General features: G+C 56.4%; 1 protein-coding gene across 4 annotated transcripts; it reads right to left on the bottom strand.

Annotated features, from left to right (window-relative positions):
- Positions 1–11,453: 11,453 nt before the first annotated feature.
- Positions 11,454–55,314, bottom strand: PAK4 (p21 (RAC1) activated kinase 4). 4 transcript variants are annotated; one of them, XM_045785663.2, is made up of 10 exons: positions 55,156–55,314; positions 22,078–22,151; positions 20,644–20,905; positions 17,409–17,867; positions 16,751–17,194; positions 15,322–15,455; positions 14,975–15,101; positions 13,819–13,944; positions 12,926–13,060; positions 11,454–12,489 (listed from the first exon to the last, which is right to left on the bottom strand). In XM_045785663.2, the coding sequence occupies exons 3-10, from the start codon at positions 20,845–20,847 to the stop codon at positions 12,334–12,336; spliced, it is 1,785 nt and encodes a 594-aa protein (XP_045641619.2). In that variant the 5' UTR covers positions 20,848–20,905; positions 22,078–22,151; positions 55,156–55,314; the 3' UTR covers positions 11,454–12,333. The 4 variants fall into 4 exon arrangements, with proteins under 4 accessions (XP_045641619.2, XP_045641625.2, XP_045641630.2 ...); XM_045785669.2 differs by lacking the exon at positions 55,156–55,314 and adding an exon at positions 30,902–34,528; XM_045785674.2 differs by lacking the exon at positions 55,156–55,314 and adding an exon at positions 23,553–24,231.
- Between the last annotated feature and the right edge of the window lie 9,019 nt (positions 55,315–64,333).

Below are 64,333 nucleotides of genomic sequence, written 5' to 3'. Positions count from 1 at the left end.
TTAAGATCCCGCGTGGCAGGATTAAGAAGTTAATTAAGGAAGACCCCCTCTTGTCCCCACCCCCACTCTCCTCCAGGAGGTAGGAGGTGGGGGAGGTCCTGCCTCCGCTGCTTCCTCCTCTGCGCTCACCTGGGACACACCCTTGGGACCCTGACATTTCCTGTTCTGGAAACCAAGGCGGAGGGCAGAGAGGCACTCAGAGGCACAGACATAGAAGCAGAGAGGGGAGCCGTAACCCCACCTGGGTTTTGGGGGACTGTCTGTACCCCATCTCGGGGCTGGGACAGAGGGCACGGCTGCCAAAAGCTTCTTCCCTCAGAGATCCTGAGGATTTGGGAGTGAGGGTTGGGGCTATGGCAGGGGCAAGAGGTCGGGGTGCGGAGGAAGTGGGGTGACGAGGAACCTGTAGAGCCAGATGCCCAGGACCGCATCCTGCCCGGGCCACATCCCACAGCCGGCCCAGGCAAGCGCAGGTGTTCCACACCAACAGCAGCCTCTGCAGTGAGAGCTTTCTGGGTACTGGGTGCTGTTTGAGGTGCTTACTAGTTCGTGTCATCCTCCAGCAGCAGAGGGGGTGGGGGGGAGCCACTATTATCTGCACCATATCGACAAAGGAGGGGTAATAGCAGACCCACGTGCAAACATGGCTCCAGTGCCCAGCGCGCCTGCGCGCCAACCGTGTGTGGGGTGGGGCTGTTATCCCCATTTCACAGAGGAGGAAAGAGAGGCCACCCCCGCAGGCCTGCTCTCGTGCTGCCCTAGATAACCGCCTATGCTTCCAGAGGCACTTCCTGCCCCAGATTCCTGCAAGACGTCCGACAGACACATGCCCGGGACACTCAGAGTGGCGCTCACACCCGAATGATGCTGTCCGTGTAATTGAGGGCTGCCGGTGCGCCAGGCATTGCTCGGCGTTCTTGACGTGGGGTAATCAACTCCGTCTCCACATCCTCCCTAGGAAATAGATACCATTGCTCTGCCCATTTTGCGGATGAGGAAACAGGCACAGAGAGGTTTAGTAACTCACCCAATGCACCCCAGGGCTGCAGCCCAGATGCACCAGGAAGTCCCCAGGAGACTCCCAGACAAACACTCAAACCGAGCTCGCAACACACGCGCAACTGGAGACACTCCCTGGGGCCACCTCAAGCACACAAACACACACCCATACCTGGCGGCCAGCCCACCTGTTCTCCCCTGAGCCAGCAGCAGGAAGAGGGGCAAGGGAGGAGGAGGAAGGGGCCGAGCAGGAGTGTCTGGTGAGGGGAGTCAATTGTCCCCAGGTCAGAATCCAGGGCAGGGAGTGGCCTGGAGCAAGGAGTGTGTAGAATGGGGTTTCCACGGTTTCCACACCACATTTCCCATCATCTCCTTCCTGGGGTCCTCACCCCCTTCTATATCTCATACACACACACACACACACACGCACACGCACACACATGCACACACGCATGCAGTCATAGGGGTCTTCCAAGAGCCCAAATTCAAGCAGTGACTCCCCCACTTAAGCCCACCATGGCTCCCCAGTGACCTCAGGAGAATAACCCCAGTTCTTTGACGGCCATTTGAGGCCTGGATTTCTGGTCCCTGCTTCCATGACCTGCTCTCTCCCATATCAGGGATTTTGCTCCCAAAGTTCTTTCTACCTGGAATGACTTTCCCTCACCTACCCTCCCCAACCCCAGACTCAGTGGTCCCAAGCTTTACAGCACGTCAGACTCCCCCAGGGAGTTCACTCAAAATGTGTCTTCCCAGGTTTCACTGTCAGGAGTCGGCCTCAGGCCCTCTGGGCTCAGAATCAAAAATTTAAGAAGCACCCTCTCCCTCTCCTCCACATGCCAAACTATGAGAAACATCGTTACTTAAACCCGAGCAGTCCGGGGCACAACCCGGGCCCTGCAAAGCCAAGTGGACCTCCAACGTCCCTTCCCTCCACCTTCAAGTGGTGAAGGGCCGAGTGTGGGGACCAGTTTTCTGAACAGGCTGAGGCCTGGGTAACTGACGTAGCACCCCTTCCCAAAGCCACCTCTCATGGGTCACAAAGCATTCAAAAGCATGAGCAATGATGGGACCACTTTGGAAAGCAATTTGACGATTTCTTATAAAACCAGATGCCCAGGGCACCTGAGTGGCTCGGTTGGTTAAGCATCTGCCTTCAGCTCAGGTCATGATCCCAGAGTCCTGGGATCCAGCCCTGAGTCAGGCTCTCTGCTCAGGGCGGAGTCTGCTTCTCCGTCTCCCTCTGCTCCTGCCCCTGGCTTGTGCTCTCTTGCCTTCTCTCTCTCTCTCTCTCTCTCTTTCTCTCTCATGCAGAGAGAGAGAGAGAGAAAGAGAGGGAGAGCATGAGCAGGGGGAGGGGTAGGAGAAGAGGGAGGGGCAGAGGTTACAAGCAGACTCCGCCCTGAGCGCGGACACAGGGCACAGACATGGGGCTCGATCCCAGGACCCTGAGATCATGACCTGAGCCAAAGTCAGATGCTTGACTGACTGAGCCAGTCAGGTGCCCTGGAAGTTCTGTCTTCGTGGTGGTGGTGGTAATATGGGAGGGAGAATACGTTTGTCAAAACTCACCGAGCTGTACATTTGAAATGGGTGTGTTTTATTGTATGTAAGTTATACCTCAGTAAGGAGCAAAGCAAAAAGAACACAGCAACATGTCTCCATACTAATAAGGAAATATCTACAAGCCTATTAAGTGAAAAGAGTAAGATGTCCAACAGTGGGCTTCATATGCTGCTGTTCGTGTGAAGAAAAAATAGAGAAAGAAAACAAGGATCCCTAGTTTCCCATTGCCTTTCTACCTCTTATTCTTTCAACAAATACTTAAGTACTAAGGAATCATAAGTAATAATACTGATTAAGTAATACCATTACTTAATACAAGCCCTGTGCATCAGGGATATAATGGTGAAAGAACAGACAGCCAGCTGTCCCCACAGGGCTCTGTCCCTTGTGCAAGGAGGGACGGACTTCAACAAGGCAAAGAGTAACTGGTTAACTGACAAGCAGCATCAACTGCTTTGGAGGTGAAGAACAGGCTGTGAGGACAGAGAAAAGGAGCCGGAAGCCTGTGGTTTTTGTTTTTGTTTTTTTAAGATTTTATTTATTTATTTGACAGAGAGAGACAGCCAGCGAGAGAGGGAACACAAGCAGGGAGTGGGAGAGGAAGAAGCAGGCTCCCAGCGGAGGAGCCTGACGTGGGGCTCGATCCCAGAACGCTGGGATCACGCCCTGAGCCGAAGGAAGGCAGACGCTTAATGACTGAACCACCCAGGCGCCCCCAGAAGCCTGTTTTAACTAGGGTAGTTAGGGAGGGCTTCTCGGAGGAGGTGACATTTGAGTGGAGACCTGAAGAAGGGGAAAGAGTTGAGCATGTCCAGGCAACAGGAACAACAAGTGCAAAGGCCCTGGGGTGAGACCAAGCTTAGTGTGTTTGGGGAACAGCGGGGAGGCTGGAGCAGAGGGAATGTAGGGGAGCTGAGATCAGTGAGACAATGGGACAGCTCATAGGTTTATCTTGTAGGTAGGTAGGTATAATGCATTCTAAGTGACTTCTCAGGGAAGGTGGGAAAGGAGGAAACATAACTGATCTCTGGCTGAGACGGATCTGGGGAGCGGTGAGGAGGGAGATGAGGATGGACGGGACCAAGAGTTGCCCGCTCTCCCAACGAAGCCAGCCGGGCGCCTGCGCTCCATGTGTGTTAATCGAATGAACCACTATGGTTGGTGTTGTTATTATTAAACCCACTTTACTGTGAGGGAACTGGGGCACAGAGAGGTAAAGTGACTTGCCCAAGGTCACACAGCCTGGAAGTGGCAGACCTGAGATTTGGACATTGGCAGTCTGGCCCACAAAGTCTGCATCCGTGGGGAGGGAGGCTCAGGTTGGGGTCCAGGTGCCTCATGCTAGTGTCTGACTCCCGGGGTGATCCTTCTTATCAGCCTGCTGGCCATGGGTCTGCTTCCCTTAAAACCCTTCCAAGGAAGGTAGCATTCACAGGTTCTGGGGATTAGGATGTGGACATATCTTTTTGGGGACCACCATTCAACCCATGCTGGACAGGGATCCCTCAGGGGACAGGAGCGACCTATGGGGAGGCAGGAGAACCTGGCTCAGGGGTTCTCAAATTTGACTGTGTGTCAGAATCCTCTAGAAGCCTTGTTAATTGCAGACTGCTGGGCTCCAAACCCTGCTCCCACCCCAAGTTTCTGATTCAGTAGTTCTGGGGTGGGCCGAGAGGTGATGCTGGTCTGGGATCCCACTAAGAACCACCGTCCTGGTGGTTCAGAGCATAAGTTAGGCCGCCTGAAGTCAACAGTCCCCACCCTGACACGTGTGTCCTTGGGTGAGGGACTTTCCTTCTCCAAGCCTTAGTTTCCTATCTATAATCTGGGGCTAATGCCTCCCCTCAGGGCTACCTGCGGTGGCCCACATTCTCCCCTCACTCACGGTGTCCTGTATTTTTGCTGGTCCTTGACCCTCCAACTTCCTTTCTACCTCAGGGCCTTTGCACGTGCTGCCTCTGCTCCTACCAGGCCTTCCGCTCCATGCTTCCATGGCTGCCTTCATCTGCATTCAGATGTCACCTCTCATAATACACACCTTTCTGGCTTTATTCTGCCCAACAATGTAGCCTTGTGGTTGTTCGCTATACACAAACAGCAGCCTGGGCCATCCCTGGCCAAGGTCAATTTCCCACCCCCTTGCTATTCTCTATCGCCACACCCGTTCTTTCTTTCTTGAGCTCAGTTATGATTTATAAATACCCATGAGTATGTGGATGTGTTCACTTGGTCATGAACTGTGTCACTCCGTGAGAATGTCAGACTCGCCAGGGCAGGGCCTTGTTTTGTTTGTCTGTCCCCAGCTCGGTTCTGACAAAGACTGGTTGCTTTCTTTGCTAAGCAAGGAGGACATGAAGGCCGGCCCCAGGCAGGAGGGGAGGCTCTGTCCGGTCGAAGCAGCAGGTCCAGCCTGCCCGAGTCTAGCTCCCACGGCTTCTACTGAAAAACCAGTATCACCCCCCAGGGCCCAATTCTACTGGTCGAGAGAGAATGGTGGGGTTCAGAAGGACAGGCACCTGGGGCTTTGGGAAACAGTAGGTTTTCCACCAGGACTGCAAGGAGCGAGGAGGCTCAGCTAGGTCTGGAAGGGGGCAGGGGATGGGAGAAAGATAAGCTGGGTTGGGTGCTACCTTCCCAAAATAGAAACCACAAGAGTCTGGTGGAAGATGCGGTGAGCCAGTTTCATCCTACAGGGGGCGACAGAAAGGCAGGGATGAGGCCCGGTAGAAGGAGGGAAGTGGGAGGGGGTTAGAGGGAAAGAAGAAGAAGAGGAGGGGAGGGTGGTGGGCAGGAAAGCGGAGAAAGAGAAAGACAGAGATTGGGACAAGGCTGACCAGAGGCGGGGAAGGATCTAGAAGTTTAGAAATACCGAGAGGGCATTACCTGGGGCAGAGGGCAGGGCAGAGTCCAATGGCAGGTAGGGGAGGAGGCAAGGCGTATGGATACCAGACAAATTTGCCCATGTGCCAAATATAAAATATATGCAAGATCTGTACTGTGGCCGTGTTCAGAGCAGCTGCGGGCTTCCCGGCAGTCCACCGACTGGGACTATTTCCATAACTCGTGAGTGAGGAGTGAGGTTGCTGTTGACATACCAACAAGGAGCCACCACCAAGACACAGTGTTTGGAAGGAAAAAGCGAGAGGTGGAAGGATGTGGACATTATGCGAACATTCGTGCAAAGTGGGACACAATCTGCATATGCATGTAGGTCTTTCCTGGTCCACGCATACATTTCTGGAAGGAGATGCGAGAAACTTCTACCAGGGGCCGCCTCTAGGGAGGGGGACCGAGAGGCTGGGAATGGGGGAGGGGGGAGGGGGTTGATTTTGCAACTTACCTCCTTTGGAATCTTTTGCATTTTGTACCGTGGGTTTGGGTTATTGGTTCAAATACTAAGTGTGATTAAACGAAAGAATAACAGAGAGAGAGAGAAAGTCAGAGACAAACGAGCTGGGAAGAGAGGGAGGCAGGAAGAAAGGTTGAGAGTTTACCTTTGTTTAACCCAGCGGGGCCCCAAAACTTCCGTAGATGCCTCTGGTCTTCTTGGGGGGGGAGGCACTGAGCTGTCCCCACCTCCCCAAACCACAGGCCAGGACCCCATGTGCTGTCCCCACTCACTCACAGCCCCAACACCTCTCAGCCTTCTCGAACAATCTCTCCTCTGAACTTCCTTTCTGGGGCCTGACCCTGGTTGAGTTGACACTTTCCTGCTCAGGTGCCTTAGTGAAGGGAGCCCTGCCCCGTCCCGGAGGCTGTGGCCCGGTGGGGATTTGCAGAGACTCGTGGGCCCCGTGTGCTTGGGTTCAAATCCCGCCTCTCCCACCTTCTGGCTGTGTGACCTCACGTTGGTGACGTGGCGTCTTTGTTCCTCAGTCTCCCCAGCTGTAAAATGGGTTTGGGGATGCTGCTTGCTCAGAGGATGGCCCCTGGGGGGGTCGTACGTGTTTCCTAGAGCTGCCCTCATGAGTTGCCACAAAGCAGAAAGATGATGTCGCAAGGTCCTGGGAGCCAAATTCCGGAATCAAGGCGTCAGCCGGTCTTGCTTCCTCTGAAGCTCTGAGGGGAGACTCTTCCTGGCATCTGGGAGCTGCCCGTGCTGTTGGGTCCGCCCCGCAGCCCTCCCGTGTCCGCCTCCCCTGGGCTTCGCAAACCTCCCTCTGCTCTTCTCTTCTAAGGACACTGCCCTGATAACCCAGCATGATCTCATATCTCAAAACCCTTCATCACATCCACAAGGTAAGGGCCCTTTTTTCCACATAAGGTTGAATTTACAGGTTCCACGTGGCTATATCTTTTGGAGGTGGCAGGGGTGCTGTTCAACACACGATAGGGTTAAATGGGGTAAACTGGGTGTCCAGCGAAGCCCTGAACACTTAGTATATATTTTTAAAGATTTATTTATTTATTTGAGAGAGAGAGTGTGAAAGGGGAGCAGGGGAGGGGCAGAGGGAGAGAATCTCAAGCCGACTCTCTGCTAAGTGCAGAGACCCACGCAGGGCTTGATCTCCCCACTCTGCGATCATGACCTGAGCTGAAATCAAGAGTCAGCCACTCAACTGACCGAGCCCCCCCAGGCACCCCCCACTGTCTTACGATTTTGATGAATGTTAGCTATTCCCTTGAGTTTGCTGGGCCCACGTGATAGCGTTCAGCACGCTGAGTTGGTTGCCTCTCTTTAAGATTCAAGAGCTTTTACATGAAAATGGGGATTTCTGAAGAAAAATCTGGACATTTGGCATCCTGGGGCCAAATTCCCACAAGGCCACAGTGACCTGAGCAGTGACTGCGCTTCAGAGGGGCGCGTGGGGCACCACTTTCCCGCTCCCCAATGTTACCGGCCTGGCCCCGGGGCATCGGGGTCTGGGCCTCTTGGACCATGTCTGTCCTGCTCAATGCAGCAGCCCCACTGCCCAGCTCAAGGCTCGCCACAGACAGCACCGAGGGACCCGAGACTTTAGAACTGGCCCTCCTAGGTCATGGGACCCTGGACAGGTCCTTCCCCTCCGTGGCACTGTTTCCGCATCTGTGAAATGGGGGAAAGCACGAGATGCTCCCCTGGGCCCCTCTTTGTAAGCTCTGGGGCGCTGGCAGGAGGTGGGCAGGGGGTTTGAGTCCAGCGGTGATGCTGGGGCAGACAAAGTGCGGGGTGGCCCCCATAGCCACGCTCCCGTTCTCAATCCTGGCTGCACATTAGAATCACCTGGATAATTTTCATTTAAACAGCTGTGACCAGGCCCCAATCCACACCAAAGAGGGCTGCCCTTTGTTCATAGGACAGACCTTCAGCGTGACCTTCAAGGCCTTTATTCCTCTCAAGACCCCTCTCATGTTCATTTATTCTTTCTCTTTATTCCCTCTCTCCCCCCCTTCTTCCCCACTGGGAGGCACTCTGTTATGTAAACGAGTCTCCTTCTTTTAATCTTGAAAAACGGGTATTACTGTTTTATGTCTCTCATTTGTAATCCACACACGTGGCCTGGTATCATAGATCTTGATTTTACTTTCTCCATCACTGGTCTGGCTCTCCCTCCCCATGAGCACACTTGGTCCTTGGCTCCTGAGGACTGCATGGAGTCCTTGGCGTGTGGCCCCTGTGTCTCCCATTTGCTGCCCTAGAGTGGACACCCAGGCCACCTCCAGCTCCCATCCCATAAACACCATTGCAGTGAATGTCCTCGTGCTTGCTCCCACACGGTCCCATGATTTCTTTGGGACGGCACCTAGGAATGGAATTATTGCGAGATGCATATGTGCGATACTTCATTTGACTAAACCAGACTTGAATTTTTACCAGGCTTGTGGTAGAATGATAGCTTGCTGAAATGTGCCTTCCTCCGATTACCAAGGAGTTTGAGCCCTTGTACACACCCTGGTTGGTCTTCTGGGTTTTTTCTTCTGTAAGTTGCCTGTTTACACACTTTGCCCATTTTTCTATTTGGGTTGCTCTTTTTCTCGTTAAAAAAAAAAAATCGGATCCATGTTAGACTCTGAAAATATTTTTTCCCTCTCTGAAGCCTATTACCCTTGCCCATGATGTATGTCCTTCCTTGAACAAAACCTTTACATTTTAACATAGTTCAATTAATTTTGTTTTTCACAATTTGTTCCATCGGAGTTTTAAGAAGTCCTTCTCTACTGCTGATCATCAAGTATTTTCCTCTGTCAATTTTATAGTTTGTCTTCCAGAGGATGTTTAATCCATCAGAGAACCTTGCCCAGGAGAACTCAGATAATGGGAAGGTCCATATCTGAACCATCTAGTTAGTAGCCGCTGGTGAACAGTGACAGTGGAAGGTGTGAAATGTGACTAGTGCCACCAAGGGACTGAAATGCTTCATTTCATTTAATTTAAAATTAAATAGCCACACGTAATTGGTGGCTACCGTCCCGGGAAGCACACACCTAGGGTTCGTTGTGGTGTTAGGTAGGGATCCCATTTTCTTTCTCTCCAGAAAACGAACCAATTCCCCCCACACTATTATTAAACAGTCTATTTTTCCCTCATTGTTTTGCGGGGCCATCTTTATCATATATTAAGCTCATCCTGAATACACTTGGGTCTGTCTCTGGGTTCTAGTGAAGGTGCGGAGCCTAGCGGAGGTGAAGAATCACAATTCTACAATAACAGAATTTTTAGCCAGACACACAACCGCCCAGAATAAAGACTACGTTTTCCAACCTCCCTTGCACGGGGTGCCGCCACGTGACGAAGCTCTGGCCAATGAGGCAATGGCGCAACCTCTGGTTCACGTCCTTAAAGGGGCGTGCCCGCCTCTTCCCGTCCTCCTTTGGACCACTGATTCAGCCTGGGGTGTGATCTGGGAATCTGCATTTCCTGCAAGTTCCTGGGGATGCTGTTGGTCCGGGAACCACACTTGGAGAACCACTCGTCTGACTTGTTTCACTCACTCATTTTGCGTCTCTGTAAACACGCCTCTGACCTACGGGCGTAGGTCCCTGGCTTCCCCTCCTGGGCCTTTGCAGTTTAGAGCACAGCGCCCCCTGCTGCCGCTGAGGTAACACTCGTTCCTTTGTGTGGGACCAAGTCCGGTCAGCAAGGTCTGCACAAAGCCAGTCCCCCTGCGCCACATCGCGGCTGGGGCAGGTGTCTGCTCCTGCTTGGCCACACTTGCCCTTCTGATGCTGGCGTCAGTGGGGTCCTGCCTGAAGGAGGCCCTGGGGCTGGAGGGGGCAGAAAGTTGGAAGAACGTCTTTGCCCCCGCTGCAGCTGAGGCGCCAGCCGACTTCCAGGGGTCTTGGTAGTGCCACTGAGCCCTTTTGTGCCTCTAGCCCCCTGGGGGGCCGGGTTCCTGGCCCTGTTGGCTCCCCCAGCCTTCCCGATACTTTTGTGACCAACTCCCTGTATTCACTCTCCCCTTGGAAACAACTAGAGGGGTTTCACTGATGCCCTGGGAACCCCTTCGAGATGGGCAGGGACAGCAGGAGGGGGCGCGGAGTCCCCAGAAGCGCTCTCTCAAGGCCACCTGAATCATCCTTTAAACTGCAGTGATGGTGACAGAAGGTGACAATCATGGCAGAGTCGCCACGGGGCTGAATGTTGGCTCCTCCACCAAGTAATGACTGGGCAAGGGACCTCCTGTCCCAGGAAGTGGGGGCTCCTTCACCCACACTGGCCCATCCTGGAGCGCCACTGGGGGCCCCCAGGAGGCATGGCACTCCGGCTGGGAGCGCGGGGGCTCTGTGCCAGCCTGTTCTTCCCCCGTTCTTAGCTGCCTGTGGAATCATGGGCGTACCAGCCTCCGAAAATGAGTCGGGCTGCTATCCTTTCTCTATTTTCTGGAACAGTTTGTACAAGGTAGGAATTACGTGATCCTTCCAAGTCTGGTAGAACTCATTTGTAAAAACATTCAAGCCCAAAGCTTTTTCTTTGGTGCGCGCGCGCGTGTGTGGGGGTATGTTACTTTGGTCTTTTCTTGTTTTCTGTTTCTCCTTATACCCGCTTTGGCAGAGTTCTTCCCAGAGATGTAACAACTCCACCCAGGCACCCAACACAGTCATACACGGCAACAGCTGCTTCCCTCGGGATGGTTCAACTTCTGAGCCCCGAGCACAGACACGGCATCCCAGCCGTGGGAGCTCAGGGCCTGGGGAGAGGCGTGCTCTGGGGTGGCAGCAGGAGGCGTAGCCGAAGCCGGAATCGCTACGTGTTTCCTGCCCACAAAGCAGGCTGAGGTCCCAGGGCCAGTGGTGGTGGGGTTCGCTGCTCACGCTGCAGCTGTTCCCGGGGGGGGGGCTGCTGCTGCCCCACGCCACCTCTCGGGTGCTGAGGAGACGCACACAGCCCAAGCTCACACCAGCCTGGGGCAGTCAGTGCCCAGAATACAGAGGCAGCGTCGTGTGGATGCCAGCCGATTCCTTTCTCCCCTCGTGGAGACCCCACAGGACCCCGATCTGGAGGGAGGGCTTTGGCCAGTGGAGTATCCCTAAAGCTGGCCGTTCCAGATCCATCCGCCTTAGCCAAGCCCTCAAAGCCCACCTGCTCACTGACCAATATTGTGAACGGCCCGTTGACTAACATCGGCTCATCAAGGGTCATTCCTACTCACTGAACACACTCAAGACAAACTTTAAAACAAGTTTCCGGCAACCCTCAGAGTTGGCAAACTGGTCATCATGGCACATGGAGCCTGGAGGACTGGTGTTTGCGGGGTGTGGGTGAGTCTGGGTCCCATGTCAGGGGCACTACTGGCTGCTTTGACCTGGGGCTCCCTACCCCCCACAGACATGGCCCTTGCCCTAAGATGGGCTGGAATCCTGGGGTTCGCCAGGCCCCCCTCTCCGTCCTCGAGTCCCTCCTCCCAGTCCCGCACCAAGACGGCCTGGACAGGGAGGGGCTCTACACACACCACACACATACACACACAAAACAAGAAAATGTTTTAATTGTAAAACTAACTCGAGGGAAGGGAGGGGAGGGTGGGGCCACACCAAGGGGCTGGGAACCTGATTCTTCAAGCAGGGTTCTGTCCCTGGTGCCGCCCCGTGGGGCAGAGACCATCTGTCCCCAGGTCGGGAGAAGGGCTAGAGTGTTATAAAATGACAATATAAATAGACTTCTAGAAAAGAGGAGGCTGTCCAGGTGCAGTAGTCATCTGCAGAGGCTGGCGATGGGCGGGAAGCCCCAACCCCGTCTCCCCAGCCAGCCACAGAAAGGGGGTGCAGGACTTGGGGAAAAGGCCACTCTTCAGACATTCATGATCGACCCCCACAATGGCTCAGGGGGGCCAGGGGGCTGCACTGTATGTCAGGCAAGGCCTCAGAGACACCCACTCACAGGCTGGAGGACAGAGCAGCTGGACCTTCTGCATGGGCGTGCGTGCACACACGTGCACACACGCACACTCACACACACACGCGTGCACACACACACACACACACACACACGCTTTTCGTAGTGTTCTCTCCACCCACGGCAGCCCCCGCTGCAGATGATTTCCAGTGATGGGGGGCCGCCTGTCCTTCCTGGAAGACAGGAAGACACAGGGAGGGACTGTCCCGGAGGGTGGGGAGTCCGGGGACCCTCACTGGCTCCCACGAGTCCCTGTTTGTTTTTTTTTAAAGTCACAAAATCAAACCTGGAGTTCAGTAGTAGGGTCCTGCACGCTCCCCGACCCCCGGCCAGGAGGGCGGTGCCACACGGAGTGTCTCCCAGGCGGGGAGGAGTGGGGGCCGGCCCCCCACTGGCCCGTGGCGGGGCAGGGGTGACCCAAGGGGCTCTTTGGTTCAGGGACAGGGCACTGGGCCTCATCTGGTGCGGTTCTGGCGCATGAGGGGCACGATGCTGGCGGGCGGGCCCGCTTTGGCCAGGAATGGGTGCTTGAGCAGCTCAGCCGCCGTGGCCCGCTGGGCCGGGTCACGCACCAGCAGGCGGTCCAGGAAGCCCTTCAGGGAGGGTGACACCTGTCGGGAGGTGGGGGAGAGAGTCGGGGGTCTCAGGGCCAGCCCCACTGCTCACTTGCCACTGGGCCGCCGCTTCCTCCTGTCAAATGGGCCGACAACATCCCCTGCCCAGGGAGGGGGCCAGGCGGGCCCAGGTGTCTAGAGCTTGCAACACATCCAAAGACGCCAGGGCGTCATTTCTTCTCCATTTTCAAGGTTTGCAAGGAGGGGACAGGGGCTGGGCCCCGGACGCACCCCTCTCTCACCGTGTGACTCGTCTACGGGGAAGGCTCCTCTCCCGGGCCTGGCTACGCTGTGTGTGTTCAGCCAGCCGGCCTCAGCACCACCACCGGGGGGGGCGGCGAGGGCTCGGGGGACCGTGGGGGTGGGGGCGGGGAGCCCAACACAGAGGAGGCATCGCCGCCCTCACCCCACCCGCCTGCTGGCCGGGGCCCACCTTGTGCAAGTTCTTCAGTCGGGGCGGCAGGTTGTCCCGAATCATCTTCATGGCTTTGAGCGGCGGCTCATTGAAGTAGGGGGGCTCCCCGTCCACCATCTCGATCACCATCACCCCCAGAGACCAGATGTCCACCTGCAGCAGGGAAGGGACAGGAGGGCCAAGCTGTGCGGGGAGGTGCCGGTGCTGGGGAACCCACGGAGGGGTGGCCCCTGGTTCTGCCTTCGCCTCCTTGCTCCTGGAGTCCTGGGGCCCCAAACACCCCCTCTGACACCTGGCTTGCCAGACCCACACATTCCTCCCCCAGGGAGCCCTCTGAAGGGTTGTGCCCACACAGCTCCCTCCTTCCAGGGAGTATCCATGGCTCGGTGACCAGTTGCCTGGTCTGCATCATTGGGACACAGTAATTGGTTCATGAGCAAGCAGGTGACCTGAGCTGAGCCAATCAGAGTCAACCCGGAGACTTTAACAGAAATATCCAGGAACACCCCCCCCCTCCGGCACTCACAGGCAGGGGGACGTCCCAGAGCTGCCCGGCCAGCTCCACCCCCACGAGGGGAGTGCCTGCCTCCGCGAACACAACACAGAGAAAGTCAGGGCTGGGGAGGGACAGAGCACAGGGATGGCCGGGCCTGAAGCTTGTCACTTGCCCCTCACACGTCTTGGGACCCAGAGCTTTCCTGTTTTGCTAAATCCGTTTGAGCGGGTTTGGTCCTAGCACCAGCCGGGCTCAGCCGTGATGGACGCGTGCACGCATGCCTACTTCTTCTCCCGTAAAACCAACCCCAGGGCCCCATCTCCCACACAGAGCCCCACCCCACCCCCAGCACTCCTGCTATTCCAGACTGTCACAGTGTAAACCCGTGCTGACAGCCGGGCCACCGCTGCCTTACCTCTGGCCCATAGGGAAGGCGAGAGATGAGCTCTGGGGCCATCCAGTAGGGCGTGCCGACCAGTGACTTCCTCCGTGGTACCTCCTTGCTCACCTGGGCGCAGAACCCGAAGTCTGACAGCTTCACCTGCAGCGGGGCACGGGCAGTGGGGTCAGAGGGGCTGGAGCTCTACAGCTGGACCACCGGGTAGCTCGACCTCCTCCCAGCAGGGGGCCCTCAGGTGCGGCACAACCGGGAGATCAAACCGTCTGCTTTCTTGACAGTGTCTGCCCTGGGCCTTCGGGAGGAAGTGGCTCAGTCCTCCAGGTTCCAAATGCTGCACAGGGGCTGAGACACCAGCTGCCTCCCAAAGCCCGTTCCTGTGCCCTGGGCCAGTGTGTCCCTAAATGCAGCCGTACCCCAGAGGGTGTGAGGGGTGTGGCCTCCTCTACCAACAACCACGTGCCCAGAACCACGCATTTCTACCTGCTTGGGAGCCACGGGCCCCTTTGCGATTCCTGAGGATACATATGGACCTCCTCACCCCCAGGAGACATACGCACATGGTGTGCACACGGTTTCAGGCTCACAGATATCCCCCAAACACATCCGTGGACAGGTTTAAGTGTTCGCGGACCCCAGCTGAGACTCCCAGTGAAAGAGAGCCCACCCGTACCCCTATCTCTGCTGAATGGCTTAACTTCCCTGGGGGACGGCAGGTGAATCATCGAGAATTTGGGGACAAAGACCCCCTCCCACAGAAAATCACGTCCACTCTTGGGATATAAGTGCAGGTTCTGGGCACTGGGAGGCTCATCCGTGGACCTGAGTCAGAGCCTCCGTCTGGAGGCTGGGAGACAGGAGCGGGGTCCATGGAGTACCGCCGTGAGCTCGGCTAGGAAGACCTTCTCCGCAGAGAAAGAGCTGTGGCCGGCCACCCAGATGCCTCCTGGCCTCCTGGCACCCAGTGCTAGACCTCAGCTCCCGGCATCCCGTGTGAAAGCGGTGGGCCCCTCTATGACTGCGTGCACAGAGCCCCCCGCTGACTGGGCCCGACTCCGGGCTGTTGTGTGAGGAGCCAACCAACTTACTGCTTCTCAAGCCACCGACCCGGGGATTAGAGAAAGAGGGGGGCTGGGGAGAGGCAGGAGGAGCCCAGGCCCCCCCCGCGCCTCACCCTGCCGTCGTGGGTCAGCAGGATGGAGTCGCTCTTGATGTCGCGGTGGATGACTCCCTGTGCGTGGAGCACAGACAGGGCCTGCAGCACGGCCAGGCACACGGCGGCAATCTGCTCCTCATTCATCCTGCGCAGCCCGGGGGTCAGCAACCGCGGCAGACGGCGGCCCGCCCGGGGTCCCACAGGGATGCTGCCCTCCCCCTCCCCGTCGGGACGCGGCCCCCACCCCGAAGGGTCCGAGGGGACTCCATCCTGCCATGGGACAGGTCTGAGGGGACGTGACAGACCCGAGAGCCGGGGGAGGCAGCGGGCTCGGTGCCTGCCAGGGACCGGGGGCCCCGCGGTACCTGGTGTGCGTGACGATGTCGGTGAGGGCGCCGCCCTCCAGGAACTCCATGACCACCCAGAGCTCATCCCCGACCAGGTAGCTGTTGTACATCTCCACCACGTTCTCGTGCTGGTAGTCCCGCATGATCACCACCTGGGCACCGGGCCGGGTCAGCGCTGCCAGCCCCCGCCTCGAACCCAGCCACCAGCCGGCCTCCTGCCTCCCCTCCTGCCTAGGCTTGGGCCCTGCCACGCCGCAGGCCCCGGCCCACCTGTCGCTCCTGCTCACTGGGGTCGTCCTGGACTGCCCTCCCCTGTGCCAAAGCCAGGAGACCCCAAAGGCAGCTTGAGGCCTGAGGCCTGCATTGTGGGGGCACGCTCCCTGCCCACACCCCATTTTCTGATCTTGCTCTCTGAGTGGCCCTGCTGACCGGGCTGGTGTGGGAAGAGGGGTGCGGAAGAGAACGTCGAAGCACGGGGTTGAGGTTGCGGGACAAGCAGGTACCAGCCAAGGGCAGAATAAAAGGCTGGGGGGATAGATTCAGGGGCAAGAAGGCCTAGCAGGGCAAAGCCTGGGGAGGTGGAACAGGACACTTGCAGGGGTTCTGTTGAGCTCGTGGTGCAGCTGGAGCACAGCGAGATTGGGGGGCCGGGAGATGGGTTTTGGGGACAGGTGAGAGACTGGGAGGAAGACGCAGAGTTTAGACCCCTTCCAGGCCTGACATGCCGGGACTCCTGCATCAGAGGCTGAGGGCTGCTCCCAGCATGGATTCCTCCAGGGAAGGAGCCAGGAGTCTGCCTTCGTAACAAGCTCCCTGGCAGACGCCACCAAGAACCCCAGCCAGAGGAGAGACAGAACCAAGGACCTAGATGGGAGCCAGACCTCAAATGCGTAGCAGCGGCCAGGCCTTTATCCTGAGGACACTGAGGGGTGGGGTGGGGGGACTGCAAGGGTCAGTAAGGGGGGGGGGGTAGTGTGGCAGGGCAGCATGTCCAAGAGAGCCCTTAAACTGCTGCATGGGGAATGCCCAGGGGGTGCCCAAGAGGGGAAGCCAGGGCAGAGCCGAGCGGGAGACAGTGGGGCTGCACAGGGGGTAACGGGCTGGGGTGGGGGCCAGGGAACCAGGGGAGGGGCAGGGCTGGGGGAGACTCTGGGGGCCAGTTTGGGAAACGGTGGGTGTGAGGGGCCTGGAGCTGGGGCTCTGGGGAGGCAGTGGTGGGTACAGGGGTGGGGGGGGGTGACAGCGAGGGGAAGTGGGAGGAGTAAGGAGAGGAGGAGACAGGCCCAAACCCAGCTCTGGGGAATCCCAGCGCTGAAGAGCCGCCTCCCATCCTCACCCCCACTGGGTCTGGCCCCGCATGGGCCTCGGGCAACCAGCTGGTGTGGGGCACCAGGAGAAGGGGGAAGGCGGGGCCAGGCCGGGAGGGTGGAGGGGGGCGGTGGCCCACCTCGTTGAAGAGCAGCTCGCGCCTCTGCTGCTTGCGCAGGTCCATCTTCTTGACAGCCACCAGCCTGCCCGAGCTGCGCACGGTAGCAATGCACACGATGCCCGTCGAGCCCTCGCCGATCTTGATGAAGTTGTCCAGGTAGGAGCGAGGGTCGCCGGGGTCCACCACCAGCTGCAAGGCTGCCCGGAACTGCTCGTGCGACACTCGCTGGGGTTCCCGCTGCGGTGAGCGGGGCCCGGGGGGCCCGGGGGCTGGGGGCCCGGCGGGGGCGGGGGCAGCGACAGGGCGGGCTGGAGGAGCCAGCTGGGGCTCAGATGCATGGGGGCCCAGCACTCCTGGGCTGGGGGGTCCGCGGGCTCGGGCGGGAGGCCGGGAGGAGGAGGACTGGGGGACCGCCAGGCCCCCTGCTGATGGCCCGTTGGGGGCCAGGTTGTGAGGTTCCCCCTGCAACAGAAAACAGAGATAGCTGTCAGTGGAGGGGCCGGGGGCCAGCTCTGCTCCCTGTGAGGGACAGGGGCCCTGGCTGTGGGACAGACACATGGTGGTCAGGATGGAAGATGGACAGTGGGCTGGGCACAGGCTGGCGCTGGAAGGTGGGAACGGGGGACATTTTGGACAAAGGGGCAGTGGAAGGTCCTGGGGCAGGGGGATTGGTTACCTGGGCACCCCGGGCCGGGTGGTCCGTATCGGCCCTCGGGTACGTGTTAAAGGGCCGACCAGCTGCCGCTTTGGCTCCACCAGCCAGACCGGCAGGTTGTGGGCTGCCGACGTCAGGCCCAGAGAGGGGGCGTTTGTCCCGGGAGGACTCCTGGGGTCCCCCTGAGCCCTCCCTGGAAGACTTGGGCCTCTTCTCTGGCCCCACCCGCCGCCTGTCACCACTGCTGCCACCCGCCTCGCTGCGGCCGGTGCCCCGGCCTTGGCTGCCCGCCTTCTCCGGGGCCCCTCTGGCCGTGCTGGCCGCCTCTGCGGGCATCCCATTTTCCTGGCGGGCACGGGCAGGTGGCGGTGGGCTGTCTCTCCGCAGGGAGTTGGAGCGTGTCACCGACATGTTCTCAAACTCGTCGAGCAGCAGCGTGAGGGCCCCATCCTTGGCGCCTTTGCTGCCCCGCACGATGGTCTGGGGTCCAGGGCAATGGCGGGATGGGGGCCGGGCAAGGAAGAGGAGGACACGGGATGTGTATCCGACACACAAGGACAGGACAACACAACACACACACAGAGACAAGACAGAGACGGAATGAAGAAATGCCATGGGGTGATGATGGGGCTGGGCAGGTGGGGGCGGCACCAGGGGGGCCCCTGCAGCCCCTCCCACACCCCCAGAGATGTGGTGCAGGAAGAAAGCCGAAGGATTAACCTCCCATAGGTCAGGCTGTCGCCCCGGGATGGCTGGCCCAACTGAGAAGCACCCCCTGTCTTTCTCCTATTCTCCATGCTGGGGGCAGCTCTCTGCCCTGTGGGCAGGAGGGGAAGGAGCACAGAACCCACACCACCCCATAATCAGCCCTGGAGAGCTGCAAATTACAGGATGCTGGGGCCAAGGCACGGCTTGGACTTCCTTCCCTGCAGCCCGCCAGGGCTGTTAACCCCAAACCCATGCTCTGTTTCCCTGGAAGCCGAGGGTGGAGTACAGGGAGAGTCAGAAAGGACTGGGCCCATGCAAATGTGAATTCCCATGGGGCCTGTGGACGTAACGTGTGTCCTGAATCTACCCAAGTCCACACCACCCTGATCCACGTCACAGCCGCCTCCTCCCTTGAGTACTGAGTCAAGGCTTCCAGGGATCCCCTGGCCCCTCACCCAGCTCCAGACACACAGGCCTCCTCACTGCTCCTCAAACATAGCAGGCACACGACCACCTCAGGACCTTTGCACTGGCTGCTCGCTCTCCCTAGAACATCTTCCCCCAAGTATGCCCGCAGCATCTTCCCTCCTCTCCTCTTTCAGGCCTTTGCCTGAACTCAGCTTCTCAGAAGGAAATTTTCGTTGACCACCCAGACTCTAAAATGCCAGCCCCTTAACACTCCCTATTCCCCTTCCCTGCCTTCTCTTTCTCTGGAGCACTCGAAACCAGCTGCCGTGAAGCCTGCGTAAGCGGACCATCGCCTGCACCCCCCTGCGACGTTCACAAAGACAGCTGCTGGATTTGCCTGTCCTCCTGCTCTGGCCTCATTCCAGCACCTGGAACAGTGTCTGGTATGTATGCAGAGCGTGCTCAAAAAACACTGGCTGAGCCAGCGAAGGAGGGAGGCAGGCTGGGAGGAGGCTGCAGGGAGCAGAATACGCACCCCCGTCCCTGTGCTCTCTCTCTCTGGCCTGCAGGGGTGTGGGCCCAGGGCTGCCACACTTCCTCAAGCCACAGCTGCCTCTACTGTGGCCCAAACCTACCTCCAGGCCACAGTGCCCCCGTGGGCCTCCCCCCCAACAGCCCCTGGCCTCTCTTGGGCCTGGCTGCCTCCTTGCCCAGCCGGGCGCCCCGTGAAGCAAGGTAGACACCTGCTTAGACCCTGGTGCTGGAATAAGAGGCTGAGAAGTCTCTGGGGGCTGGGGGAGGGCCTGGGAAGATCCAGCCAAGGGGAGATTCCCCGCCAAGGGCAGCAAACAAGTACCCATAGGGGCCCCAAGATAGCGTTAGCCCCTGCGGCACCTTCGTGTGACTCAGGATGAGGTGCCCCCTCCTCCTGGTGGGCACAGGCCCAAGCAGGGCTTACAGCTGCAGGCCGAGCTGGGGCTGGACTGTCGGGGGTCCCCTAGTGAGGCCACGGCCAGCACCGAGTAGCGCCGGGGCCGGCCGGGGCCTGCCGGCCCAGAGGAGCCAGCCAGCACCCTGTCCCGTGGAGGCAGCTGCCACCCCCTCAGTCCCTGCGATTAGTCAGCAGAAGCCAGAAATACAGCTCTGGATATGGAGTCTCTGCTGTTCTAAGCAGAGGCAAAGAGTTCAAAGCATTCAAAAGGCCTGCGTGAGATACACCGGCAGCTCAGCGGGTCGCCGGGTGGAGACCGTCCTGGTGAGTGCCCGCGTCCCCTCGCTGGGCACCGGAGAGGATGAGTCAGCCGCAGGCCTGCCCCCAGGCGCTGGGCCTGCTGACTGGCACACCCATCTCCACCTCCAGCCCCAGAACAACCCTGGCTGCGTGCCCCTGGCCCACAGCCCTTCCTGGTTCCCGCTGCCCTTGGGGTGAAGTCCGGCTGTGCGGCTGGCTTCCCAGGCTGGGCAGGCTCACGCCCCGCCCCCAGCCAGCCGCACCGAGCCTGGGCGCCTGGACCACGCAGACGGGAAAGGGGTTAAGAGCATGGGCTGTGGAAACAGACCGTGGTTCAAATCCCAACTCCACCCTTTTGCTCGAGATGGCAGGAAAACCACCCCCCCAAACCAAAAAGCCTCCAAGGCTTCCCATGGACTGTTTCCTCTGCTAAAAAGCCCCGCCTCCTCTCCGTTTGCCACAAGGACTCCTCCTCAGGGCACAGCCCAGGTGTCCCCTCCTCCACAAAGCTGGCCCAGACTCCGGGGGTGGGTCAGCAGCCACTCCGGGTGCCCCCAGCCCAGCCCTGACCACAGGGGTCTGTCCCTTGACCAAGGACAAGTTTCTGGTACTGGGGACGGGGACACGGGGTCCAGGGAGAGGAGCACAACTTGGAGCTGGTGTGGGGGGCTGTGCAGGGGTTAAGGTGGGAGTCAGTGTTGAGAGGCAAGGGGAGGGATCAGTGGGTGGAGGGGTGAAAGGTCAGCACTGGGGGCGAAGATTAGGGTAGAGGGTTGGGGTGTCTGGCAGTCAGCAAGGAGGGGGTCAGTGAGGAGGCGTTGGCCCAAGGGTCAAGCGTGGGGTTAAGGGCTGGGGGCACTGTGTGGGGTCGATGTGGGGCAGGAGAGGCAGTGGTGGGTGCCTGCATACCTTGGGGGCCCCGGGCTGGATGGAGGTGATGCAGGCGGGGTCCACCAGGGGCTTGGGCCGGCGAGCCGACTCCTCGATCAGGCTCTGCCACTGGCGGGGCAGCCCCGTGAACTTCTGCTCGTGCTGGTCGAAGCCCGTGTGCACGCGGTGCTCGAAGTTGGATGGCGCAGAGATCTCGACCCGTTTCTTCTTCTTCCCAAACATGGTGCTAAGGCGGCTATCAGCACCCCGAGGGCGCAGACTTGGGCTCCTGCCAGCAGGCCTGTGGGAGGGGGCCGCTCACCAGACCCTGCCCATTTCTCTCAGCTCCTCAGGCCCTGCCCCGGTCCCGGGTCCTGTCACTCCTCGTCTCCTCCTTGGTCTCCCGTGCCCCACAGGCAGCCCGAGAGACCCCGTGAACGCCCTTCCCCACTCAGAGCTCTCAGCCAAGTCCTCCCTGTGCCCCACTGCCCCACGACCTGCCCCTGTCCCCTCTCTGCTCTCGTGTCCCCTTCATTCACACTGGTTGTCAAACCTCAGGGCCCTTGCACTGGCTGTTCCCTCCTCGTGGCACACTCCTCCCCAGTATCCACATGTGGCTCCCTTCTTCCCCTCTCTGGGGTCTCAGATTTGTTGGTGAATCTTTTCCTGACCACCCCAAGTGAAGGAGGTGCCCCTCTAGCCTTTTGTCACAAAGCTTCACAGCACGTTCAACTTCTGGAAATTCTACTGTTCATTCTTGTGTTTACCACAAGAATGCTGGGTGTCTACACCCCCCCCTACCCCAAGACTATCAGCATCACAGGCCAGGTCTCATCTGCCCAGTGTGCCTGTGTCCTACCCCCAGCACAGCGCCTGGCCCCTAGCCTGTGCTCAGGGACCGAGCAATTGTTCGATGATTGCTTCCATTGTCCCTGTCCTATGCACGGTCCCGGGGAGCCCCACTGCAACACTCCCACTTTATAGACAAGAGACTGAGGCTCAGAGAAGGGAGTTCCTCACCAGGATCACATAGTGGGGAAAGTTCCACCACGCAGCAGATACTAACAGACAAAACAATCCCCGTCTTTAAGATCTGTGGTCTCCAGGTGGATACTTTGGATGGTACCAGGCACCGTATAAACGCTCCATGAAAGCCAGTTTTAAAACCAAACAGGCTGCGGGGGAGATGCGCTGTGGTGTGTCCCACAGGGAGACCAGGGTGAGTCAAGTGGCCAGAGCACAAATCTCTCTCTGCCCTTACTCTGCGGGACCGGGGCCGAGCGACGTAGCCTCTCTCGCCCTCACGGGGCTGCTCTGAGGATCAACCGAGCGAACGGGAGCAGAGCAGGGCACGGAGTGAGGGCCCTTGTCCCCTCTGGCTCTGATGATAACGAGTACTCCAGGCACTGTCTGGGGTGGGGGCCCCAGTCCCACGCCCCCCGTCCCACGCCTGGGCCCCAGAGTCCCACAGACCTGGTTTGATGCGGGCTGTGCTAGAAGTGCCCTCGGGCGGGTGACGTCTCCTCTTGGGGCCTCAAGTTACTCATCTGGAAAACAGGAAGAAAATATGCACGCAGGCCGTGCATTCGTTTGCTAAACCCTCACTCCCTTGTGCCCGGCCCTGTGCTGGTTCACGCTGGGGACGTGGCGGTGACCGAGGCCGAGATCGCCTCCGACAGCCCAGGCCGGTCAGGGCTGGGGTCAGAGAGGACCAGACCCAGTCTGAGGGATGGCAGGGTGCGGGTCAGGGACGGCTGCCCACCAGAGCGGCTGTGTGAGCTAAGACCCAGAGGATGAGGGGAAAGGCACAGGGCCGGGATCTTTGTCGGCTTCATGCGGCTCCCCAGAGCCTGGCGCGGTGCCCAACACAGGCTCGGCCCCAAGCTCCGTAAGTCTTGTGACCTACTGAGGACTCTCTCGAGCGTGTCTGGGATGCTGCCCTCCAGCCCCAGGTTCTCCTCCCTCCCCGTTCCTTTCCTGTGAGAGCAGCTCTGTGAGGTTAGGGGAACAGCCAGCCACCCCTGGCCCAGAGGTAGGACCATCAGTGGGTAGCCGTCTAGGAGAACCGGTTTGGCAGCAGAGCCCAGTCAGGAGGGGGTGGGGACCCAGCAGACAACCTGTCTCAACTGGTCGGGGCCTCTTGGGCAGCGGGTGGCCGGAGCCAGGTCCCACCAGGGCTCCCCCAGCAGGTCCAGTTTCCCTGTTGCTGCGGGCCCCTGGCTGCCGGGATGTGGGGTGTGACAGCCCTGGCCAGGATGGAGGCCCCTTTGCCTCTGCCCCCAACCGAGCCAGGAGCCCCTTCAGTGTCTTCCCCCGTTCCAGCCCTCGGGTGCTGCCCATCCCTCCCGCCTTGACTTCCCTCCCCGGCCCCCACCCACCCCTTTCCTGCTCCCTGGCCTCTCTGCCCTCAGCCGTCTGCCTTTCTAGTACCGGTCCTCACTTTGTTCCCACAGCCGGACCTTCCCCCATCCTCCCTGCTGTCACCCCAGAACTCTGCCTCTACCTCCTCACCGTGCTCCCAGAGGTGCCCCCACCCGGCCCCAGGCCCGGCCTCACCCCTCACCTTGGCCTCTCTCACTCGGCCCTACCCATCCTCCACCCTGCAGCCCACAGCCCGAGGCACAGAGTCACTCTGGGGAGTAGGATCGGCCACGTGACCCCTCACTAAACCCGGGAAAGGGAGGGGCAGACCCTGCGGTGGGAGGAGCTCAGCACCACGACGGGGTGGGCGGGAGGCAGCCGGACCACGGGGCCGCCTCCTCAGAACCCTCACCCCTAAACCCCAAGCCGCCTCTGCACACTGCAGCCAGCCCCCCCGTGTATCCTGCCCTCCGTGCGTGTGACCCTGCAGGGGAAGGGGATGGAGGGACACACCTCCGGATATTTGCCCGGGGCCACCCCTTCCCTCTGGGCACCGCATGGAGGGAGGGACAAACAGAGGAACTGACCGTGTTTATAGTGATCTGGCTCCAGCTCCACCCTGGGGCAGCTCCGGGCTTGGCCGGCTCCCTCATCAAGTCCCCAGGCTCCTGACTGTATGGGGGCCACAGAGGGGAAGGCGGAGGGGCTGCTAAAACGAAGACAGGTGCCTGTGCCAGGAGCGCGCGGGTGGGCGAAGAGGGTTCCCCAGCGAGCTTGGAACCCAGGAGTCTGGGCCACCTCACCCTGTGTACTTGGGAGCCAACCTGCCTCTGGAGCTCACTGTGCGACCGGGGGCCAGCAGCTCGGCCACCCTGTGCCTCAGTTTCCTCTGTTAAAGAGAATAATGCCAGACCCTGAGTTCCGAGAGGAGTCAGAACACAAGGCACTCGCACGCAGTAGGCAGTGCTCGGTACCACGGCGGGAGCCGACGTACCTACTGTGTGCTCGCCCCTCTTCTAAGCACCCTGCCCAGAGCCCCTCGTTTCATCCGCGGACGTGACCTGCGAGGATGTGGCCACGACGAGCCCTGAGTTAGAGCCAAGGAGAAACGAGGGGCAGGGAGGGCACCCCCTCGCCCGGGGCCCACCGCTTGGCAGCAGAGTGCACCTGAGGCTCCAGGCCTGTTAACCCAGAGCCTGTGCCCTGCCGGGTCTTGGAAATAAAGGCGGCGGTGCCCTCGGAGGGCCGTGCATGCCAGGCTCTGCTCCCCACCCTCTGCCCCCCATCCCTCTCTGCCCTCACAACTCACCGGCCCCAGTTCACAGATGGGGAGCCTGAGGCCTGCAGACAGGAAGCCCCCTGCCCAGGGCACCCAGCATTTGAACTCGGGCAGGTGGGCACCAGAGCCCAGCCTCTTACCTGCCTGGCCTGCTCTGAGGGCTGCGCGGAAGCCACTGCTTCCTGTCACTGTCACCTCCAGGGTGCCTCCCTCCCAAGCCCACACCCTGCCCTTCCTTTTTTCTTCTAAGTTTGTTTATTTATTTATTTGTTTGTTTGTTTTTCGTAATCTCTACATCCGATGTGGGGCTTGAACTCACAACCCTGAGATCAAGAGTCGCATGCTCCTTCAACTAAGCCAGCCAGGCACCCCCACACCTTGCCCTTCCAGTCCTGTCCCGACCCCTCCCGGGGCTGAGGCTACCCACCTATCTAACCTGTCCCAGGCCCCCAAGAGCAGCAGGAGGCAGCAGAGAGCGGGGATTCCTGTCCCCCTTGGGCAAGACAATCTATAGGGGAAAAGATGGCCACACACCAGTCCCCGCCACCAAATGCGCCTTTCTGAGGCTCCACCCCAGTATTGACATCACTACCGCCACTGCAAGGGACCCCACAACCCTGCCCAGATGCAGACACTCAGCTCACGGACACCCAATGACCTGGGGGGAGCAGCTATTCTCATTCCCATCTTGCAAATGTGGAAACTGAGGACCACAAAGGTGAAATCTCTTGCTCAGGTTACCAAGCAGAGCTGGGCCCAGAAGACAGTTGGTCCACCGCAGCGTTGACCTCCTTAAACCTTCTGTTGGCCCCTGAGACCTGTCCCTGTGGCCCATATGATCTGCCTGTCACCTCTGCCCCCTTGCTGGTTCTGCCCCAGCCATTTGGGCCTCCTTGCGGTTCTTCAAACGCTAGACATGTCCCCACCTCAGGGCCTTTGCACTGGCGGTCACCCCAGCTGCTGGAACTTCATTCTCACTGATCTGCACATGGCTCCCTCCCTGCCTTCCTCTACCCACATCTGTCCTCAAATATCCCTGCTCTTGGCCCGTCCCCCTCTACACCTTTCCCTTTGCACCTGTCATCTGTCTTACTCTCCACTGTACCCCAGTGTCTACAACACAGCCCAGCCAATACTAGGCACTCAAGGAACCTCTCTCTGGTGAATAAACTGACACATCTGTACCCGCTATGCTACACCCCTGCTCAGACACCTCCAGTTCTGCCCAGACGGTCCTTGGGAAACTCTAGGAGAGGGCAAAGCAACAACCTCAGACAGAGGGAACAGGGGGCGGGGGGCGGGCAGCCACCGGCCACCAGCCAGGCCACAATGCCTCTGAACTCCAGCATCTGATCCCACGAACGCAGGCACATTTTCCATCCTACTCTCAAATGTTCACTGCAATTAAAAAAAGGCTTTTGAATTATTCGACACGTGGGACAGGCAGCTTCCAGCCTGTCCTAGCCAAAGCTTCCAAGTTTCTTGTCACCCCTGCACTCGCTGGTTCCGCCCTCCGAGCTTTCATGGGAAGAAAATGATACCCACCCATCCCACCCCACCCCTAACTCCCCCCACCAAGGAAATCAGCTCTGGTAGAAAAGCAAGACCCACTTGTGTGACAAAGCCATCTGGGGAGTGTGTGTGTGTGTGTGCACATGTGTGCACGTGTGCGTGTGTGCACGCGTGTGGAAAACTTACCTCCTGTCCCCTCCCTTCCCCCCAAGCTCTGAATCACGCTGCTCCCCTGCAGTTTGGGGAGCTGACCAAGCAGGAACCCAGGGGCCCAGGGAAAGAGCATGGGATGTGCCACGATCACAGTCTTCAAAATGAAATCCTCAATCAGGAAGAGGACCATGAAGGAAGGCTCACTGTCCCCAGCCCGCACCACTGGCTCCCACTTGCCCTTCTGCCAAGACTTTTTTTTTTTTAAAGATTTTATTTATTTATTTGGGAGAGAGAGAGAGAGAGATAGAGAGCGAGCATGAGCAGCGGGGAGAGGGAAAACAGGCTCCCCACTGAGCAGGAAGCCTGATGTGGGGCTCAATCCCAGGACCCCAAGATCATGACCTGAGCCGAAGGCAGACGCTTCACTGAATGAGCCACCCAGGCGCCCCTGCCAAGACTTTTACCTAGTAGCTCTGGGAAGCCCTTCCACCTCAGTTTACCCCATCGCCCCTGGCTGTGTTCTGCCAAAGGAGGGGGAGTCCGGCCTACTTTCCTAGCCCCCAGCAGACTTCTCACTGCCTCCCTTAACCCCCCACACCTGTCCCACCAGCACACCTTTGCTCAGCTCTCGTGTGCCCACCTGTACAGGCCCCCTGCCCTCCCCAGTCCATATGTCTCTCCCAGGCCCCCTGCCCTGAGCCTAGGTCCTCCAAGGAATCCTCAGGGACCTTGACCCAAGACGCTGTCATGAGCTTTGGGCCTGACATGTGCCCGAGCTCCCTCCTTGGCAAACACCTACTCTACCCCCAAAGGACCCCATCACACTCAGGTACCCGCCCACCGTCCATGGCTACTGAGCGCTGATCTCTGCCAGGCTAGGGCTGGGGCTCCTAGCGGTGGTCAGAATGGCCAGGAGCATCCCAGCCCTTGCGGACAGAGCTCACATTCTAGGGGAAAGGAGACAGTCGACAAATGAGCTGTATCAGAAACATATCTAGTAAGTCAGAGGGTAAATGCTGAGGAATACACAAAGCAAGGATCAAGAGAGTGCTGAGGGGCAGGAGAAGCTGGAAGTTTCAGTGAAGTGGTTGGGGAGGGCCTCGCTGGGAAGGTGACCCTTGAGCAGGGACCCTAGGTGGGGAGGGGCGAGGGAACCACGTGGACACCTGGGAGCAGGAAGGAGTCAAGGAAAATGTCCCCAGGTGGGGACGCGCTTGATGTGGTCAGAGCAGAGGAGGCCGGGTGGTGGGGGTAGGTCACATAGGGACTTGTGGGCCACAGGGACAACTCTGTTCTTTCCCCGAGTGACGTGGAGCCACACAAGGGCTCTGAACAGGGGAGGGATGTGGCCTGACTCAGGTGCCCACAGGCTCCCTGTGGCCATGTGGAGCCCGGGGAGGTGGAGGATGTGACAGCGCAGGGGTGGGCAGGCACACGTGGTGGCTCTGGGGGAAGAAGCAGGCAGGCTCCGGGCATGCGGTCCCGGCCAAGATGCCAGGAACTGCTGAGGACTGACACTGTGTTCCATACCAGCCGTGGCAGGAGTGCCACGGGGCGGGGACTGCGTCCAGTCTTGCCCATCACCGCATCCCCAGCGCCTGGCTCGTCCCATCTACGTTCTCCCGGCCCTTCACATCACCTAACGCATTACGCGGTGATGAGTGTGCCCGCAAAGTCTGTGGCTCGGCGCAGGCAGGAAGCATGTTTCAGTCGGTTACAGCTCAATCCCAGCACCTAGGGCAGGCCGTTCCTTCCCCGTGCCTGAGCCGATGGAGGGGATGGGCACGCGCTTTGGTACCGACTCCGGCCCAGGCCCGGACTGGGCGCGCAGACCAGGCCACCCTGAACCCTCCCGACAGTTCTTGGGTGAGTGGGTGTGGGGAGAGTCCTCCTCCTTCCTGTTTCCCAAACCAGAACAACGAGGCCCAGAGAGGGGAAGTCACTGCCCAGGGCTGCCCAGCACCAGGTGGCCCACGCTGAACCGCAGAGGCCTTGTCGCCACCCCCTCCACCTCCTGCTTCCCGGCAGCCCTGGCTCCAGCCAAGGCCTGTGCTCCAGACGAAGGACCCCAGGGGTTTATGGGACAAGAACAAGGGCCGAGACAACTCTAGTGGCAATGACCAGAACCAAGATCAGAAAGGTTGCCTTGCCTAGGCAGGAACCAGAAGCATTGTTAAACAAACAGCTCTCCCACTTGGATAAAGGTCCCCACTGGGACCCACCAAGGCCTGCCCAGCTGGACTCGGCCAACCTCGGGACCCCACTCCATCTTCTCGCTTCCCTGCAACTGCACTGGCCTCCTACTTTTTAGTCTTGGAGGCCTCAAGCTTGTTCCAGGCTCAGGGCCTTTGCACCTACTGTTCCCTCCGCCCAGAGCTGCGTGGCTCACCTCTTCCTGATATTCGGGTCTTTGTGCAAATAAAACCTCACTAGAGGGGCACCTGGGTGGCTCAGTGGGTTAAGCATCTGCCTTTGACTCAGGTCGTGATCTTGGGGTCCTGGGATCGAGCCCTGTGTTGGGCTCTCTGCTCAATAAGGAGTCTGCTTCTCCCTCTCCCTCTGTGAGTGTACTCTCTCTCTCTCTCTTTCAAATAAATAAAAATCTTTAAAAAATAAAACCACATTAGAGAGGCCTTTCTTACTCCCTGACAAAATCTGCACCCCTGCTTTATACTTCTCTGGGGCATTTATTACCGCCTGCCATCATATACATGCACCTGTGGGTCCCCGCTTCCTCCCCTGCCCCCTGCAGGGACTCCCCGAGAGCGGGCCCTTCTCATCCTTGCTGCGTCCTTGGCATCTACAGCGCAGGCACTCAGCAAGTACTTGTGGAACAAATGAATGATGCCACGGCCCAGTGAGGAGTCTGGACCCTGGGGAGGAACCGGCCAGGGAGGTGCAGGGCAGAGGGCAGACAGGAGTCCCCGGTGCCTGTACCACACTGCCTGGAAGTTGGACCTCATGCCTGAGCAGGAACTGGTCTGAGTCTTTAAAGACCAAATCTGGCTATTTGTGAATAAGCTGGCCTGTGTTCCAAACGCCCCAAGAGGTGCCCCCCTGTGATCCTAGTCCCAGTCCACCCCACCTCAGGGAGGCCATGCCAGCCACGCTGCCTCAGCTGGAAACGTGAGGATGTGGCAGCCCATTTTGGCCACAGGCAAGAGGCAAGTCACATGGTGAGAGATGCCGCCCAGAACCCACTGGTCCCCATAACGGGTGAAATCCCATAGGATGGCACAAATCCATGGTCACCCCGGCCTCGGGAAGCCGCGGGCGTCGGCAGTCTGGGCCACGAGGAGTTCCGGCCAGATGCAGTGCCATCTCTCCGCACCGGGCCTTTGCACAGACCATGTCAGGGCAAGGACTCGGCAGAGAGATGGCACCTGCCGAGCAGGTCCTCGCTACAGGTTACCCTGCTGGCTTACCACTGCCGTTGTTGCTGCTGTTGCTGAAAGCACAGGGGAAGGAACAGATAAGCGAAAGACGGTGCTGGGCACACTTCTCTCCCGGCCAGAGCAAGGGTCCAGCCTTACTCTCTCTGCTGTCTTACTTTCTCCAGGGCCCGGATCGGGGAGCAGAACGGGCTGGGCTGTCTGCGCTGGGAGCCCCCCCCCCCCAGAGGGCGGCACCTGGGGCCATCTCAGCCACCCTGTATCCCCAGCCCTGCCCAACACAGGGTGGGGTGCAGCTCAGACAGTGTGGCTGAATGAAGAGAAGGTATTTCCCAGGCCCAGCCAGGCCGGTGATCCGAGCCCCCAGGGAGGCCAGGAGGCTCCTCTGGCAGCCCCAGGCTCAGGTGCCCCCTCCCCACCCGGCCAGGCCCAACAGGGCACAGAGACAAAGGGCACTCCCCAGCAGTGCCCAGGGTGGGGGATGGATGCCACAACAAACCTGAGAGTGTGGGCGAGCCCCCAGGGACCAGGAAAAGCAGATCAGACGCCATTTACTCTTCCCCTGAGGCAGGGCAGGAAGGAGGGAGGGGTAACAGGCAGGAAAGAGGCTCCAGAGCCCTCCCAGGGCACCCCCCTCACTCCAGCCCTCCCCCGCCACGCAACTCCCTGCTACACACACACACATGCGCGAATACCTAGACACTGCAGCAGGTGAAGTCGCCCCACGGCGCCCCGCTAACAGCAGCCACACAGGAGCCTTGGCACAGGCAAGGACAGCCCACCTTGAGCCTTAGTTCCCGCCTTCGGGATACAGGCCCCAGCAGAGCCCGCCCGAGCTTTGTGGCCTCAGTGGGAGAAGGCAGGGGAAGCAGTCGGAAAGAGGGGCCTGGTCGGAGGAACCTCTCCAAACCAAAAGGCCGGAACAATCGGGCAGCCCACAGCTGGATCCCTGAAGGAGCCGTGGACCCAGGCCCCCCCTCCACAAATATATAAAGACCCACACCCCCCACACCCCCAGGAGATGCACGGACTCCTGAAAGAGACCCACAACACATGCCAACAATATACACGGTACAGACCAGCCACCACCTCAGATCGCAGGCACACGCGTGGATATACACAATCCCCGATGCTCTCTCACCGCCAGACTTCTCTAGAAAGGACCGCATACACGTACCTGGGTACAGTCCCCTAGACACAGAGTTAGACCACAAGACCCACACAACCCTAGATCCACACACGGGAGGAAATGAGACCCCACAACAGACCCAGGCACACCCGCTGCCAACTCCGGGGTCACTCAGGGTGACCCAGTGAGGCACAGCCCCTCCGAACCAACCCCCTGCGAACCAGACCCCAGGAATGTGCTCCCCCCCCACCAGGCGCAAATGCACGTGGTAAACCCCAGCAGACAGACACCTGCCTCCAAACACACGGAAACACGGGGACCTCGGCCCGGCCCCGAGAAAGGTGTGGTCCCCCCAGCACGTGCTGACACTGGCTCGAGTGGCTCTGCTGTCCCGGCAGTAGGACTGCCCTCCCACGCCGTGGGCAGTCCTCCCCTTTCCTCCCCTCCCGCCTGAGGCCGGGGTCAGCTCACCTCCACCATCCTCCCCTTGTCCAGGGCCAGCCTCCGTGGGAGAGGGCAGCAGGCAGACAGGCTTCCCGCTGGCAGAGCAGGGAGTGGAGACCAAGGGGCTCCCCTGGCTCTGGATGCGGGCGCCCACCGAGGAGAGCTGGCTGGCTCTGCACCCCGGCCTCCCTGGCAGTGGGTGGTGCCGAGGCCCTGCCCTGGCAGGAGTTGAGCTGCCTGTGGCTCCAGTCCATGGAGGGCGGAGGGCGGGAGGGCGGAACGGAGGGAAGGAGGGGCCGAGCCTGGAAAGCCTGGGCCATGGGGCCACCACTGGCCCAGCAGAGGGAAGGGCTGGGCAGGGACACAGGAGCGGGGGATGCAAGCAAGCGCCAGCCCTTGCTTCAACAGGGTCCGTCCCCCGCTGGCACCCGCACACCCCCATGCCAGACTTGGCGCCGGGAGCCAGGGGGGAAGCAGGGCCACACCACATGGGGCTGAGTGGCTGAGAGTGGCTGGCAGGGCGGCCAGGTTTGAAACGACAGCCTGGGCTGGGGGGCTAGACAGAGGGACAGGGATGGACAGGCTCTCTGATGGCTGGAGATCCAGAGCTTGCAGTATTGGTCCACCCCCCACCCCCACCCCCCATGATTCCAGCAAGAACTCCGAGAGGGTGCACAAAGAGGGCCTCAGCCGCTCCACCCCTCTCTCATTAGATGTGGGGCAGGTCACAGTGGACCCTGGACAGAGCCATCTCTAGGTGTGAAAGTGGGGCTGGTGGGTGTGAATGGTGGAAATGGGGAGAGAGAAAGGTGGGGAGGGCTGGGGCCCCTGCACACCCTGCTGGCTCCGTCTTGCCAGCCATGCCAGGATGCAACTAAACTGAAAGTGAGGGGCCCAACTCCCCAGGGAACTTACTCTGGGCCAGGCCCTGCTCTTAGCATTGACACGCACTAAGTCATTCCCCCACCCCACCATGGCCCTGAAGGGATAGGTATTTTATCAGACTCATTTTATAACGGAGGAAACTGAGGCCCAGGGAGGTCGAGAGACTTGCCCAAGGCACCCAGCAGGAAGGTTGGGCACCAGGCTTTCCAGGCAGCTGCTCTAAACATACGGCTAGCTTGCCCAGAACCCCCATTACAGACAGAGAAAAAGATGCTCAGACAGGGGGAATCTAGAAGGGGTGTGCACACCCCACCCCACCTCTGCATCACACCTCCCTTCCCCTCCAGATCTTACTTCCTCAGCAAAGCCTTCTGGGGCCCAGGTCAGTGCTCCCTGGGTGAAATTTGTTTCTTTTGTGCTTATCTGTCTGTCTTCCCTCTGACAGGGGACTTGCGGGGGGGGGGGGGCGGTGTGTGTGTGCCTGCTTCATCACTAGTCACCCTTCAGGGCCTGCCGCAGGCATCTTTCCTCCAGGAAGCCCTCCCTGACACCAGGCTGGGTCTGATAGCTCCTCTAGACTCCATCCCTGGGCTGACCCCGCCAGATGTCCGTCTCCCCCATTCGTTCACACATTCCCTGAGCTCCCAGCACCTACCAGGTGGGCCTTTTGGAGGACCTGACAATTCCAACTAGACAAAACTCCCTGTTTCTAAGGGGCTGATATCTGAGTAGGACTGTTCCCTAACCGGGGGCTCCCATGAGCAGCAGGGACCAGGTTCTCAGGTTCTCACAGGTGGCCCAGGACAGGTGCCCAGTCGACGGTGAGCCCGTGAGAACAGTGAGCAAGTGGCCCAGGCAGGCAGGTGGATAGAGACGCCTGTGTCCTTCTCACCCCCCCTGCTCTGGCACCTGTACCCAGACTACTCCCACTGTAGTCAACTCCCTGAGGACTTTATCACTGGGACCAGGGAGGACTGCAGTGGCTCCAAAGTCCGGGAAATCCCAAGGTCCTGGACAGCCTCCTCCTGCCTCCACCTGCCCACCGAGCCAGGGGCTCCCCCTTGGGCCTAGGCTGGGCCTGGGGCTACAGGAGGGCAGCTCTAGGAGACCCCAGGAGGCCTAGATCCCAGGCCACTCCCTCCTCTATGGGGTGGAGCACCTGTCAGGCAGCCGCCCAGAGAGGAGCCAAGTGGGTGGGCCCCCAGACCTTCCCAAACCGGCCAGGCAGGTTTGGGCTCCGGCTGGGGAGGCAGTCTGGATAGGGCAGTTTTGGCTAGCCAAGGGAAACCAGGTCCCAAGGGGAGGAATGGAGGTGGGGAGGGAGTGAGGGGGAGGGAGCACCCATTCCCCAGTAGTCCCAGAAGTCGCAGTGGAAACAAGGGCTTCTCCTGAGGCCTGGCCTCGGGAGCGACGACAGGTTGCTCCAAGATCATCTCGCACCCGAACAGATGGTTACAAAACTTCATAAGCATACTCCCAAACAGAAACTAAATCAATAAACCCACGTAAAGTTCATCACTCAGATTCTCAACTATTTACAGTCTGCCACATCTGGGCTCCATCTCTCCCCTTCCTTTTCTTTCCTTTCCTTTCCTTCTGTCTGTCTCCCGAAGGATCTGGGCACGTGGTTCAAAAGCCAACGGCCCCACAGGGTAAACAGTGACAGGACAGCGCCCTCCCTCCCGGCCGCCCCAGCGCAGCCCCAGAGGTGACCTCTATTAGAATGTCCTTTCTTTCCTTTCTGAGAGAGCACACATGCGTGTGCATGGGTGCGTGTGCACACACACGCTTGCAAGCCTTTTAAAAAACTAAAAATGGCAGCACACCATGCACACTGTTATGACCTCGCTTTTCTCAAAAACCCCTGGGTGCCCGGCAGCATCCAGCAGAGGGGAAGACACACACTGGGGATGCTCTCCCAGGCACACGCCCTTGGGACCTAGAAAGCACTCTCCTGGGTATGTAGCCGAGCAAAACCCGGCCCTCTGGCCTCAGGGACATGGTGTGTGTGGGGGGGAGTTCCCGCAGATCTGAGTCAGCCAGAGAGACTGGAAACAACCCAAGGGCTGGTCCACGGGAGCCCACGATGATCTGGGATCTCCTGGCTCCACATACTTGTGCACGACAGTGCGAGTAAATGACCCACAGCTACAGGTGAACAAATACCAAAAATGAAGAAGCAAAACGTGAAACAACACATCCTACGACTGCCTTGGTTTAGAAAAAGCTCAAAGCTAGACGAAATGAACATGCTGCTTGGGGCGCGGACAGAGAGGGTGAACCTCCCCAAACCGAAGGGAAGCGCCAGGCAGGGGGCGCTCCGGAGTCAGGGGAGGGGCTGCCTCTGGGGCAGGGAGGGCCTGGGGGGGGGGCTCCTGGGGGGCTGGCACCCCGTTTCTTCACCTGGGAGGAGGTGGCTACGTGGGGTTTCTCTTTACAGTAACTGGTTAAGCTGCACGTTCACGCTTTACATGCTTTGCGGCGTGTGCGCGGACAATTTAGAACGACGATGTTAAAGACAAAGAAAGAAATATCTCCGTCTTAGTGACTTCCGAGCCTCCATCTCTGCAAAGCGCGGCGTGCAAGGGCAGCCTGACCTGAGCCAGTTCCCACGGGGCCAGCTAGGTGGTTCCCGGCCCTTTGCTCTCACAAATGGTGCGCAGATGTCACCTCACGGGTGTGCCAGTGCGGCTGTGGGCCATAGGCCCAGAAGTGGCCTTGCTGGGCCAGGATCACAACCAGGGAGCTGCCCAAGTGAGGGCTGCCCCCGCCCAACCCCTCAGCCTCCCCCCCCTCCCCCCAGGCTGCGGTCAAGCTCCCCTAGCTCCTGGCCAGTCAGAAGGTGGAGTCTGGCCCCACTGAGCATACTTTGCATTTTCTTAGGATGCACATCCTTTCCTCCTTCTAAAAGCCATCAGAATTCCTTGCCTGCCAAGTGTCTCCACAAAGCCTATCTTCCCCTGGGGCCAGGGAGACCTTAGTAAAATCCAACTGATGTCCCTCTCCCACTGAAACCCCACCAGAGCCCACACAGCCAAAGCCACCTCCTCTCCAGGGACCCCCAGGCTCTCCCCGCATCTCCGGGCTCAATTCCTCACCTTCCCTTCCAGGGGTCATGGGTGTCCACGGCATGCCACCTCCTTCCCCCCCCATCAGGGATCCTGTCCACAGAAATCCAATGCACGTCCACTGTGTGCCACCAGCGCAAGCGTGGGGGGTGCAGCACGTCCCTGCCTGGTGGGGCCTCTAATCAACGATCACACAAATGAAACGTGAAATTCCAGCTGGGAAGGGCAGGCTGGAGGGATGAGGGTGGGGTGGAGCCAGGCCAGAGAGGGGCAGGAGCCCGCCGAGGTGCTGGGGACAGGCCTGCGCTTGGAAGACCCAACCCTGGCTGGCCTGTCTGTGGAGCACGAGATCCAGGTGGCTTGAGTGGGTGTGGGGACAAGTGACAAGAGGCAGCACTGCTCCAGGCCGCTGATGAAGGCAGCTGGGACGGCGGGACCCAGAGAGAGAGGGGGACAGACTGGAGCTCCGTCTGCCAAGAAAAAGCAACACTTGTTGATTTGATGAGACAGATATGGGGGCTGAGGAGGAGCAGGTGCCAGGGGTGACCCTGAAACTGGGTAAACCACAGCGCCACCTTCCACAGGAGGGAGCCTGCGAGGAACTCCAAACATGACAGGCGCCTGGGCCCTAGAATAGCTCAGCTGGGGACCAGAAAAGGGTGGAGGCCTCACCCTCCCAAGCTACAGTAATCAGACGGTGTAGATAAGCATGTGGGCCCAGCGAGCAGCAGGGGCCCACACACAGACCCCCACAAATATACACGCTGGTTTTAAAAACACTGATTTTTCTTCTTTGGGTAAAACATACATAATATGTATCATTTTGACCATTTGGAAAGTGCATAATTCAGTCCATTAAAGACAGCCGCAGCGTCGTGACCACCATCGTCTATACCCAGGACTTTTTCATCATCCCCAACAAAAACCCTGCAGCCACTGAACAATGGCTCCCCATTCCCTCCTGCCTCCCAGCACCCCCCCCCCAGAACCTCTATTCTCCCGTCTCTGTGAATGTGCCTATTCTAGGGTATCTCATGTTAAGTGGGGCCTTACAAACATTTCTCCTCTGTCTGGTTTATTTCACCAGGTGTAACGTTTCCAAGGTCCATCCGTATTGTAGGGGTTTCTTTCAAAAGCTCATTCATTTCTGTGGCTGAGTAATAAATACTCCGCTGTGTGTATCTATCACACCTTGTGCGGCCACTCATCTGCTGATAGACCTGGGTTCCTTCCACCTTTTAGCTCGTGAATAACGCAACCATGAACGCCGATGTATGGATATCTGTCCAAGTCTCTGCTTTCGATTCTTTTGGGTATACACCTAGGAGGAGGACTGCTAGGTGATCGTAATCGTTTGAACGACTACCAGGCTGTTTTCCACAGCGGCTGCACTGTTAGGTTCCCGCCCACGATGCATGAGGACTCCATCAACGCCTGTGATATTCCCTTCTTTGGGGAACAGCCATGCTGGTAGGTGCGAAGTGGTATCTCATTGTGGTAACTTACTTTTGGCCAAAAAACCAAAAAAAACAAACAAAAAAAACCCTCAACTGTTTGGTAAACTTTGTACCAACGTGAACTTATAATGGAGCACAGACTCAAATGTAAAACTCAACTGTAAAAGTTTTTTAACTTTCAGAAAGCAACCGACCAAACCAACCCTCAGGATCTACAGCTAGGCACAGAGTTGTTAGACTTGATACCAAAAGATCCATAAAAGGAAAAATTAATAAAGTAGACCTCATCGAAATTAAAAAAAACTTTTTGCTCTGCAGAAGTCCATGAGAGGAGAGGGAAAAAAGCTATGGATTGGGAGACGATATTTGCAAACCTATCTGACAAAGGACTAGTATCTAGAAGAAAGAAGGAACTCTCAAAATTCCGCAATAAAAACCCCCCAAAAAATCCAGGTAGGAAATGGGCAGAAGACACAGGAGACATTTCACCAAAGACGATGCCCAGATGGCAGATGGGCCCATGAAAGGATGTGAGGCACCATCGGCTATTAGACACGTGCAGATTAAAGCCACGATGGGTTGTCATTACATGCCCAGTCAAACAGCTTAAAAAATCCAAAACAGTGGCAACACCCAATGCTGGTGAGGATGCAGAGAAACTGGTTCATTCGCATGCTGCTGGGGGGAATGTAAAATGACAGAGCCGAACGGTTTGGCAATTTCTCTACACCAGCAGCTGCACTTCCGGTTATCTCAGAGAAGTTACATTCACACAAAAACCTGTATGCAACTCTTTATGACACCTTTATTTGTCATGAGGGAGACAGCCCAGATGTCCTTCAGTGGGTGAATGGTTACACTGTGGTACGTCCACACCATGGAATACTGCTCAGCAAGAAAGAGGAATGAACTACTGACTTGGGCAACGACCTGGATGGATCTCCAGAGAATGAAGCTGAGTGAAACAAAGGCTCCATTTACGTAACATTCTTTTTTTTGAAACGTTAAACCTTATTGCTTTATTTTATATCTTAAATTCTCTTTATTGTTACAGTTCTTTACAGTATGGTTGTGAAAATTGTTCCATAACACATCACATGCTTGAAATGCAGGATTATAAAAATGGGGAGTGGTTGCCAGGAGTTGGGGACATGCCAGAGAAGGAATGTGGCTGTGAAAAGGCATCAGGAAAGATCCTTGTGATGGAATGTTCTGCATCTTGACTGTATCAATGTCATTATCCTAGTTGTGGTCTCATGCTAACTAGAGTTTTGCAAGATGCTACCATAGGGGGAAACAGGGGCTTTCTGTGTTATTTCTTGTAACTGCCAGCGAATCTACAATTATCTCAAAACAAAAAGTTTCACTTGAAATAATAATTTATGAAACACACCAGACACTTTCCCACCTTTTAGCCTTTGAACATGCTATTTGCTCTCCCTGGAACACCATTCCGCACACTAACTCCTGCTCCTTTTTCAGCCCTGGGCTCAGCTGTCTCCTCTTCCAGGAAGGCTTCCCTGATTTCCTAGGCCCAGTCCTCTGGGCTTCCTCCACCACAGCACTGACAGAGGTCTGTGCTCCCCCCCCCAAGGTTACTCTGGTGCTGTACCGTCTCCATCACTGGACCGCAAGTTCCATGAGGGAAGACCACGGGCTGACTGGTCCCCAGCCCCTCCCAGGCACTGGCCCGCATAGGGCTGGAGGTACGCAGTGAGCATCTACAGAATGAACGAGTGACCGGCAATAAGGACAGTAATACTCACAGCTAGCACGCATGACGAGTTTCTCCTCGCCACTCTCTTTTGAGTGCTCTACGTGGATGAAATAACCTTTATACAACCCCATCTTACATGGGGAAACTGAGGCCGACAGGGGGAGGCCACCACATGCCAAGGTCACCCAGCTAGTAGGTGGCAGTGCCGGGAGCAGACCCAGGCCTCCGCACCCAGAGCCTTTGCTAGGACTCTCCATCCCGGAGGGCCTCTCCGCGAAAGGCCGGATGAGCCTGGCTAACAGGGGAAGCAGAGGGGTACCGGGGGCAGGCCAGAGAAGAGACCGTCCGGCCCCCAGCCCCCATCCGTTTCCACATGGAGGGACAGGCTGACCCAGGATAATACCAGAGCCTCCTTTATCCCTTACAGGTGCTTGGAGAAGTCCCCGTATGTGTCAAGGGCCTGTGACTGAATCCCATTTGGTGACCGGGGAAGCCAGCAGTGCCCTCCATGGACAGAAAATGCCCACTGTCACGTGAGGTGGTGGTTTCAACCCCCCCCCCCCAGTGCCCTCCTGACACCCCACCAGGACAGGGCTGCTTTCGTCTAGCTGCTGGGTGGGGGTGGCTCTGGCCCACGCTGAGGATCATTCTAGCGGGCACGGGACTTTGTTTATCCACCTGGATAAAGCCTCAAGGGCAAAATATTGAGAGCAAGTGACAGCCAAGTGCTGGCGGTCCAGCACCATCACGGTTTGAAAAGCTGCGGGGAGGGGCGCCTGGGTGGCGCAGTCATTAAGCATCTGCCTTCGGCTCAGGGCGTGATCCCCGTGTTCTGGGATTGAGCCCCACATGAGGCGCATCCGTTGGGAGCCTGCTTCTTCCTCTCCCACTCCCCCTGCTTGTGTTCCCTCTCTCGCTGGCTGTCTCTGTCAAATAAATAAATAAAATCTAAAAAAAATTAAAATAAATTAATAAATAAAAGCTGCAGGGAGGGCGGCGGAGAGTGAGGCGCGCACACCTGCAGGTGGGCACCGAGGGCTTTAACCAGGGCAGGAGTGTTTTCTCCCACAGGCGGGCAGAGCGCCTAAGTGGGGGAGGGGTCCATCAGGTAACCCTCTGTCCCCTTGGGGGCATCGGATATCTCTCACGAGTCACAAAAATAGAAACGAGAATTAAAAGGAATAAAAGGGGGGTTGAATTTATTTGCCAAGGCTGGAAAGAGCTCATGAAGGAGGGGGCTTTTGGGGTGCTGGTGATGCCTGTCGTCTTGGTCTGGGTGGTCATTAATTAGATGGGTGAATGCTTATCGTGATAATTATTCATGAACCCGAACGGGGAGTTATGTACATTCTCCACGCGTGATTCTGATGGCTGGGGGCTTCGTCTCTACGCGCGTGTACCTTCCATCTCTCTGTTTTGAGCCCTCTCCATCTCTCAGCGCACACGCACGCACACACCCCCCAAAACTGTAAACTGCTACCATAATCAGAACAGCAGTCCTCCTTGGCCCCTCGCAGCTCTTGGCCTGTTTCCTGCCCAGGAGACAGAGGCCTGGAAGCAGCCAGGCCTGGAGCCCTCCGAGGTGGCCACAGCCCCACGTCTCTCCATATCCTGGGCACTCTTGTGTCCCATGGGAATCATACTCTTCAGGTAGCTTGTCGGCCAGCGGAACATACCCATCCACGATGGCCCTGCCCCGACCCGCCCTGGGGCACCAGCAGCCCGTCATACAGAGTGGAAGGAGTTATTTAAGATTTAAAGCATCCCCGCGGCAGGGGCAGCCCCTGGCTGGCTCGCTGGGCCGGATGCTGGAGACGCAGGACGGCGGCGAGGCCAGCTACAAAGCGTTACGTTCGGGCACCACGCTAGTGCTCAACAAGGCAGCGAGCAGGGTGCTGTGAACACCCCCATGCCGCAGAGGAGGACAGTAAGGCTCAGAGAGGGGAGGTGCCGGTCCAAGGTCACACAGCGTGTATCAGAGCCAACAGTCCACGGTAGGTCTGACCCGGGCCCAAGTCCACTCACTTAACCATGTGCTTCCCTCACTCGCTCATGCACTCCATCACCGTATTATGCACTCACTCACTGTGTGCCAGGCACGGTTTCAGGCACTAGGGACAGAGCGGTAAATCACTCAGCCCCTCCTTACCAGAGCTGACTTTCCCATGGGGGAGATGAGACAATACACAAGTCAACTAAAAAGTATGCAATGAGAGGGAGAGGACAGAGAGCACAGTCAGGAGGGCCCTGAGGGGGGTGGGTGTCCCTGGAGCCAGACCAGACAGCCTGGAGGAAGCCACGTGGCGACCCGGGGAAGCACGTTCAGGGTAGAGGGAATGGCCACTGCAAAGGCCCAAGGACCGAAGCCGGCCTGACACGTGGCAGAATGTGCAAGGAGGCCAGCGTGGCTCGGAGGGAGGTTGGGAGGGGAAAGTGGTAGAGCTGAGGTCAAAGAGGCCTCCGCTAAATGCAGAGGAACGGGGCTTGTAGAGCGCGCACCAGGCATCATGCCCTTTTCTGTACTGTCTCCTGACTGCGTCCCAACCACAGCCTGGGGGGAGGGTGTTGCCCCCATCACGTTCCAGAGGGGAGAGCGGGTGGAGGATGGGAAAACTCCCCAGGGTGGCCCCGCTGGCCAAGGACACAGCCAGGGCAGGAGGGCAGCGCTGCACCTCCAGATAACCACCAGGCCAGCTGATGCGGGCAGAGTCAAGGATGGGGCGGCTGGGGGGCAGTGAGGGCTCTTGGCTGGGGGCCTAGGGTCCCAAAGCTGTGCACTCCCACGACAGACGGTTCGTGGAAGCTGGAGGCTAACACCCAGCCCCTGGCTCCCAGGCCCTCACAGTTTCCGACCCTCGGTCCTCAGGCCCCCCTGCTCGATCTGGTACCAGTCTGACCTGCGAGCAAGGGAATAATTTTTCCCCCATCTACTCAATTTTTAAAAAATTTAACGGAATTTGTTTTATCTTATCTTCTTTTAAATTTTATTTATTTGTTTTTTCAGTAATCTTGACACCCCACGTGGGGCTCGAACTCACAACCCCAAGATCAAGAGTTGCATGCTCTACCGACGGAGCCGGCCCGGTGCCCCTGAAGTTTATTTTAAAAGTGACCCAGATGCTAATGTTGACCTGATGTTCATACATAGAGCACCACCAGTGAAAGAAACAGAACTCAAATACAATCAGACCTCTAGACCTAAGTCCCAGTTTATGGGAAGCACAGGGGACAGCGGAACAAGTCGAATGACACCACAAGGATTCCTCGGCTGGATCCAGACTGTGGAAAACTCGAGGGGACACAGGACAAGGGTCTTTGGCAGATACACGAGGCAAACAGCAAGCACACAAAAGTGCCGACGCGAGAAATCCTATCAACTACAGAAGACGTGAGGGACCCGTCAACCAAACGCACAGCGCGAACCTTGTCTGGATTCCAAATCACACGAGCACATTGAAAAAGCATGATAAGACAACTGGGGAAATGTAAGGATCTTAAGGAATCACTAGTCCTTTTTTGTCCTGCAACAACAGTATTGCGGGGTTTGTTTTCATAGACTCTTTAATCTTTACAAGAGAAAAAGCTGAAAAATTTATGGCTCAAGTATATGACGTATGGGAATTGCTTTGAAATAATCAGGGAGGTGGAGCCTGGGTTACAAATGAAAAAGCCTGGTCATCATTGGTAATTGCGGGACACTGGGGACGGGGACGTGGGGAAGGCATGAGACCATTCTCCCGAGCATGAGTGAATACTTCCATCGTACAAAGGTTTTAAACATTTTGCAAAAGGAAATGTGCCCTGATCATAACAGTGAAGAATTATGGATGGCTCACTGGGTGAATCTTTGTTACTGAGTCTGAACACGTGTCCTGCCTCTAATAACTAACAGCGATCACAGTCAAAGCCACCACAATGACAGAACGATGGCAGCGCGGTGCCGAGCGTCACACATGCCACTGACTCACTCACTCCTCCCAGCTACCCCGGGAGGCCGCAGGAACCCGTCTCCTCCTGCTCCAGATGTGGAAACCAACACTGAGCAATGTGGGGCTCCGGGCCTGGCCCGAGGTCAGAGAGGGAGCTCTGCCAGAGCGGGAGAGGCCCAATGGGGAGCCTCTGCCCTGAGTAGGTGCGGGAGGGGAGGCCAGTGAGCCCTGGCGAGCGGGGACGCACAGGAGACCTGGCCTTGGTCCCATCAAATAGTAAAGGCTCCTGCAATCCAATATTCACATCTTGGCACGGGCCTTTGCCGAAGTCAAACCTTCGGCCACCCCAAGGGAGCCTAAAATGATAACCGGCCACAGATGACACCAGCAGACTTTTGGGCCCACAGCAGGATCTTGGGTCACAGAAGCTGTCGTATCAGGGTCTGTCTGCCTGGACAGTCCTCCTTCGAGGTCGCAAAGCCAGTCCCAATACCCCCGAATATCAGTGGGATGCGTGCCCCTGCCCCCACTCCAGGAGCCAGGAGAAGCGAGGGAGGATGGCAAGTGACACTGGCATCCTTCCCATCCCCGTCCTGGGCCTGTGGGAACCATCTCCTTTTGGGGCTTCAGTGGGATCCTGGCTAACAGGGGAAGCCAGGGAAGCTTCGGGGTGGGGGTGGGAGCAGAAATTGAGGCCGGGAAAGAGGGAGAGACACAAAAGGCAGCGACATGGAGAGAAAGAGGAGGCGAGGAGGGAGACAGAGAAGGCGGCCCGCCGGGAGCCTGCAGAACCCAGGGACCCAGGGACGGCAGAGAGGACCGCTCTGGGCCTCAGCTGCCTTGTCTGTGACCCGACCGTGCGTTTGTGGGGGTGACGTCGTGGCTCAATCACGCTAGGTCAGAAGCCTAGAAAAGTACCCCAAACATTGCAAAAGTGAACACATTTGCTATCATTTCTGGAGGACAGTGGCTCTCATCCCAGCTAGTTACACAGGGAGCTTAAAAAACACAAACCAAAAACACCCAATAAATGCTCAGGCCCCACCGCCGGAGACTGGGATTCAAATGGCCTAGGCCTGGGGTACTGCATCATTGCCCCCACGACGGGAGGCCCCTCTGTCCGCCCACCCTCCCCCGCCTTGGGCCACCAGGAGTCGGGGACCTGCTGAGGAATGCGAGGCATGGAGCTGGGCCTGGCACAGCCATCTCCCATCTCCGGGTCCCCTCCCCCTTCACGAACTCCCAGGAACCCATCCTGCATCCAGTCCAGGCAGAGGCCTCCCCTGGGAAGGTATCAGCCAGCTCTAGGTTGCCCAGCCCTGAATCCCCACTCCCAGCCTTCTCCTTGGAGCGCCAGTCCTGAACCCCATCTCTTCCTGGGTCCCCTTCACGAAGCGCTGATCAGTGGTGGAGTGAGTGACCCTGACAGCTGACAAGGAGCCCGCAGAGCTTATCTTCTGCTCAGGTGGGCAGGGGTGACCTGAGAAGGCTTCCCAGAGGGGGTGACCTTTAGGTCAAGACACAAAGAATACATGAGAGGGAAGCACTTAACCAAGGTCAGGAATGCTAAAGTGCAAGCAGATCGGGGCAAGGCCTGGTCCCCCAGGGGAGGGACTGGGTTTGGGCCCTCTCCCCAGGCAGTGGGGGACATGGAAGGATTTCAAGCAGAGAAGGCCCCCCTCCTCAATGTGCTGACTTCAGCCACACCTGCTACCCTCCACCTTTCTTTCACAGGGACAGAGAACTCCAGCTGGCCCACTGGAGAGTGTCAGGGGATCCCCAGGTCCTGCCACCCCTGCGGGCCCTAGCTCCTTCCTGCCACGCTGTGAGGAGACCCCACCAGAGCTGCTTCCCGCAGCCCTGAGCCTGTTCCCCGATAATTAAACCGTAAGCTGATTAGTCAAGGAAAACCTTTAATTAGCCCTTGAAATCATTCAGGAAAATTACAACCTCCTCTCCGGGCACCCTGCCCACCCTCTGCCAGGGACTAGGAGTGGTGCCAGGGAGGAAGCAGGGTCGGGGGGAGGGAGGATGGGGGGCTCCTGCCCCTAAGGTGAGCCTCACCCGGCAAAGGCCAAACCTAGGGTGCAAGGTGCCTCGTGGGAGGGGACGGCACAGACTCCCCCGGCCACATCACAACTGCCCCAGAATAAATCCACCAAGAAGTGGGCAAGGATGGTGCTGGAAAAGTGTGGCACTCTCCTGACAGACATCAGAGAAGACAAACAAACGGAGAGACAGATCACGTTCACGGACTGGCAGACTCAATGTCGTGGCTGTGTGTGTGACGAGATGCATGTCTAATATTTAAATAGAATTCAAAGAGCCAAGAATGGCCAAGACATTCCTGAAGAACAAGTAGGAATGCTTGCTCTCCCCAAGATCAAAACTTCTTATCAACGACAGAAACGAGGGCAGGGTGGTAGTGATTCCGGAACAGGCCGGAAGAGCAAGAGAAAAGGACAGGGCATCCGGCAACAGACCCACTTATACAGACACATGATTTATGATAAGGGTGGCCATGGAGAAAAGTCAGTCTGTTTTTAATAAATAGTCCTTGGATGACTGGGGATCCAGGCAAAAACTATGAAACTGGATGCCTACCTCACACCACACACCACACACACACACACACACACACACACACACACACACTCTTCCAGAATGAAGAAAGGTAAGAAGCAGAATTACAAAACTCTAAAGGATACGAGTAATATATTTGACCACATTAAAATTAAGCGCTACTGTTCATCAAAAGATACCATAAAGAAAGTGAAAAGGCAAGCAGTAGGCCGGGAGAATTACAGCATCTTCGAAACAAAGGCTCTCCTCCAGAACCTGGGATTTAACTCAAAGAAGTAACAAACAAAAATGCAGACAGCCCTATGGGAAACAGGCAAGTGACTGGAAAGGGCTCTTCACAAGAGAGGCGCTCCAGATGTTCAGGGAACAGGTGAAAAGCTGCTCCACCTGACTGGCCGCCAGGGAAATGCAAATCTGCACCCCGAGGAGATGCCTACGAGAGCCTGATCTGCTCAGCACCAGTTCGCAGGACCGGCCAGCGCTCACCACGGGTGCCGCCCATCCCCTCCTGTGTGTGCCATCCCCTCCTGTCTGTGAAATGGGCCGAATGGTCAGAGCCACCTTCCGGGATCCCAGGAAGGCCCGGGCAGACGCCGGGGAGCGCTACGCGGGGCACTGGGCCTGGCAGGCGCAGACCTTCAATTAGTTTTCCCTATTAATCAACCTATAAATCACTCCCCAGACCCAAGGTCATTTCAGGCCTTCCCCTGCCTCAGAGCAGGGATGCCCCAGAAGGCTGTGAGTCCACGAGACAGATGCCAAATGGGTAGGAAGTGGATCTGTTTACCTACCAACCACCGTGTCCCTGGAGGCCACAAAGGACCAGGCACTCCAGAATATATGGAGGAGAAACACGACAACAGGCACGTGCATATTTATACCCCAGGCACTGGCGTAAGTATGTTAGGAGCAGAGCTTCAGAGATACCCTAGAACACCAGGGTGGCCTCGATTCTAAAGGACAAGCAAGACATGGAGAGGCCCCAAGCGGCTCTCTGCATTCAAATCCAGACCAACCACAAAACTGACAGCGATGTTAGCTACCCCTCCCCTCGTCCCTCAGAGGCCCCTGAGCTCTCTCCTCCCCTCCCCTCCTTCAGCCAACTCCTGCTCACCCTTCCCATGGCATTCCCTCCTTACTCAGGGCAGATCACCCATCATGCACTGTGGCAGCGAGACTCAGGGCTTATCACGGCTCCTTCATTCCTTCCTCCCTTCACGTTCAGCGTTGACTGAGCCACCCAGGCGCATACATAGCAAGCTGAGGTTATACGCAAGGGACACAGTAAGGGTCCCCCCCCCAACCCAACCCATGAAGCCAAGTTATGAGGAGTAGGGAGGACAAGAAGCCAACCGACCTACAAATCATAATGTGATGTAAGTAGCAATGATGAGTGCCCAAAGAAAATCAAGCCCGGGAAGGTAAGAGGGAGAGTGACAGGTCCCAGACGAGGCAGCAAGAACCAAAGGCCCTGAGGCACGACCCAGCCTGGAATGTTCCAAGAACAGCGTGGCAGGAGAAAAGAGGAAGCTGGCAGGAAAGCTGAGCCAGGATCTCATGACCACCTCCCCCCCCCCAAGAGAGATGAAGCCACAGGAGGATCCCCAGCTCCCTCTGGCTTTATGTGAGGACAGACTGCGGGGGGGGGGGGGGGGCAATGGGGAAGGAGGGAGTGCGGAGTGGGGAGCAGTCCAGGCAGAAGACGAGGGTGGCTTAAAGAGGGGCTGCCACCGAGGAAGACTGAAAGGTGCCAGGTTCTGCTCTGCAGGTAGGCAAGTGGCCTTTCTGCCATCGTGGCTGCGAAGGAGGGACGAGAGGAGTCAGGGTGCCACCGGGCTCCTGGCCCGATCTAGAGGATGGATGGGGCGCCCGTTAATGATACAGGTTCACGGGGGGGGGTGTAGGAGATGGGGGTTTGGGAGTCCGGCTTATTTTACCTGTCTGTGTGTAGATCTGGGACCAGGGTCTGTGTCTCCTACACGAGGGCGCTCAGGAAGGGCCACCCGTGGGCCCGACTAGCTTGCCTGGGGAAATGTGTGCACGCACACCCTGCCCGCACGCCCGGGGCAGCCATGTTCAAGGACACTGACACGCGCACAGCAGGAGACAGATCAGCTCTGGGTTGTTCTCACACTAGAAGAGTACACAGCAACGAGGGGGGACGAACTATGGACACGCTCGACCACGTGGCTGGACCCCACAGACTGGGATCAAAGAAGGCAGCCGCTAACAAGACGTGCGGAAGGACTCCATTTCTATGAAGTTCAAGAGCAAGCAAGGTGGCGTTCTGTAATTCAGGGATGCACGCCTGGCAGGAACTCTCTAGAAAGGCAGGGACGCGGTGACCCCCAAGGTGAGGGGAGTGATCGCTTCCGGGGTCATGATCAAGAGGGTGATGGGGGGGGCTCCTAGGGTGCAGTGCTCGGCCTTCCCCTAAGGGTGGCAAGGTGTTTGTTCATCTCATAATGATGGTAAACCGACATTTGCACTTAGGCACATTTCCAGAGGCACGTTCCGCTTTGCAATTATTAAAGGTTTAAAAGTAGAAGAATCAGGGGCACCTGGGTGGCACAGCGGTTAAGCGTCTGCCTTCGGCTCAGGGCGTGATCCCGGCGTTATGGGATCGAGCCCCACATCAGGCTCCTCTGCTATGAGCCTGCTTCTTCCTCTCCCACTCCCCCTGCTTGTGTTCCCTCTCTCGTTGGCTGTCTCTATCTCTGTCAAATAAATAAATAAATAAAATCTTTTAAAAAAATAAAAAAATAAAAAAAATAAAAGTAGAAGAATCATAAATGTACATAACTATATATACACAACACGGCATCTCAGAGTCAGATCATCTGGGGCCAGCCTGCTGTGGAAGATTCGGGGGAAGGGAGGACCGGGCTGTCGAGGCCCCCCGAGGCCCCGTGGGCAGCAGAGGAGGGGTCCCCAGGGAGAGAGGAGGCAGAAGTGCCTGGGGGGTCCTCACCTGAGGGAGTTACGCTGAAGAGCCCTGCCTTCCGGCCATGTCCTACTTTCTCCCCAGTCCTGGCCTGGACTGCTGAGAGGAGGGGAGGGGAGGGGAGGGGAGAGGAAGGGAAGGGAGGGGAAGAGAGGGGAGGGGAGGGGAGGGGAGGGGAGGGGAGGGGAGGGGAGGGGAGGGGAGGGGAGGGGAGGAGGGGAGCAGGAGGAGGGCGGGAGGAGGCCCAGGATAGCAGGCCGCTTCCCGTTGTGTGGGAGTGGCTGAAACCAGCCTGGGGAAGCCAGCCCTAACCCAGCACAATGCCGCTTTATCGCTTTATGGGGAGTTTCCAGGGCCAGGCCGGGAACCTGGGGGTGGAAGTGGGGAGGGACTGGGAGGGTGCTCGCTGTCTGGGAACCCTGCCTGGCACCCCCACCTGTCAGAGTGCTCCCTTCCAAAGCTCTGTGGCAGCAGGCCTGGAAGGAAGACACAATGGAGGGAGGGGGGGTCAGGGAGGGAGAGCCTTCTAATCCCTCAGGCTTAGTTCAGGGGTGGCAGATGGAGTAGAGCCACAGTGGTCAGGAGCCAGACTCTGCGGTGACCCCACATAAGTCTCCCAGGTTCACAGTCTCCTGCCCTACGAAAGGGGAATCAGAGTTAACACCTACATTTCGGGGTGTTGGGAGAGTCCGGTAAGTTAGCTCAGAGGAAGCACTCAGAGCGAGGCCTGCGAATAGTAATGATACAGAACAAGGCTAAACTCCCGTCTTTGAGCACTTCCTGTGCATTCTGCCTGATAATGATGCATTTATAGCCTCAGAACATCCCTGAGGAGGCACCCTTATCCTCTCCATTATGTAGATAAGGACGCCAAAGCACAGAGCAGTTAAGCGACTTGTCTGGGACCACACAGCTAGTCGTGGCCCAGCTGGTTCCAGAGCCCAAGCCCCCCGCTTCCACGGGGTCCCAGAAGTTAGGAACTCCAGATTGGAGCCATGAGGCCAGGGTTCCAGTCCTGGATCTGCCCCTTATTTGCTGAGGGGTTGCCAGCCCATGCCTCGGTTTCCCCTTCTCAGAGAAAGTGAAAATAGCACAGCTAGACAGTTCCCGGGAAAGGAAGCCCAGATGGCTTTCGACAAACACAAAGATGCTCCACTTCTCTCACCTTAAAATCAGAACCAGCACTAGAACCTTCCCTGACTGGCAAAGGCCAAGGCATCGGCGACTGCCCCAAGCACGTGGCCAGCAAATGAGGCAACCCCGTGCCATCAGACACCGGGGCTGGGGTGCCAACGGGCTCATGCTCTTGGGCAGGCCTGAACGCTACCGGCAGAGCTACCGGGGCACACATCTCCGACCCCCGAGCCCAGAGATGCGGTCCCGAGCGTGTGCGGCCCCATTCGGAGGAGGGACACACCACAAGGGCCTGAAGAGCCATCAGCGAGAACACACGTGTGTCAGGGAGTGGCACACGGCCACAGAAAGCACAAGAAAGCATTTCCAGGTCCTGCCACAGGACTGAAGAGTGAAACCCGCCAGGGTAAGGGCAGAACACAAACGTGGGAAGTCGGCTCCACTGGGGTAGAAACAAAAAGGGGCAGAACACGCGCAGGGACGAATATCCGAAGACAGAAGAGACGCTGGGAACAATGGCTGTGTCGGGGCAGGGGACGGGTGGCGGGCTGGGAAAGGGATGTCCTCGTCACTGAGTCCCCTTCTGGGCCGTATGCAATTATTATTTAGGGGAATAGGTACTACGTGCGCACGGAGCAAAAATGTGCCTTCTTGAAATGAAAACGCTGGAAAACAGAAATGAGGTTAATAACACGTCCTCCTCAGGGTCTCTGGGCAGAACCACTGCGCCGACGCTCGCCCAGCACACATCGGCGCCTGGCGGGCCGCAAGCGGCGGGTGAGGACAGTATCACTAGAGGCTGGGAGCCGGCGAACAGGAGGCTGCAGCCCGGAGGGGACAGGGCGCAAGGAAACGGAAATTGTTAAAATTGTTGAATTATTAAATTGTTACCACCAGCTTACTGCATGCCAGGCGACCCTGGGAACTCTTTACCACACGATCTACGATCCTCCCAACAGCCCATTTGGCAGGTGACAAGTGTGAGGCTCACGGAGCCTCGGCTCTTTCCCAGGGGCCCCAGTGAGGGGGTCAGGGACAGGAGTGGACTGTGTGGCCCCTGCAGAGAAGTCGCCATTGCCCCCGAGGATGGTGGCAGCACCCGGGGCAGGGCAAGGCAGGACCAGAGGGCCCCAGGAGACAGGCTGCCGTGAGTGGTGGCTTGTGTCACATCTGCCGTCGCCGGCTCCCCTGGGACCTGGGAAAGCTCCCCTCTGACCCTCCCTGCTACCCCCCCACCGCCGACACCTTCCTGTGGGCCCAGGCATCTGGCAGAAAACAAGCCCCAGCCCCGGAAAGGGTGGCGGGGGCGGGAAGGGTCCCATTTCCCTGGCCGTGACTTGGAAGGAGGCTGCTTCCTGCTGGCAGCATCTGTGGCCGCCTGGCTCGGGTGATGGGATAAACAGCTGGTGGGGACACCCCGACCGGCGTCTGGCCAGGAAGTCTGCTTTACTGTGAGCCAGCAGGACAAGGAGGGGTGAGGCTGTGGAGAAGACAGTGAAGGGACTGTGGGGGCCCTGAGGGAGGTAGGGAGCCAGTGCCCAGAAACACCCCTGGTTGAACAGACCTCCAACTGGAATCTCCAAGAGATTCCAACTAAAGAGGAGCCTGGGGAAGAACCAACTGGACAGGAAGTGGCCTTGTCTTATCCCAACCACTTCCAAATCACTGGAGGGCAGCCACCGCAGGCCGTGACTCGAGAGTCAGAAGGCCTGGAGTTCAAGTCCTACCTCTGCCAACTCGCCTGCTATGTAACCTTAGGCACGTCACGGACCTCTGTGGGTCTCAGTTTTCTCATCTCTGAAATGGGGATAATAATGGTACCTACCTTGTAGGTTGTTGTGGAGATTAAATGTGTTAATATGGGGAAAGAAGGGGCACCTGGGTGGCTGTCGGTTAAGCGTCCCACTCTCGATGTCAGCTCAGGTCATGATCTCAGGGTCGTGAGACTGAGTCTCATGTTGGGCGTGGAGCCTGCTTAAGATTCTTGCTCTCCCTCTCCCTCTGCCCCTCACCCCTGCGCGCGCGCTCTCTCTCTCTTTCAAATAAAAATAATAAAATCTTGAAAAAAATATATGGGTAAAGTCCTCACAATCCTGGCAGCACACAGATCCCTCCTCCATCACTGGCCCCCTCCTCCTATCCACCCTCATCTCCTGCTCGGACCATCACACCAACCTCCCCCTGGGTCTCCCTGCTGTTGCACCCCGTGATCCGCTCCCCACATGGTAACATGAGTAATCTTGATAAAAGGGAAACCAGATTGCTTAAAGCCTTCCGATGACTCCCCATTACACACAGAACGCAGTCCACGCTCCTTACCTCAGCCTGTCAGCCTCTGGTATACCTGCCACATCTTCCTCACCTTCCTTTTTTTTTTTTTCTTTTTTAAGATTTTATTTATTTATTTGACAGAGAGAGAGACAGCCAGTGAGAGAGGGAACACAAGCAGGGGGAGTGGGAGAGGAAGAAGCAGGGTCCCAGTGGAGCAGGGAGCCCGATGCGGGGCTCGATTCCAGGACTCTGGGATCACGCCCTGAGCGGAAGGCAGATGCTTAACGACTGAGCCACCCAGGCGCCCCCTTCCTCACCTTCCTGACCTTGCCGCCCACTCTGCCACATGGGCTTCCCTGATGGTACTTGACCATCCCAAGCTCATTCGGACCTCAGGACCTTTGCACTTCCTGTACCCACTACCTGCTCTATTCTTTTCACCTCCTTTCTTAGGCCTGGCTCACCCTTTCTCATGGATCAGATGTCTCCTTCTCCATAAAGCCCTCACTGACTTCCCAGGCTGGTCAGGGGCCTCCTTTGGATTCCTACAGTCCCTGTGCCTCCCGTAGCCCAGCCCTGACGCTTCTGCTTGTGTTCCCTCATCCCAGCCCTGACAATCTGGGCTGTCACTGTCTCGGGATGGGTCCGTCTTCCTTTGTATACTAAAATCTGTGCAGACAGGGCCAGGGCTGTGTGGGTCGCCAGTGGAACCAGCGGTCACATGCAAAAAGAGTGTAACAAGGCTCTGCCCCTCCTTTTCCACACTTCACCTCCTTCCTCCCTGCCCCCTTCCTGAGGAGGTTCAAGTCAGTACAGTTTCATTTCCCACTGTCAGCCCTGAGAGATGCCTCCCAAGGAGAGCTGGGTCAAAGTTGTGGTCACTGTCCTGGATGTCCTAGAGGGCAAAAGCCTGGGTGTGGGGGCTTGGTGGGTGTCAGACCTGCTAAGCCCATCACGTGAACCATCTCCCCAGCTGTTCCCAGCTAGCCTGGGGGGCTATAAACCCACCATCTGATGGCTGAGTAAACCACTTCAGCAAGGGCCACAAAGTTGCCCCAAAGCAGGACATGGAGTGAAGGGAGCCCTTAAGCCCTGCGGGAAAGCAGACTGGTACAATTGCTTCGGAGAACAATTTGGAAGGCCCTTCGTGTCCATGGTGAGCCACATGCCCAAGACAGACTCTGGCCACAGTATACAAGGAACGCATTCTAGAATGTTCAATGCGGCATCATCACTGTCCAAATAGGAAACCACCCCAATGTCCACCAACAGGTGAACAGGTAATTCCTATGCGGCACAATCACAAGAAGAGAGACACTCCTGGCAGAGACAACGAATCCTAGAGCTACGCACACATCCTGGCAGAGAGAAAGGCAAACTCGAACGTTGAGCAGAAAGAGCAGGTTGTTGACCGGGACGCCGCTTACATCAGCCGGCTAACAGTAAAACAGTGGTGGGCCACCCTGGCTGGCCACTGGAACCACATACTGAGGCCCGCCCCACCCCAGACCCAATGACTCCAAGTCAGAAGCCCTACGGCTGGCCTGGGCCGCGGCAGATTTGAAAGCTCTCCAGGTGACTGCAGAGTGGAGCTGGGATTGAGAACGGTGGCCCTATCAGCTGTGAATACATTCGAGGGGAATAACAGTAGGAAGACCTGCAGGGAGACGAACACCAAATCCAGGTCCAGCGGCGCCCCAGCAGTTGTACCAGTCTGCAGGGAGGCCGGGGAGGGAGTGGGGCATTGAACGCCATCCACCCTGCGAGTTCCGTCCCAGGCCGGATGCTGGAGGCGTGGGGGTTCTGTTAATTGAAGGCTTTACCTTTCCCCCTAATCTAAAATGCAGCCTAAGGAACAAAACCGGCAAGGAAGAAATCACTTGCCTAAGGTCCCACGGCTGGTGACAGGGCAGAGACCTGAATTCGGGTCTCCGATGTCAAAGCCCCAGCCCTCACGTCTGCGCCAAGCCCGGGACGCTGAGCAAGCTGGAACCACGAGGCCAGGAGGTGGGGCTGGCCTCACAGGACTGCTTGGCAGTGTGCCCACCCGGTGACCCGGCCACAGCCAGAAGGGGGGGCGCAGCTTCCTGAGAGAGCCAGGAGGCAGGTGGAGAGGGACCCTCCTCCATCTCTGAGGTTCTCCCCAGGTGGCAGTGGCAGCAGGACTAATGCCAACACAGCACCTGGTGGGTGCCAGGTCCAGGCCACGCGCTTTCCGCTCTGCGCCCTCCCGGCCATTCCACAAGGTAGTCACTATCATTTCCATTCGGCAGGGGAAGAAATGGAGGCCCAGGAAGTTAAGCGACTTGCCCACGGTCCCACAGCCCACGTGAGTGACAGGGCTGGGTCTGAACCAGTCCCCAGAACTGCTCCACCGACACAGGGCAGCTCCTCCTCAGCCCCTGCTCCACTGGCCCCCCACCCCCAGGCCGGGCACCCTAGGGGTCCAGATGTAGCCGTGTATCACTGGCTGGGGGTGTGGTTCCAGTCGGCTCCCACCAAGGGACACCGAGAGACCCTAGAGGCCCAGGGGTTCTGCGTCTTGTCCGCTGCTAGAGTCCCAGCACCCAGCACAGTGTCCAGCATGCAACCACCAACCACCAAGCACCCTCCATTGGCCAGGCGGTGCTTCAGGCGGGGATTCAGGGAAGGAACAACATGGAGAAATTCCTGCCGTGTGGGGCCCACATTCCTGGGGGGGGGAGGGGGGGCAGAGGCAGACAACACAGGGGCCCTGACAAACAAGGTAAGCACAGAGCAAAGCCTGGGAAGAAACAAGATAGGGAGATAAAGAGTGTGTGAGGGACAGTGAGAGGCAGGTGGTGCTGGTAGGGCTGCACGTGGGTGACCATGAGTAGGGGGGCGCTGGGAAAGGATTCCAGGCAGAGGGAACAGGAAGGTCAAAGACCTGGAGGGTGGCATATGCCTACAGAGTTGAAGAACAGCAAACAGGCCGGTGGGGTTGGACCTTGAGAAGGATAGGGAGAGCCGTAGGAAATGAGGTGGAAGCAATCTGGGACCACCATGAGAGTTTAGGGTTTTAAGTACAGAGAACACTCGGCTTTGTACTGTATCCCATTCAGGGACACCCTCCCCAGTCAAAACCCATCAGACTCACTAGGACTCTGGGCCACCCACAAACACCCCACTCCCATAGGTCCAGGAGAACTTCTCTTCCCAGATCACACCCTTTCAGGGAGCCCAGAGACAATCCATTCCAGTCCAGGGAGTGGTTTGGCCTTGCCCAGCTCCCTGCTTCCAGGAACAGACCTTCAACAATCTACACTGTAACAACTGGGGGCAGGAGCTCCCGAATCATTCAGACCCGGCACGGAATCCGCCTCTGTTGCTAGGCAGAAGCTACCTGAGCCTCAGTTTTCCCCTCTGTAAAGCAGGTCCACCCAGCACCCACGTCACAAGCTGTGTTATAACGAAACAAGACTGCTGAGCACAGCGTTAGCCCTCATTAAATATTAGCCAAAATTGTGATTATTTGAGAGGCGATAGAGCATAGTACATCTCTGGGCCCAGAACTCGAGTCTGAATCCCAACCCCACAACTTATTCATTTAGATGATCCTGGGCAAATCACTTGGGCTCTTAATAAAAGAGCCAACCCCATAACGTTGTAGTGAGGATTAAATATATGGAAAACATCTAAATGACCTGGCACATAGTGATTTATGAGTGTTTGCTATTATTTTCATTATTTGTGGGAGGGGGCTCCCCTTTACTTGGCCAGGAAGCACCTTTGATCTCTCTCTTGGGCATCCCTCCCGTCCTCCCCAGCAATGTCTCCCACTAGGGTTTTAACTTTGACCCTCACGTATATCATCTGTCAGATTCTGACCTTTGCCCCCTTTGGCCACGCCCCACATTTGATCCATTAAAAAGGTGCCCCCAACCTAAATCTCATGCATCTGGTCCGCTGGTGCTGCCGTAAAACCTCCAAACCACCGCCCCCATGGTTGTGATCTCTGACTTTGGTAAGCGCACCCTCCCTTAAAATGATTTTGACCCCCATTTTTTGACACTCGCTCCCGTCCCCTCGAACCCGCCCCACTTCAAATTTCGAACTTTGTGGTCCCCTTCGCCACGCCCCCTTCGCTCGTTTGACCTCTGACCTCCTCTACACCACCCTCCCCAGCGGCACTGACCCCCGACCTCTTGGAGGCGACCCTTCCCTCCTCGAGTAAACTTTGACCCCAACGGCCCCGCCCCCTACTTGCGTAAACGCTGTCCCACCGCCATCGCCCGGCCCACCCCAATCCCCTGGCCAGACCGCTGATCCTACCGGCTCGGCGCTGCAGTCGCTCGCGGCCTAGCTGCTCGACCCGGGATTCCGAACCCTCACACCGCCCTCAGCTCTCTTGCGCCGCCGCCACCGCGGCCACTGCCGCCGCCATGTTAAATCCCCAACGAACATCCGGGGCTTTCCCCCCTCGCCGCCCACCAGTCCCCATAGCAACGGGGCTGACCGGGCAGGGGGCAGGGCCCGCTCAGGGGCGGAGCTGGGCCATTGGCAGGGCCCGCTTCAGCCTCTGATTGGTGCATATCGTCCAATCGGAAACCTTCGGGCAGAAAATGCCAAGCGGGGATTGGAAAATTTGGAAAGGGTGCGGGGAAGCTGGCTCCCCGCCCAATCGGGTCCTTAAAGGGGAAATGATTATCCTCGTGTAATAGTCCCACCTTACACCAAAACGAGTAGGTGAGTGGAAGGCAATAATGCGTAAAAATGGCCAGAAACAGTTACTAAGCACTTATGTGCCACACACCTGGCCAAATGCCTTCCTTGCATTGTCTCACTAAATACTCACTAAAACTCTCTTATTATTAATACCCATTTTACGGATAAAGAAACTGAGGCTCAAAGGGGTTAAACTAGCTGCCTCAGGATTACAGGAAGTTGATAATGAGTTTTGAACGACAGTCTGCCTGAGTCCAGGAACTTGACCTGGAAGCAAGACACTATTTGATCTTAATCTTTTCTGCAGGTTTTTAAAAAGTAATTAGTTCGTCAAAAAAAAAAAAAAAAAAAAAAAGGAAAATACCAGAAAACAAACAACAACAACAAAATCCATAAACGAAGCCCCTGCATCCTCTCCTATGATTTCACTCTCTGGGCCCTGGCTACCTTGCTCTTCCAGAAAAAATATCCGGAGCTCTCCCTCCTCGAGGTCTTTGCATTGGCTGTTCCTTCTGTCTGGGATAGACTCTTTCCCCAAGTATCCTCAGGGCTCCCTCCCTCGCCTCCTTCAGGTTTTTACTCAAATATCACCTTATCTGTGACTTTATTCCTTCCCACCCTAACTAAAGCAGCAAACATTCCCCTTGCATGCTACTGAACCCCTCCCTTTATCTGCTTTTTCGAATTTTCCTGCTCTAATCAACTTCTAACAAACTAGATGATTAGCTAATTGTTGTTAGTTTGTTTTGGTTTTTTCCTCCACTGAAATGTCAGCTCCATGAGAGCATGGATTATTGTCTGTTTTGTTCACTGTGCAAGCCCAGTGCCCTTGCACTATTGGCACGTAGATGCTCAATAAACATTTGTTGAATGGATGGTTGGATGAGTCCTAATTCCACCCCCTCAGAGATACTCTTAAATGCTAAGTGCATGCCCCCCACCGCCCCACCCCAGCACAGTGTCTAGCACATAGTAGCCCTTTAATTAATGTCTGGGGGAAGCAATGAATGAACGATTGCATGATGAGTCATTTTTTTCCTGTACATTTACCTACCTCTTTCGTTTTTAACAGAATCAGAGGCACACATTTATAAAGAATTTTATATGTTTCTAAAAACAAGATTAGAAATATCACCAGTATCTTTCCACGTCATTTTCTTCAAGAACATGCGTTTTAATGGCTGCATAGATGCCCTTCTATCAATGAACTCTAATTTGTTTAACCACCCTTTCTTGTTGAACATCTAAGCTGTGATAAATATTTTGCTATTATAAATAATACCGCCCCCCCCATTCAAGCAGTTAAATATTTGTGCACATCTCTAATTATTTCCTTTAAATAGATTACCACAAATGGAACTGCTGGGTCAAAGAAAATGTACAGCTTTAAGATTTAATAATAGTAACAGTTCCCATGCATGGAGCTAAGCTGTGTAATTTTAACAACAGGGGCTATGATTATTCTGGCTTCGCAGAGGAAACCTAAGCTTAGAGAAGTAAGTTTACTTGCTCAAAGCCGCGCAAGTTAATGGGGCAGAGCCAGGGCTCATCCGGTTTTGACTCCCGGACAAGGCTCTCGCTGACTGCTCTCTGCTGCCTCCCCGCGGCCTGGAACACACATTGCCAAATTGTGCTACAAGGATCCAATTCACACTCCCACCAGCGCTCAGAGGGAACATGCACTTTAAAGTATCTTCGCCAGCATTAAACGTTTTTGTTTTTGTGCTCTTTTGAAATCTGTATGCCTCACAGAGTCTCCGTTTAAAAAAAAAAAAAGCAAGTTTAGTAGCTGAGATGACAGCACTTTATCCAGGTCGCTGTGATGGGAGGAGGGCCAGGTGCAGCCTTTGCCTCTTGAATGCCCTGCACAAATTGCAGGGTATTAGGCTCTAGAACCCACGTTTGGGGAAGCCTCCTTGGAACTCAGCTGGAGATCTGAGTCAGAGATCAGATGTGGAACAAGTCCAGTGGTAGATCTGCTCCAAGGGCTTCCTCAGGATGGGGCTCTAAGAGAGAAAACCAGCCCCAAAAGAGCCTCCTACAGAGGGCTTCCTGGAGGAGGTGGTGAGGAGGTGACCTCCAATAGATGGCAACAGGTGGGAAGGGTGAGGAGGATTTGGCCTCATAAAAATGATACATCAAGGGAAAAGATAAGTGGCAATATATAGATGGCAGGCAATGCTTTATGGCCTTCATATGTAGAGAGCATTTACAAATCAATAAGAAAGGTGAACATATGACAGAAAAACAGGAAAGGACATGGACAACAATTTAAAGTACAGACAATGGATAAGAAAGAAATGGAATCCATAAATAAGAAATTAATGAAATGGATATTAAGCTATTAAACAGATCCTTTTTTTTGGTCTCTCAGAAAAATATGTATTTTTAAAGATTTATTTATTTATTTGAGAGAGAGAGGGCATGAGCAGGAGGGGCAGAGGGAGAGGGAGAGAGAATCTCAAGCAGACTCTGAGTTGAACGTGGAGCCCCATGTGGGGTTCGATTTCACAACCCTGAGATCACGAACTGAGCCGAAACTAAGAGTCAGATGCTTAACCTACTGCACCACCCAGGTGCCCCAGAAAAATATTTTTTTACTATTATAATCAGTGCTGATGAGAATATAAGATAACAGTTACTCTCATACCCCACATATAGGACTATGATCTGGGGCAGATTTTGGTGAAACCCATCAAGAGACTTAACAATGCTGTCAACCTTTTGAAACAGCAATTCCGCTTCTAGAAATTGTTCTTTTCTTTAAAAGATTTTTAAAAAATATTTTATTTACTTGGAAGAGAGAGAGAGAGCACAAGCAGGGGGAGTAGCAGGAGAGGGAGAGGGAGAACCAGGCTCCCTGCTTGGTCCCAGGACCTCAGGATCATGAACCGAGCCAAAGGCAGATGTTTAACCAACTGAGCCACCCAGGCGCCCCTTTTTTAAAGATTTGTATTTATTTATTTGAGAGAGAGAGAGAGAGCATGGGCAGGGGAGGGGCAGAGGGAGAGGGATAAACGGACTCCCCCCTGAGCTCAGAGCTCTTCACAGGGGTCTGACTTGACCTGAAGTCAGATGCTTAACTGACAGCCACCCAGGCGCCCCTAGGAATTGTTCTTAAAGGAAAAAAAAGACATAGACAATGGTATATATTTGAGTGTATAGGTGACCCTGGAACAACGTGGGTTCGAACTGCATCAGTCCACTAATAAGCAGATTTTTTTTCAATAAATGCAGTATAGTACCATACATGTATTTTCTCTTCTCCATGATTTTCTTAATAGCATCTTCTTTTCTCCAGCTTACTTTATTGTAAGAATACAGCTATAATACATAGAACATACAAAATGTGCAGTAATTGACCATTTATGTTATTGGTTGGACTTCTGGTCACACAAGGCTATTAGTAGTTAAGTTTTGGGAGAGTCAAAAGTTATACTTGGGTTTTTGACTGGGCAGGGGTGGGCACCCCTAACCCCCACATTATTCAAGGGTCAACTGTATTCATCCTTAGTGTTATTTTAGTACGATTTTTAAAGATCGCCATTGTTTTACAATTGTTACCACTCTTATACCATTTACTATTGTTACCATTGTTATACCACCTCATTGTTTTTTAATTATTGATGTATCATACCACACTTCACGATTTCCCTACTGTTGCACGTTTAGATTGCTTCCAATTTTTTTTCACTGCTTGCTACACCAGACTCTCTCTGAACACTTTACCTACCTGATCTTTGCTAATCCTCGACACTTCTCTGTAAGATGGGATCCTTAGCCCCATTTCACCGATGAGGAAACTAAGGCATGGGAACAAGGTCCCACCACCACCTGTAAGCAGTTTTGCTGGAATTTTAACTGGCAGTTCTGACTTCAAAACCTATGCTCTTAAAGACCACTCAAATTCAGGGCGCCTGGGTGGCTCAGTCAGGTGAGCGTGTGCCTTCGGCTCAGGTCGTGATCCCAGAGTCCTGGGATCGAGCCCCGCATCGAGCCCCGCATCGGGCTCCCTGCTCAGTGGGGAGTCTGCTTCTCTCTCTGCCTCTTGCCCCAGCTTATACTCTCTCTCATAAATAAATAAAATCTTTAAAAATAAGTGAATAAATCTTAAAAAAAAAAAAGAGACTGCTCAGATTCATTTTATAAATGTATTGGTTGAGTGCCATCTGTGTGCCCCGCATGTTGATAATGACAACTGCAAACATTTATTGAAGATTTTCTTTATAGCAGGTCCTGGGCTAAGCACTTTACATATGCTACCCGCTTATTTTTTTAAAAGATTTTATTTATTTATTTATTTCAGAGAGAGAGAGCAGAGGGAGGGGGGCAGAGGGAGAAGGAGAGAGAAAATCTCAAGCAGACTCCCCACTGGGCACGGAGCCTAAAGCTGCTGGATCCCACAATCCTGAGACCATGACCTGAGCCAACATCAAGAGTCGGCGCCTCACCTGACCGAGCCGCCCAGGAGCCCCCTACTACCTCGTTTAATCCCCACAACCCTATGCACTATGGTTAGTCCCGTTCTACAAGTGTGCAAACAGAGAAACAGAGAGGTTAAGTAACTTCCTCAAAGTCACACAGGCAGCCGGGCTTCAAGGTCCAGGCTTCTAGCCATTTCTCTTCTTTTTCAGAAAACAAATGCTTGGGAGATAGCTAATAAACACATGAATAAATAAATAATATAAAATAAGGTGATGAGCGGAGCTCAAAACGTGTCACAGAATACAGCTAGGCAGTCATCAAAGGAATGCGCAAGACACAGGGACCCAGCGATCCCACTCCTAAGTATTTACTCCACAGAAATGAAAACATATATTCCCACAATGACCTGTACGGGAATGTTCATAAAGCTTGTTTTCTGGGGCGCCTGGGTGGCGCAGTCCTTAAGCGTCTGCCTTCGGCTCGGGGCGTGATCCCAGCGTTCTGGGATCGAGCCCCACATCAGGCTCCTCCGCTGGGAGCCTGCTTCTTCCTCTCCCACTCCCCCTGTTTGTGTTCCCTCTCTCGCTGGCTGTCTCTATCTCTTCAAATAAATAAAAATAAAATCTTAAAAAAAAATAAAGCTTGTTTTCTTTTTTTTGCTTTTGAGGTTTTTTTTTTTATAGCACCTTTTTTCATAATCACCAGAACCTGGAAGCAACCCAAAATGTCCATCAACTGGTGAACAGATAAATAGATTACAGGTTATCCATTCCATGGGGCACTACTCGGCATGAAAAGGAAGGAATTATTGACAGGCGGGACATCATGGCTGAACTGCAAATGTAGTAAACTGAGTGAAAGAAGCCAGTGTCCTGTGGTTCCATTCCTAGCATTCTGGGAAAGGTAAATCTAATCTGTAGTGACAGAGGGCAGATTCATTGTTGCCTGAAGCTGGGGGACAGAGGGGAGGCTGGGCTGCAAAGGGATGGGAGGGAAACCCTGGGGTGGTGGAAATGTTCCGTGGCTTGATTGTGGTAGTGGTCTCATGGGAATATACATGGGTCAAAACTCATGAAATTACACACTTTAAAAGGGTCCAGGTAATTGTATTAAATGGAGTTATATTTAAAAGTTTTTAAAAAGATTTTTATTTATTTGAGAGAGAGAGAGAGAGCAAGCGGGGGGAGGGGCAGAGGGAGAGGGAGAAGCAGACTCCCCGCTGAGCAGGGAGCCTGACTCAACTTGATCCCAGGACCCTGAGATCATGACCTGAGCTGAAACTAAGAGTCATACACTTACCCCAACTGAGCCAGCCGGGTGCCCCTGGTTGTTTGTTTGTTTGTTTGTTTGTTTTTTAACAATGAGTGTGTTACTTTCTCTGCTGAAGTAAAATCACAATATTATTACTTTTTAAATTTGCTGAAAAGCAGCAGCAAAGATCTGGAGGGAGGAGAGGGTGGAGGGCTGAGAGGAGGCGTCTCTGCCCAGGGAGTAGGGACACCAAGTAACAGAGGTCCCTCTTCGGAGAGCGTCCTGTCTCCTTGCGCATGTGTGCGGGATGTGGAGAGGAACTTTTTGTCCTTTCTATGTCCTCATCTCCTCCACATCCTGTCTTGCTCATTCCTATGGTTACAATAAAAATTTAGCTGGTAAAAATACAGGATGCCCAGCTAGTGTTGAATTTCAGATAAACGTCAAGTCATTTTTTAGTATAAGCCTGTCCCCATGCAATATTTGGGACATATTTAGACTAAACATTTAGGGACTGTCTCTGAAATTCAAATGTAATTGGGCACCCCGTATTTTATCTGGAAATCCTACTCACTCCGCACCAGTCACCCTGGCCTCATGGCTATCTCTCAAACACACCGCCTCAGTCCTGCCTCAGGGCCTTTGCACCTGCTGGTTTCTCTACCTGGAACACTCTTATAGGTTTTTGCTTTGACTAGCTCCCCGTCCTTTGGCTTAAATGTCACTTCCTCAGAGAGGCCTTTCCTGGGCACCCTACCGAGAGCACCCTTTGCCATCCCACGCTTTAATTCCCACCATATTTTCTCCACAATGCTGATCACCGTCCGAATTCTCAACTGATAATATTTTTGTTTTCACAGTTTCTTCTCTATCTCCCCCGGGAGAATGTCAGCCTCACAAAGGCCAAAATGTCCTCTCGGCCACCACAGTACCTACAACAGCTGGATCGTGTTGGGCGCATTGTTCTTTCCTGCTTCTCAGCCGTAGTCGACAAAAACCATTTCTGGCTGATTTGAGCAATGAGGGACTTCAGTAAATAAATATTTGCTAATGAATGAATCCTGAGACCCACAGCTTCCCCCTTCTTGTGTCTCCATAGACCCCAAACCACCTCACAGGCCGTCCCTGGGACCTGCTGCCTCTCCCAGGAGCGTCACCCCCGCCTGCTGAGCAAGCATCTGCGTAGCCTTCAGCCTTGCTCGGCTTTGCCTTCCAGAAGCTGTAGGGTCTTCAGTCCTGCAACCTGTCACTTCCCGATCATGTCACACATCATAGGTGTTGCAATCAGCTAGATGTGCCTGTCTCCTGTGCGCCCAGCAGTGGGAGCCCCAAGGGCTGGGCCTGTGTCTGATTCACCTAAATCACTGTCATTCCTACTATTTAGGACCTGCTCCGTGGGCGCCAAGTGCGGCTTCAAGCATGTGATCTGAATTTCCCCTGCCTCCCCTCTTCCACTCAACCAGTTTATTGAGCGACTACTATATTTCGAGTACTGGAGCTACAGGGGTAATCAGAACGGGCAGAAACCCCAGAAACCCCTGCCATCCCCAGAGCTCACTTTCTGATGGCGAAATAAAGAATACATCATGAAAGATGTCTCTTCACAGTAGGCCACGATGTGGAAGCGATCTGAAGGAAAAGAAAGCAGGGAATGCTGATGGGAGGTAGGGGGCGGGATGCTGTTTTAACAGGGTGGTCAGGGGTGGGCTCACTGCAAAGGCTTGAAGGAGGGGAGGGAGAGAGCCATGTGGGTAGTCGGAGGCAGCGTCCCAGGCAGAGGGAACAGCCAGTCATCTGATACAGTTGAGGCCAGTGTGGCTGGAGCAGAGGGGACAGAGACAAGCAGTGGGAGTCGAGGAGAGGGAGGTGACGGGGCAGATCGTGTGTGGTGGGCCATGGGGAGGGCACTGGCTTTTACCCCAAGGGAGATGGTGCCACGGGAGAGCTCAGGCAGAGGAAGGACACGATCTGACACAGATGTCCATGGGTCCCTTCGGCTGCATGTGGAGCAGACGGGGGGGGGATGGGAGCAGAGGGGAGACCAGGTAGGAGGCAAGGGACAGGTGGACGGGACCAGGGTGGGGGCCTTGGAGATGGGAGAAGGGGACAGCTTCTTGATAGACTTCACAGACAAAGTCAGCCGAATTTGCTAGCTTGTTAAATGTGGGACGTGAGAAAAAGAAGAGTCAAGGACGACATCAAGGCTTTCAGCCTCATTTAATCCCAAGGCAATGCCATAAAGTACGATCATTCTTTGGTGACAGATGATGATGCCACATCCCACAGCAAGTGGCAGAGCTGAGATTCAAACCCCGTTTCTGTCTAGCCCCAGTGCTAGGCCCTCATGCTCTGTGGACCCCCCTGCCCAGGCCTGTCACAGCCTCCCCTGGCCTGGGACGGAACGGGCCAGGCCCACGTGGGCACGAGCTCAGGCACCAGTGATGCATGACACTGAGGCTGGCGACTTCACAGGCTGGGTGCCTCCCTCAGTGGCCTTCCCTCATTGCATGTCGCCCGAGTTGGGTAACCGCCTTGCTTTGCTCGCCCGTGAACTCCTACAGGGCCTGGCTGGGGCCGATTCTTCCCTGTCCCGGGCATGCCCCTGGCATTGTCCGGCTAGAGCCTGGCATGTGGCGGCCTTCATTAAGGCAACAAATATTTATGAAGTGCCTCTCTTGTGCTGGGCTGTGCTGGGCTGAGCCCCGGGCCCCGCCCTCCCGGGGCTGACAGTCCAGTGGGGGAGACAGAGCCACCTCCAGACAGTGCCGGCCCAGGATGGGCGGGGCTGGGGTGAGGGGGCACGGGGCCACCGCCTGGCCTGAGAAGGGGTCTGGGGAGAGTTGGGTAGAGGTGAGAGACCCACAAATGAACAAGATGGCCCTGGTCTCCACCCGCACAGACCCTTAGCCCCAGGGCTCGACTGACCACGGACAAGCATAAATCAGTCCGTGATTTCCAGGAAGCGGAGAGCTGGAAGTGCAGTGAAGCAGGGACAGGACAGAACGCTGGCAGCTCTGTTCGCTGGGGCTGTCAGGGGAGGCGGAGAGCTCAGGCTGAGAGGGTGCCAGCCCAGGATGAGCCGGGGAGAGGGCATGCGCAGGGTGAGAAA

Source organism: Ursus americanus, chromosome 21 (assembly GCF_024610735.1).
Source record: "Ursus americanus isolate L20-20 chromosome 21, mUrsAme1.1.p, whole genome shotgun sequence".
Taxonomy (NCBI): domain Eukaryota; kingdom Metazoa; phylum Chordata; class Mammalia; order Carnivora; family Ursidae; genus Ursus; species Ursus americanus.
Note: the sequence above shows the minus strand (reverse complement) of the source record. Positions and strands in the feature narration are given on the sequence as shown.

What these genes read in the sequence shown, in the direction of transcription:
- PAK4 (XM_045785663.2), bottom strand. Translation starts at nt 20,847, where the DNA reads ATGTTTGGGAAGAAGAAGAAACGGGTCGAGATCTCTGCGCCATCCAAC. An exon ending in GACATCGTCACGCACACCAG is followed by an intron (nt 15,102 to 15,321) that starts GTACCGCGGGGC and finishes CGGGCTGCGCAG; the next exon opens with GATGAATGAGGAGCAGATTG. An exon ending in GCCTTCCCTATGGGCCAGAG is followed by an intron (nt 13,061 to 13,818) that starts GTAAGGCAGCGG and finishes TCCCTGCTGCAG; the next exon opens with GTGGACATCTGGTCTCTGGG.